The sequence below is a fragment of the Amblyomma mixtum genome, chromosome 8 (assembly GCF_055824585.1).
Source record: "Amblyomma mixtum isolate Tamu chromosome 8, ASM5582458v1, whole genome shotgun sequence".
Classification (NCBI taxonomy): Eukaryota; Metazoa; Arthropoda; class Arachnida; order Ixodida; family Ixodidae; genus Amblyomma; species Amblyomma mixtum.
Window position 1 is genome coordinate 127,795,645 of NC_143019.1, and position 72,089 is coordinate 127,867,733.

Consider the following 72,089-nt stretch of genomic DNA (forward strand, 5'->3'; position numbering starts at 1 on the left):
TTTAAATGAAATGTTTTCCCTTGTCTTTATGGTGATTATCACTCTTTCTTTTTTCCAGGACGGACACGCCCTGGAGTATGCTGCATGGTCTCCTTCACAGTTTGCGCAGTGCGGGGCTGCGTCACATTGATCAGAATGATCATTCGAGGCGCATTTCGCGCACGTTTTCCGGCTGCGGCAACTTTGTGAGCCGTGACCGAACCTTTGGCAGTTGAAACATCGGCGAGGGTTGGGAATGTATGATCTTATGTTAACTTTCAGATAACCTACTTCGACTGTGTCGGGCAGTGTGCTGGTGTTGAACGTCAGGATCATGTGTTTTGTGTCTATTTCCTTATTATCCTTCCGGATCTTGATTCTGTGAACATCTATCACGTCTTGGTCACTCAGACCTTCGAGCATCTCTTTTTTAGTGATGTGGACCAAGTCATGTTCGGATATAACGCCTCGGACGGTGTTCAGAGATTGGTGTGACGTCATGGAGACAGGAATATCCCCAACAGATACAATGTTTACGAGTTTTGAGTGTTGGACGTTGTCACGCAGTTCGAGCAGTAAGTCACCGCTGGCCATTTTAGATACCTTGTAGCCAATGCCCAAGGCTTCTGTCAAACACTTTGACACTAGTAAGGGGGGCAGGATTCTAGCTTGCTTATCTTGTTCTTCACTATGGATCACATGGTACTTAGGAAAACTGACTTTTTTTTTTTTGAAAAAACTCTTCTGCTTCATTCCGCCCTCTCTTGAGAGAGCGATCTGGTTTGGAAAAAGGGGGAGCCATAAAAATTCTAGTTTTTCGGTCATGGTGCCAGCCACCCACCATGGAGCCCAATAAGGGGACGGGACAGGAACTTGCAAGTCCTGCCCACGCCAGCTGTACACCTTAACTATAACCTAATATGACTCAAGTCAGGGTAGTTGGTCACACACGGTTAACCCTCGCCGCCAGGAAAAAGAGGAAAAAACAAAGAAAAGAGGAGGAGACAGGAAAGTTGTAAGAAAGGAGACAGGAAAGTGAAAGATGGAGAGGAGAACAGGAAAAGGCGACTGCCGATTCCTCCCGGTCGGGTCAGGCCGGAGGTGCCACCTACAGGAAGCTGGAGCCAAAGTGGTGCGTTGCCTCCGCCGAGGAGCCTTAAGGGTCCAAACGCTCGGCATCGGCTCAGCCACCAGGATCCCCTTTTCCCCGGACACGGCGATGCCACGCACGGCTAGGCGCGGATGCTCGGGTCCGTGGTGACGCATTGTTCACCATCATCCCCCTGCGGGGATGTCCCTGCGGATGCTCGGGTTAACCCCGTGGTGTCCCAACTCACCAACGCCTGCATGAATCAGACGCCCCTGCGGGGATAGTTCACAGCTGTTTACCTTTTCATTTGCATAAATGTGCGTATACCCCACATACTAACGAAAGTGGGGCATCCAACAGATCTGCCGTAGAAGGCCAGAGGGATCTGTTTTCACAGCCATACTTTGCAAATATTTTGTGGTTTAAAAGGCACGACTTACAGACACGGAGAACGATTTATTAGGCTGCAGTTGCTTGTACACTGCACAAAAATAAAATTCGCATTGAAGAGAAGGCGTCACTACTGGTTTTAATTAGGAAAAAGTGTTCTTATTGTCAGAAGCCCTCTCCGGTTTCAAATCAACCTCTTCCTTCCTGCCATTCTGAAATCTAAAACACTCTCTCAGAAAAAAAAATGATTCTATTTGCTAAGAAATCTACCGCTACATTGCTCGATACCTTTTTGTGAATACCTCCAACGCATATGAAGAGCACTTGCAGCATCTCAACGCATTGTCTTCACGAATCTGCAACATTACCCACTGCAGAGGGGGCCCTAAGGCACTGATCACTGCTGACACAATAACGCGCACTATCGTTCCCGACTCCGGCCGCGGCGGTCGCGTTTCGATGGAGGCGAAATTCTAGATTCTCGTGTACGGTGCGATGTCAGTGCACGTTAAAGAACCCCCGGTGGTCGAAATTTCTGGAGCCCTTCACAAAGGCGTCCCTCATAGCCTGAGTTGCTTGGGGACGTTAAACCCTAAAAAAAACCATAAACCATATCGTTCCCGGGCAGACGAAATAACATAACATAATTTCTGCGTGTATTATTAATACCTTAATGTCCCCGCTATACCTCATGCACACATTGAAGGCATGAAACGCGGCTAATTTTTAACATTACCGTCGCGTTTCCATGCACTGCTTGCATGATACACGCACACCCAATTTGCGAACGCTTTACTTTTACGCAATCCCATCATGTCACTCACAGGGTTATTTACTGATTCGAAAAGTCTCCAGAGAAAGACCCCTCCGCGAGGTACGAACGAAGATTCCCACATTTCCTCACTTAGTGTTCCAGGCGCCATGATGGTGTTACGTGAATGGGTTTATTTAGAATACTAGCGGGAAAATATATGAAAGCAGGGAACGGCCAGCGTCAGGCCGTTAAGCCTGCGGTGCAAATTTAGACCTTGGTCACCGCCACCACGACTGACGGTCAAAAGTGACTAAGTAAAGAGGAGGAGGCTCTAAAATAGTGCTGGCCCCATACTGGAACCACTAAGGATAATGTCCACTTATTCTCAGTACGTATTCACAGAACAGTCGAAAGTATAAATAATGATAGGAGAGCATCAAAGCACGTCACGGCATCACTGTCCGCTCTTTCCTCCAACCCCAAATGAATCTGTTCTGTGCACACCAGCGCTGAAGCGACGGCGTTGATGAGAATTTTGCACCACATTGGCTACTTTCAAAAGCACTTGGAGGGTTAAAAATATTGCTCTGGCACACTGGTGACTTTTTGGGTACATTTAGACTATGGTTCGGCACCTTTATAAACGGAATATTTTCGCCACTTATAAAAATACATTCGTTTTCAACGATTTCGAAATCTGCAATCTATATAAGATATCGAAACCCAACCCTCTCGAGTGCGGTAATGGCACAGGAAGCTGCTTCGAAGTTTGTATCAGACAGAAGTAAGCGCATTATTTCAGTATTTGTGACATTACGAACTGTATTCAATGATCCCATCTGATTGCGCGCTACAGACAGACTATCGTTCTATATGCGGTGCAGCACGTGTTGATAGACTTCACAGAAAAGGCTTGTGTTAAAAATTTCAAGCCCGATAACTTTCCCAACCACTTCCGGATATGATTAAGCACCACTCGATAAAGATAGAGAGCGAGGTTTCAGTTTTATTAATCATTGGCGTGATTACAGCAACAAAGGAACGGAACGCTCCTGGTACGTGTCCTTTATCCCACACACATTCCCACAAAGGATACGACAAGCACTGTTATCAGCGGTTGAGGGTGAACATGTTAACACGGGGATGCGGCAAGGCCAAACTCAGCAATCGCGAGATGATTAAAAAGACACCGAAGAAATGCATACTTACGGCTAGCACGGTGTAGTACTTGAGGTGTCCGGAATAATTTTGACCTCCTGGAAATCGTTAACCTGCACAGGAATCGCACAGCGAGCGCCTTTTGCGTTTCGCCTCGCAGGCCCAGTAGAGGAGGAGAGCGCAGGCGATGGAGTCTGGCCGCTTGCTTGGCCCCGCATCTTTATAGCGCGGTAGAAAGGGACAGGTTGTGTGAACAACGTATGCGCCAGCACTTGGTGCACCATGGATCTTGGACACAAGTTTCTACGTTGCATCGACTTGATCCCTTTACATGTAAGGCGCGAAGGAGTTTTCGCAGGCGCTTGCAGAGGCATGAACCTTGCGGTTTTGGGCATGACTAAGTAATGACGTCACAGCACGGTTATAAACAGCGGCATGAGGTGTCCAAGAAACAAGAAAACGCCGGTACATCGCGTGTTTGTGTTCTCTAGAACTGGCATTACGATGTCTCAACGAGTAGGTGTGCCGCCGGGGTTAGGTCACTGCTTCTCCGCACTCAGGGAGCTGGCAAAAATCTGCAGAGAATATCCAAGTAATACTCTTGTTTGGGCGAGTTGGTTCATCTTTGAACGGGTACGTACTTGAGCGAAGAAGACGGGATACAACAACGGTACACACACGACATAAAGAGAGGGCAAAATGCATGTCTAGAACGGCCGAACTGCGTGCTCCGGGCCACTCGGAGCTGCGTGCGCGACATTCAGCGATTTAACGCCTGGTTCGAGAGGACGGAGTGTGGGCATGCGTGACTAAACTAATAGCGCTGCCTGTCTTTTTGGGGCTCGCAGGCGGCCGCGGCGTTGCCTCCTGCTTTTGTCGTCAGTAGCGCTGATTTGCGCTACATTCAGCGAAAGGACATACGCGGAAGAGCGCACACTTCTGGCTTCTTTTATGCGAAGCATATTGCTAGAGCTACCACTCACGCCGTCGCCGTGGGACCCCCACGTGACACCGTGACGTCAGACCACGTGACAGCAGATGAGAGCCGGCCTCCACCTCGCGCCGTCGCCGTGGGACCCCTAGCCGTCACGCCACGTGACACCGTGACGTCACACCACGTGACATCGGATGAGAGAGCCGGCCTCCACCTCGCGCCGTCGCCGTGGGACCCCTAGCCATCACGCCACGTGACACCGTGACGTCACACCACGTGACATCGGATGAGAGAGCCGGCCTCCACCTCGCGCCGTCGCCGTGGGACCCCTAGCCGTCACGCCACGTGACACCGTGACGTCACACCATGTGACATCGGATGAGAGAGCCGGCCTCCACCTCGCGCCGTCGCTGTGGGACCCCTAGCCGTCACGCCACGTGACACCGTGACGTCACACCACGTGACATCGGATGAGAGAGCCGGCCTCCACCTCGCGCCGTGGGACCCCTAGCCGTCACACCCGCGCATTTCGAACGCGCGTTCACACTCGGTGTAGGTGAAACGCTCGCTCCACCGGGCAGGCAGACGCGGCTTCCGTGGCAATCCAGGCGCTCACCCAACGCGCGTCTCGGGGTTAGTCGGCGTTCCGCTGTAGCCATGCCGTTGTCTTCCCCCACGACGAAGGCTTCTAGTGGTTGTGTTAAAATGACCAAGTATTCAACCAAGGAAAGCCATGTATTACCAAGCCTAGCCACTAATATGCTTCGCATTCCCCAGGCTTAGCCAAGCTGAGCCTCAGCAATTTTTTTTTTACTTTTTGTGCACTTGCAAAGCTCTGGCAAGGAGCAATTCACCGCATCACATACGCGCCGGTGTACTGCATCGTCATTGCGTCTACGAGCCTTAGATAAGGGAGCGAGGTTTGGCATCTTGCGTTCTTCGGCAAATGCCAGAATAGGCATGTGATTATTGAAAGTACTGGGGCCTCAGGTGAGGTGGGTGGCCACAGAAGATCCGATATGCGATAACCGGAATAAAGTTTTGCACCCTGCAAGTGAAACAGACCAATTGCATGAGCATTGACGATGGCGCCATGACTGACGCTAGACAGAAGGAAAACCATCGCGGAGATGGGACGGACAATGTCCCAAAGAGCTACAGCACAAGCTATAGGGCACCCTTTAGCCACTGTCAACAGTGCTGCAGGCATTCTGCAGGCGCGACTGGCTATCAAGAGCGACGACAGAAGAATAAGACAGACTTGTCGTCGCAGAAGCAGCAGATGATCCGTTCTTAGGGGCCCGGTAGTTTCGTGACATGTTCGCTTTGAATGCGCCCACTCAGACAATCAGGAACAGACTTCATGCAGCGGGCGTGAAAAGTAGAATAGCTTCACAGAAAACGCAACTTCGGCAATCGGATCGGGACATGCGCCTGGAATTTGCATCAGTGGGGGAGGACTTGACACCAGAAAACTGGAGGGCAGTAGTGTTGAGCAATGAAGCCACTTTCTGCACACGCTGGGACCAGCAGAAGCGCGTGTGACGGCCGGGGAAAGCATGGTAAGATTGTGTTGCAATGTGCTCGCCGGTCGGAGAATATAAAGGGCAACTTCCTTTAATTTGTCCATTTTATATTTGAAAACCAGTGAAATGTAGGTGGGTGCAGTCCGAGTTGTTCAACTGTATAGCACAGTGGACATTATGTTGGGAATAGAGATGAAGACGTATAAATAACTTATATGACTAATTTTATTTTCAATTTCAGGTTGAAATAATAAATTGCAAAATTGAAGGTTCTGAATGCATAATGCAAGTTCAATTTTTACGTTTTCGGAATCGAAAATGCTATTTGAAACACACATCAAAATCGCGCTTTTAATTGTTCGTTAGGTACCTTTCAGCACTGCACCCTCACAAAATTGTATTCTTAAGCTTAGACAATGCGTATATTTTATGACATAAAATACACTAGAGAGATTTCGGGTATTATACTGTGCGCTGCGACGCCATATTGAAAACCTACAAAGCTGGAAAGCCAGCATAACGAGCTCACAGACTGACAATTTGACGCTCCATATTTCGAACCATAATGCCTTCAATCTCTTCAATGCGTCGTTCTCTCGTCGCCTCCTGTCGTTCACTGATACCACATCAGGTATCATTACATCTAATGACAGTTTCGTTCCTCTAATAATGTCCGATTTCACCGCATACAGGGACGAAAAAAAAGTACACTTGGAATATGCGTAGCAGAGGCCGTGTTTCAGTCAGCGTGTGGGGAGCCATCAGCTACTATGGACTAGGACCCCTGTACCGCATCCCTGGACGTATGACGGCCGAGGTCTAGGCGGAGTTGGTAGAAATGGTCATCTTGCCTTATGTGCTTGATGGGCCGTTTCCCGATGGGCTGTATCACTTACAACAAGGTGGAGCGTTACAACAAGGAGCCTTGGCGTTACGACTATTTCATGGCCTGCAAGAAGCCCCGACCGAACCATCATAGCAAACGTGTGGGGACTGATAAAAAGAGCCTATCCAAGAAATCGGGGCTCTCTAATAACAACCCACATCAGCAGTGGGAAGCCATAGAAAACGAGTGGGGACGCCTCCGCATTGACCGCGCTCTCGTCGGCTCCCTCTACAAGTCACTCCCGAGGAGAATCGAGAGCATAAAGAAGTCTGGGGGAGCCCCAATCTCGCCGCACCGACCCAATCGCCCCGACGCCGCATCGCCGAAGAGTTTCCCCCAACGCGCCACTTGAATCGCTCCGACAACGCAACCCCAGTCGCCGACCAGCCTCCGCCGCCGCACCGACTGAGTCATCCACAACAGCCATCGACGGGCTGCGGCGAAGGCAGGGTCTCCTTGGATATCCCTGTTCTTGTCGACACAAAGGAGGTCAGCGCGTTGGTCGATACGGGCGCAGATTACTCTATCCTTAGCGGACGGCTTGCGACGGCCCTGAAAAAAGTGACGACACCCTGGGACGGTCCCGACATACGTACGGCAGGCGGACATCTTGTCGCACCACTCGGTATGTGTGAGGCCCGGGTTACGGTTCGAGGCTGAACATTCGTTTGTTGAGTTGTGGCCTAGTAACGGTTCCTGCTACTCCACGCCATTGCGTTTTTTTAACCAGGTCGGCTGCTGAAGATAGAAGACCTCTCGCGACACTTCCTGACGACTTCTCGGCAAGTAAAAGAATGGAGACCGGATAACCTGAACGACAAAATTCCTACCGACGTAGACAATTCAGGCCTTCCACCAGCTGAAAAGAGGCAACTCCAGGACCTCTTGCGGGAGTTTGGTGCGTGTTTCACGTCATCGTCTAAAGTGCGACAAACGTCCATAGTCAAACACCGCATGAAGAAGCCCGACCCATCCATCAGCAGCCCTATCGTGTGTCCCCTCGTGAGAGGGATGCTATCCAAACACAGGTCGAAGAGATGCTCACAGACGGCGTCATCCAAACGTCAAGCAGTCCGTGGTCGTCTCCTGTCGTCCTCGTGAAAAAGAAAGACGGGACACTACGATTCTGTGTCGACTACAGGAAGCTCAACAGTGTGACCAAGAAAGACGTGTATCCGCTCCCGCGTATCGACGACTGCCTCGACCGACTTCGTCAAGCCAAGTACTTCTCTTCGGTCGACCTCAGAAGTGGTTACTGGCAGATAGAAGTTGATGAGAGGGACCGTGAGAAAACCGCCTTCATCACACCGGAAGGGCTGTATGAATTTCGAGTCCTCCTATTCGGGCTCTGCTGTGCTCCCGACACGTTCCAAAGAATGATGGACACCGTTCTCACAGGTTTGAAGTGGCAGACCTGTCTTGTTTATCTTGATGATGTCATCATTTTTTCCGCAACGTTCACGGAACATCTGCACCGCCTCAGGACTGTCCTCGAAGCCGTTCGATCCGCCAACCTCTCCCTCAAACCAGAAAAATGCCGCTTTGGGTTCACCGAATTGAAGTTCCTCGGGCACGTCATTAGTGCTGACGGAATCCGAGCTGACCCAGAGAAGCTTGCTGCCGTTGCTGCCTTTCCGGTCCCCGCCCACAAAAAAGCAGCCCGACGTTTTCTGGGCCTGTGTTCCTATTATCGCCGCTTCATTAGAAACTTCGCCCAGCTCGCCAGCCCTCTGACGCTCCTAACCCGTGACGACACGTCATTTTCCTGGGGCAACGAACAACAGACTGCCTTCGACGAGTTACGACGCCGACTCCAATCATCGCCCATACTGGCACATTTCGACGAAGATGCCGACACGGAGGTGCACACGGATGCGAGCAACGTCGGTCTTGGCACCGTTCTAGTTCAGCGGCAAAACGGTGTCGACAAAGTAATTGCCTACGCCAGCCGCGCACTGTCGCGTGCTGAGTTGAACTACTCTACAACGGAAAAAGAATGTTTAGCGGTTGTCTGGGCCGCCGCCAAGTTCCGCCCATACCTGTATGGCAGACCGTTTTGTATCGTCACCGACCACCACTCGCTGTGCTGGCTTAAAAATTTAAAGGACCCTTGTGGCCGCCTAGCGCGTTGGGCATTACGCCTGCAGGAATTCGATTTCACCGTCACCTCCAAGTCAGGCCGGAAACACACCGACGCTGATAGCTTGTCACGCGCTCCCGTCGAACCTCCTCCGCAAGACACCACCGACGATGATAGCTTCTTTGGAGCGGTCAGCACGTCTGAGCTCATTTCCAGACAGCGTGCCGACGCCGAGCTGCGTCTGCTCATTGAACATCTCGAAGGTGGGTGCCCTGAAATACCACGATACCTAGCTCGTGGACTATCATCATTCTGCCTGCGGAGAGGCGTGCTTTATAAAAAGAACTCTACTTCAAGTCCGACAACTCACCTGCTCGTCGTACCGTCTGATCTGCGGGATGAAGTCTTCCTTGCCTGCCATGATGAACAGACTTCCGGCCACCTTGGAGTTACACGCACCTTATCCCAAATCCGGCAGAACTATTACTGGCCCAACCTAACTTCAAGTGTCAAGCATTATGTCCGGACATGCCGGCAATGCCAGCGGCGGAAAAAACCCGCGCTCAAGCCTTCTGGACTGCTTCAGTGCATCGAGCCGCCACAAATACCATTCGACAAAGTCGGCATGGACCTTCTGGGGCCATTTCCTCTCTCGTCGACCGGCCACAAGTGGATCGTAGTCGCCACAGACTACTTGACCCGTTACGCTGAAACGAAGGCCCTTGCGCGAGGTACTGCCGCCGAAGTTGCCCACTTCTTTATGCACGACATCGTGCTTAGACACGGCGCCCCATTGGCCATCATTACTGACCGGCGGTCGCTGTTGGCGTACGTACTCAGGAGCTGACGTCGAAAGTCCGGCCACGTAGAGAAAGTAGTCTCATGGTTTTCGAACCACGTGCGTGCAGTCTTCGAGGCTGAAGTACACGTTACGCAGCTTTGTAGCGTCGTCCCAGCAGTTAAAGGTGGCGACACGTTCGTAGTGAGCCAACCAGTCTTCGGCATCTTTAAAGAGGTGACCGTGAAAGGGCCTAGGCGTGCGTGGGGTCTGAAGGGTGAGATAGGTGGGGCTGGCTGCAGGGACAGCTGTAGGCAGGGCTGGCAGTGGCGTCGCCATGAGTGGAGTGGTAGTCGAGGGCGCGCCGACAAAAGGGAAGGCCTCGGGGGACAGGCCTCGGATCCTCCGGCTGGCACGATGGACAGGGGTGGTCACAAGAGGCGGGCGCGTCGAGTCGTCCTGACGAGTAGGGAGCATCGGTCGCACCTCCACCAGTGTCACGACCAGAGGAGCCGTGAAGGTAGACGTCGGGAAGAACCCAAGACTGGGAGCCTTCTTTTAATTATCGAGCCAGGTTCCATGACACAGAACAGAACAGCGCGCCTCGAGAGCCCACCGCCGCTTCGTCGTCTTCTTCGACTCAGCGCGGAGGCCGCGCGGCGCGTGGCAATATATATATATATATATTCATTACTTCTTTAAGACGATGTTAAGCTAGAATCCTACGGCGCCAGTAGCCCCTTTTCCCCTCTCGCCGCTAACTACCGAGTCCGTCGGAAGTCTGGAGGGGATAGGAATGGTGGCAGCGCGTCGCGCGCTTCGGACGCTGTCCAAGGCCGCGTGGATTGGGGAGCAAGGCCGCGAACAGCCTTGTCGGGGTCCCAAGGGGCCGACGACAGATTTCGGGGTCACTTCCATGCAATGACGGAAGCCTTTCGGAGGAAAGTTTCCAGTTGTGTCAGTTATATGTTCCGTGAAGATTGGGATGTGATTTTTAAATCAAACAAACCGTTTTAATCTTGCAAAGATGCAGTGATTTGCTTCTTTGGATTAAAACTTCAAGAGTACTGCAATACCATAATAAAGATACCGAAGCTGCAAGCAGAAGCTTGAGCCATATAGCACAGGATGTTACCTTGGCAGCAACAAATATACATGCATGATGAAAAACAGATCGGTACTATTGCATGCTTGTCTTGGGGGCATGGTTGTCTTGCTGCAAGGCACCATACACTGTATGGCATTAGAGTCAACAGAAAAAACTGTCTGCAAAATATTCGTTAATTGAACAACTACAGATAGCAAAAGTGGAAAAGAGTCAGCAATGAATGATGTACTGGTGAAGGTACAAGTTTCTGCAAGTGCCATTTCCTTAATTCATGGAATAAGGCCATGAAAGAAGTTGCAGTAAAAAGCAATGTGACACAACAGCAAAAGGAAGTGTACCGTGTTGCTTATGCCAATGTTACTCTTTTAGGTGGAACTGGTAACTGAAATGGCAGCCGGTGCAGAAGTGGTGGCGTACGCAGAAGGAGAGGTGGTGCAGCCAACTGCTCTGGGCACCGACGAGATGCATGAAAGTGGGAGCCCATCACTGGCAGGGAGCAGCACTTCAGATGGGCCAGCGGCAGCAGTGAATGGGAGACAGAGTCACCACAAAGAAAAGCGCAAGAGAGACTCTGCATCGGACAGGCTCATGAATGCATATGAAACTGAGTCAAAAAGAGCAGCTCTGCTATCTCAAGGAGAACTGAAAATAGCAAGAAAAGCAAACTGCTTGCAGCAAGAGGCGAGCAACATACAAAGAAAGTTGCTGAAAGTTGTATCCAGACATTTTCAAAGCCCAGATGAATAAAGTGTCAAGGCGTGAGCATGTCTGTTTTTTTTTTTGTTGCTGGCAGTCTATTGCTGCACAGCAACATAAAACAGTTTTTCCTGTAAGATGATACACAACCACTTGTCGTTATCTAAATTTTGTAAGGTCTGAAAAGATTCCAAAACAGAGAGTGGAGAAACTTGCGCATTCATGGCCAGGAGATGCCTTGCCTGAGCACGTCGAACTCTCTCAGCGGGTACACGTGTAGTGCTGCTAACGTTCACTGGCTGTGGGAGCTCACTGCCAAGTTCCTCAATCCAGTGGCTGTCAGATTCGTCGTGCATTTGCTCGCAAATGTGAGTGCCTGCAGTCTTCATAGCATATGTATTTTTACGCAGTGAACTGGCAGAAATCCTTGAAAGACAACACAGTGTGCAACCAATTTTCTTGGCAGGGCCCAGCCGCATGCAGTCAAGCACAGAGTACGTATCTTTCAGTTCACAATCAAAACATGGTTCGAACAGAAGGTATATAAATGCGCTGTTGCATACTGTTGTACCATTGAACAGTTATATGAATTTTGTTTAAATTGCCTGTTTGTAGTATCTATTAATTAATCATGGACGTGGTTCTAGCTGATACATAGGTTTCATCTCAGATATCACCTTTATGTTAGACAATCCACTGGTGTCCAGTTCATTCTGCAGTAATTCATGAGCAAGCTCTTGGTTACATTGTGCATATGTGCCTTCAGGTCTAATGTCTAAGTTAAAGCTGGAAGTCGTAGAAGTATGATTTTTACTTACCGTTTAAACAATATATGTATGAACTTTATAGCTCACCTTGCTTGGTTACATATTTGGTGAATAATGTGTGTTGATGTGCACCAAAAGTTGACGTGAAAGCCTTTTATGAGATAAGGAAGGTGCATGGCTATCAAAGGGGCTCCAAAAGTTTATTATATAACTGCATTAGCCAGGAACAAAAGTTTATGCAATTGGAACAGTGTGTCGTAGCATTGAAAGGAACTACTTTCTGTGGTACCATCAGGTCTCAATTAGGATATGCGCTTCTTATATATGTCTGCGACAGAAATGAACGGAAAGGAATAATGACACTTAAGTTAGAGTGATTCATTAACGAATGGCTGAAATATTCAACAGGCTGCAAATAAAATTCCAAGGAAATTTATTGCAACTCCGAAATGCAGTGAACTGGTGCTGCAAAGTTATACAGTTAAACTCAAAATGCCACTCGTTGTGTGTGCATAACTGATTACTGCAGGCATTTATGAAGTATAGAGTGCTACAGCATTCAACATGAGACACCAACTTCACCAATCCAGATTAATATGCAGACTCAACAGACATTGATGAGGGTTACCAGTTACATCTGAAAAAAGAAATTTCCAGCTGAATGCCAAGCTGAAGTGATATCCTCCAGCAGGAAATGGAAGGTAATTAATCCCACTGGTGTAGCTGCAGCTGAAGCCAACTAGAACGATAAATTTTTCACCTGAACATAATTTTCAGTCCAATATTCCAGCTAGAAACAGATGTCATTCCAGCCAAAATTCAGTTTCCACGTGGAAATGCATTGTTTCCAACTTAAAAGGTGCAATTGCCAGTTCAGCAACCCAGCAGGAAATGCGAGTCTTTTTCACCATTGCTGCCATATGAAATGCTATGTGAAGGAGGTAACAAATTCTTTGTTTTTGCTTTTCAGTGTCACAGAGGACACACAAGAAGGGCCGAGTACGTGTGAAGAAAGCGTTCCAGAAGCCCCACCGAAGAAAAAGAGAGCACGGAAAGACAGCGCAGAAAAGTTGTGTGACATATTCGAAAAAGCCCTTGCCAAACAGAATGAAAAACAACAAAAAAGACATGACGAAAGGATGGAAAAATTGGTAACTGCATTAGAAAAAAAGGCCCACACTGATGATGACTGCTAAAGCAGAGAGGCGCTAACATATCATTTGTATTTTGCACTTTTTATTGTAGCAATGAAGTCTGATTTTTTTTCCTAGGGCTTCCTCGAATGTGTCACACAGCTTTATGCATATTTCTTGTTTCACTCATTACCTTGTCAATATTTATGTTAGGACAGTGCATGTTATTGTAGTAATTTATTTCACCAGAAAATAAGCGTGCCATTCAATCCTATCTGGGCCCTGTAAATAGATGTATAATTTAAGAAAACAGCACTTTTTCTCCGTGATATAAACCATCTGTGATGCAAACCCCCAGGCCTGGCTAACACTGGTTCTTTCCCAAGTTGTTGTCTCACATACATACTTAATCTTCACACATACATGCCACATACACACATTCCACAATGGATAATGTTACGTGGCGGCCAGCCGAAGAATGAGGCGTGGTGAACGATGGCTATGAGATGATTTAATGGCCGCTGGCCTAGCGCGAGCGCTCCGTCCCGCGCCACTGCCAGCTTCGTCTTCGTCACACTACCCGGGGCCTCCGAGCGATCGTCCCGATCGGTGACGAACAGACGCGTGAAATGGCGATGGTCTTGAGTGGGGGGTTGAACAGGATGTAGAAGATGGTGCAGTGCTGGCCGCCACGATGAGAAAGATGAGAGAATGAGTCCCGGTCCACGAAGCATCCGCGCCGTAGGGTGCCAGGAGCTGACGGCCGAGGTCTCTGGACGCACCGAACGGCGGGGGCAGGGGGGCGGTGTCTTCACGTTTGGGCCTTGGGTCGGTGGGGTCTTTGGTCGGTGGGGTCTTGGGTCGGTCGGGTCTTGGGTCGCCGTGTCGTGTGGTCCGGGCGGGGGACGGGGCTGGGGTGAGCGGCGAGGTCGGTTCAGGTCGGGCGGGCTGGGGCACGGCCGTGCGGCGCTGACCAGGTACTCACAGCCGACGTCCACGGCAGGCCCAGGACGCCGAAGCTCCGTGACCAGGACGGCGATGAAGGGACCCCCGCACCTCACACCAAATGTTACGTGGCGGCCAGCCGAAGAATGAGGCGTGGTGAACGATGGCTATGAGATGATTTAATGGCCGCTGGCCTAGCGTGTGCGCTCCGTCCCCGCGCCACTGCCAGCTTCGTCTTCGTCACAATATTGGTAGTTTCTTGCCCTGTCCACGTGCAGTGCAGCTGACGTGACAGCAATGAAGGGTACCAGTCTTTTCAGTGAGGTAAATATTTGTATAATGCCAGTACTGTGATGCTTTTTCTGGCATTATTGGAGCATTGTGACCACACAAGGCAACCATTCTCTTCTTGATCAAGTTTCGTAATTGTCTCACCTATTGTATTTTTAGTCAAGCAAAACACAGACTACTCTGAAAAAAAAATACTGTAATGCATGTTGAAGGAATGGAAACTAGGCAAACTTACATTTGATAAACCAAAGTAACCAAGCTATAACCCAAAGCTCTCTCTACAGTACGCAGAAGCAGCACATGGTTCAGAGAGGTGCATTCACTAGTTTGGCCTGATTACAGCATCAGTATGAATATGGTATTGAAGAAACCTGCCTAGAAGTACACACATAAACAGCTTCCTCTTCAAGGCTGCTATGTTGTGAGAAGTCCTCAGAAAACGAGTGAAATAAAGACTCTTGCGTGCATCATCTTGTATGCAAGCCCTGCAAACAAAATATACAGAGACAGTGTGGTTTGTTTTAAGGGGGTCTTGTAAGGGACAACAAAAACCTCACTTCCACTTGTATTTTGTACTACAGACATCACTAAACACGAAGAAAAGAGCACGAAGAACACATAATACTCTATACAGTGAAAAAAGAAACATGCATCCTTATCGCACGGTTTGGCATCATTATAAATTGAATACATGTAATTGCACAAATTAATTTTACAGTGAATCGGCATACATCCTTCACACATATATTATCATGAACATGAATAAATGGATCAAAATGTGTACATATACACATCGCACCCTTCACATGGAATTTGTCAGCATTTGAAAAAAGTCTGCAAGTACATTTTATATGCATCAAGTAGACTACAGACAAAGTCAAGGTAAGAGGTGCTCCTTCACAACTTTCCCGCCGCAGTGGCTCAGTGGTTACGGTGCTTGGCTGACCCAAGAGATGCAGGTTCGATCCTGGCCGCGGGGGTCAAATTTTGATGAAGGCAAAATTCTAGAGTCCCGTGTGCTGTGCGATGTCAGTGCACGTTAAGGAACCACAGGTGGTCACAATTTCTGGAGCCCATCACTACGACGTCTCTCATAGCCTGAGTCACTTTGGGATGTTAAACCCCAATAAACCACACCAAACCTTCACAATTTTCCCAAAAAGAGAAAAAAATGCACATTTCAGAATTGCGCACTGCAAAAGTACATTTAAATAGACTGAACAATAAATATAATTAGGAAAAGGAACACACATGCAAGATAGCTAGGCTCAACTTCGAAAATACTACAGCCGGCCTACCGAAACGCAAACACAACAGCTAGAAATGCAATTACTACAGCATCCTCGCAATGCAGTCTCTGAATGTCGATGGGCACGGTTCAATGCCACTGTCATCATTCTGTGCCATGACATCCAGACCTGCTGCTGCCATGATTTCAAGAACTGAAAAAGCCGTGACGCCAGCAAGGCAGCCATTAACTCGAGCCGTGCTAGAGTGACCGGCTTTACTGGAGCCACACGGCATTTTGACATCACCAAGGTGGACGAGCACTGGCCTGGGCTGGTTTCGCTGCACAGATAGGCCACGGCACCGTACGCTTTCGTGCTGGCGTCTGCAAAGATTTGCAACGTCCTGCACTCTGGAGCCCCTTCGACGTTAGCGTCCTAGGTTCGGGGAATCTTGAGGTCATTAAGTGAGGGAAGATCATCACACCACTTGACCCAGCTTTCCAGTATGTGATCTGGCAGTTGTTGGCCACATGAAAGGTTCTCCTTCCATATCTCCTGGAATAGTGCTTTTGCCCTTACTGTGTACGGTGCCAAAAACCCAAGAGGGTCGTATAGCCGCGCCGTTGTCTGCAGAACAAAGCGCTTGGTGTTTATCCTTTTCTCGGAAAACTCAATGATGGCATCCAGGGAAAATGTTAGAATATCTTCTTTGGCTTGCCATGTGAGACCGAGCACCTTTAGCAAGTCCGCAGGTTTGCCCAGACGTCTTTCTTTCGGGAGACCCTCGGAGAAAATCGATCTCATCCTTTCGCTGTTCGATCCCCATTTGTGTAAGCGCATTGACGCTGCTTCGAAAATGGTGCTTGCCTGCTCGTAAACCTTAGCAGCATCTTCGTCGTTGGCAGCACCACACAGTAAATCATCGACGTAAATACTCCCTTTCAGAAGTTGTACTGTTTCGGGGTACTGGTCTTTTACATATTCCAGGTGATGCCGGTGTTGCCGCCAAAAGAAAGGGACTTGAAGTGACTCCAAAAAGCACTCACGTCATTCTTAACACAGCAGTCTTTGGAAGTGGTTCATCAGCTTCGGGAGTGCTTTCATACCACAAAAACTTCAATGAATTTCTGTCCTCTGGCGCCACACTTATTTGCAAAAACGCCTTTTCCACATATGCCACCAGAGCTATTTGATGTCGTCGGAAATTGAGCAGTCGTCGAACTAGATCAGGATTCAAGTTCAGTCCGCACTCTAAATTTTCATTTAGAGATTTTGCTCCTCAGCCGTGAGATGATGCATCAAATACTATACGCAGCTTCGTTGTGCTGCTGCTCTCACGAAGCACAGGCTGGTGAGGCATGTAATAAGCATGCTGACCGTCACTAGAGGCATCATTCGGAACAACCTCGGCTATGCCTTCGGCAACCAGGCGACGCATTTCGGCATCGTACTCATGCACTGGCGCTCTGCTCAGTTTTCTGTGGAATCTTTTTTCTGCTACAGCTCGGTTGTCTGCAAGGTCCACTTGATCTTTCCACGGAAGTTTTACTTCATACCATTGATCAACTACCTTGACGGTCTTGGTAAAGTCGACCCATAGATCAGCGTCCTGGGAAGCTGTCGTTGTGTCCGAAACACCAATGCTTTCTAGTTCCCAAAAGAGCTTCAAAACAGGCTCAACCTGTTCATCTGCGACCGCCGCTCTTAATACGTCTGCATGAGCGCAAGTCGCTTACTGGCAGGAAGATGAAGTCTTGCCCTGCACTGCCCATCCAAACACTGTTTCGAGTGCCGTTAGCCGAGCGTCCAATTTTTCCACCCTGCCAGTTAGAAATTCCCAGAAGTGATCTGAACCGACCAGGACATCGATCAGGGCAGTGTGGGGATACTCAAACTCGTCACCCGGCGACAATGAGAGCTCGCGTAGAGTCTTCCTGATATGCTTGTCGGGACAAGGGATGGCTTGGTCGCATATAGTAGGTGTCTCCAAGGCCTCAATTTTATATTCTGTTTTCGGTTCATCTTTTCCAAATAGACACACTTCGACGCGTCGGAATGTGCGTTGCTTTTGTACTCCTCCAAAAGCTCCAATAGTGAGTATTTCGGTTCCTAGCAGCCGGCAACCGAGCTGTCGCGAGCAATCTTCAGAAATTCAAATTCAAATTTTTTTTTTTTTAGCATCAAAAATGATGTTACAGAACTCGTGATGCAACGGGGTGCTAGCAAAAAGCCTGTAACGGCTTGACAAAGGCTAGCACCCCGTTCACAAAGCAATACAGCAGGGGACAAAAAGTGATAGCGATATAAAGAAAAGCAATATATATATGGCGACGGCTTTACATAATCATAAAAACATGTTAAGTGATAGGGCTAACATTGCGGGTTCATAATTGTAAGTGTTAATGTCTTGGAGGTGACTTGGAGGTGTTATCAGAAGAGTTAAGAGCTTGTGGTAGTGTGTACATCAGCATTTGGCGGCCATAGTTAGTACGGGTGTGAGGAATCTTCCATGTCTGACTGCTTCGTGTGCTATATGCTTTCGCAAACGGAGACAGGGTCGCAAGGTTTTCAAGGAAAGGGTCATTATTTAGATGAAAGGCATGATGACGTTTTAACAGAAGTGCATTGAACAGGTTTGGTAATGGTTGTAATCTAAGGTCATCAAAATGAAGCTTCTTTGGCTTCCGCTGTCACATAATAGTCGAGACATTCGTTTTGCCCTAGCCCCTTTGTTCCAAGCGGTCACCGTCGGCTTTAGCACACTTTGTTTGGGGCGATTCTCCTCGGCTTCGGAAGCATGCAGGATGACTCCTCCAGCTCTTTCGGTAGCTCCCTCTCCTTTCAATGAGTTATTAATGAAGGCGGGATCGCACATGGAGGTCGCATGCCTTCGTGTGCATTTTTTACAGATCAGTCGCACTCTGCAATTCTTGGATCTATGCCCCTGCTTCGTGCAGTGAAAGCACCTGCCTTTGGACGTTAAAATTGCTTTCTTCTGCTTTACATCCAGACCTGAATCGCAATCTTCCCCTCCGTGATTGCTTGATCCGCAGATTGGGCAGGAGGTGTTTGACGCTGAGCCATGCAAAGCTGTGGCCGAGGAAGGTCGAATGCTCCCTCTTAATTCTTCCTTTGGCCCGTAAAATGAGACGCTGGCTTACCGGGTGCAGTTTCAGGTCGATGCTCGAAGGCTTTCTCGCGGCTCTCCAACTCCAGTCTGAAGAACCGAAGTAGGGACTTGAGTGGTGTCCGGCTGTCCGTCGCTGTTGCTGAGGATGTCGTGGACTGGGCACAATCTTCTGCTGTTGTAGATGACGTTGTACTCGGAGCATGTTGGTCCTCTGTGTGCGCGCGGTGATAGGCGAGGACGAGCTCCCTTGGAAGTGCACGAAGCAGGACGGGATACAGCATCGCGTTGTAACTGTCGTCGCCAACACCTAATGCTCTCAAGCCTCGCATACGGACTTGCACGTCGTCGTAGAACCGCCGTAAGTCACGCACTTTTCCCGCAGACATCACACCCCGGATATCGATGAGCCCCTGCATGTGTTCCTGTTAGAGCTGTGCACGGGCCGCAAATTTCGGCCCGCGCCCGGCCCGAGCCCTCCACTACTGACGGAGGCCCGGCCCGGCCCGACACTGAAGAAACCTAAGCCCGCCCGAGCCCGGCCAGAGTTAAGGCCCGGCCCGGGCCGACCTGCAAAACTGAAATTGAAGTGACGATGAAACAGAGAGATAATTTAAGGAAAATCAGTTTATTTCAATGTTTTTAAAATGCTCGGCTCTCATGGTCTAGATAAAAATTCGTGAGTATATGCAAACATGGCGCATGTAGAGAGTTATCACTCATAGTTATGTAACAACAACAAATCGTCCATAGATGACGGCTTGAGGCAAGTGCGGCACTCCTGCATAATGAACCCGGCAGCGCTGAAATTTCTCTCCCTGCTTGAACTGGTAGCCGGAATGGCTAACACTTTCTGGGCAAGAAGAGAAAGCTTTGGGTACGTCGCTGCCTTGCTTCTCTAAAACTCTGATTGCTCAAACTCTGAGCAAGGGGTCGACTCTGTGGCGAAGTACTCGCTCAGCTCGTCTCTTTCGGCACTCCGATTGCTAATTTCGTCACTCCACTTGCTGAACAAATCCATGCATGGCTTTTTCGCAGGAGGTTGTTCTTGCATAGTTTCCGGCAACTCCTGTGGTGTCGACGCGACGAGCTCTCGTACGCGCCTGTACACTTCATCGCGCTCCTCGGCAGAAAGCGTCCTAAGGTGCCGAAATTGTGGGCAGAACATCGTTGCTATCTTGTGCTCCATGATCAGGATAATCTTTTTCTTCACCTCACCTTCCTTTGTGCAGTGTTATTTGGGCTCGTGACATCACTCATGTGGAGATTAGTTTCGAACCTTGCAATAGTAGGGTGGCTGGAGCCACGCAGGAGCAATCGCGATCGCGAAGCCCGGCCGGCCCGTCCGAGACAAATATACCGTGGCCCGAGCCCGGCCCGGGCCCGGGTGAATAGACTTCCGCAAGGCCCGAGCCCAACCCGCGGGCCAGGCCGGGTACGGGCTTTCGGACCGGCCCGAGCCCGTGCACAGCTCTAGTTCCTGTATCAAGGCCGCTTGGTCGCCGAATCGCTGCTTAAGGATTTCGATGGCATCGGTATAGCATTCAGCTGTAGCTTGAAGCCCGGCGGCTCCAGCTTCTCCAGAAGGCAGCGACTTTAGGTAGTTAAAGTGGTCAACAGGGGAGAGGTCCGGATTCGTATGAATAGCTGGCTCAAACTGCTGCCAGAACGGCGGCCAATTTTTTCTTCTTCTGTCGAATTTCGAAAGTTCCAATTTCGGAAGTTTTATCTTGTGATGTTCGGAAGTCGTAGAGGTGGTCACTGATTCCTTCCGGCTTTCAGGATTTGTCTTGAGTTTTTTAATCTGCAGATGCTAATGGCAATCTTGTCCGTATACTCAAGGACCTGTTCAAACTCAGCGTCTGCGTCGTCATCTTTGATATGTGGCTCGATCGTGGAGTCCACATCGTTGAGCTGCCGTTGCACCAATTGTAAGCGCTCAAGAAGAACGTTCACCTTTTCGATGTCGGGTGCTGTTGCGGCGGCCAAGATGTCGTCAGCTTCATTAGTAAGACGCGTCGCTGATGCTCCGACAGCCTTCCTCTTCTTCAGCACCTCCATCTTGTTGGCGTTGGGGTCCGGTCGATCTAAGAAACCTGTTCCCGGGTTTCGACACCAGAGCTTTTGTTGTAACTATGCGTCGCTGCCGCTATTCGTTGGCCTAATCATGAATGATCAGACTTTATCCAGTCGATTAAAACGTAACTATTTGAATTTATTTACATGTTAAATACAAAGAATCAATAGCAAGCAACTGCACATCTCTCGGAACGCTCGAGCAGCCAGCGAAGCGAACTGCTCGGCGTTCGGCGTCCGGAGTACAACTGGCTCTCCCCACGCTGTCCAAAGCCCCTTCCAACCGCAGCAAAAAGAGCTTCCGCTTTGGGTGAGCTGGCAACGCTCCTGATTCTTCGGAAGACCAGAGCGCGAGCCTCCAAATGCCCCCCCCCCAGGCACTCCCCGGGCCAGATGTGGCGGAAAGCGACAAGTGGGAGATGGCACAAAAAAAACACTAATGGGTGGTAGGGTGAGCCCGTCCTTGACCGTCGCGCCGGAAGGTCGCAACAGAAGTTGCAACACACACTGGTTGCCATGTGATTTGTGTCTTAACTGGTAAACTTTTATAATTTGTTCCTTGATGCATCACAGTTCCATTTTTTAGCATAATTATAACACATTATGTGCTTCACACAAAACAAATAATTACCTTTTAATTGCCTCTGTGCTGCTGACAGTTGTTTCATGGCATGAGGTAAACGCAATGCAGTCCCACCGGTACGGCCCCCATCAGGCAAACCATTCAAACTGTACATATGTGATAGCAGTCCCCTGCTTTCCAGCGCATGCATGGCTGACACATGCTGTGCAGTAATGAGAGTATATTCAATAATGTTTGCTGTGGCATGTTCAAAAACTCGAGGTGATGCTTGTTCTCCGCTAGTAAGAATGTCAGTTATAACGATTACGTACGGGAGCCTTTTTCTGCTCTGTAAGCCTGCGTACGAAAGGTAATGGTAGCAGTATTGCCATACGTTGTTCTCCCTCATTAATCGAAAACAGTTCAGTAGGCCATAAGCTCACAGCTTTTGACAAGTGCATCTGCCTCTTTCTAGCAGCCAGTTCTGACGTGCACATGCTCTGCTTGCTGCAAGGCGCACCGTGGCGACCCAGACTCGGAAACAATTGCCCAAAGCACCCAACTGCGCACCGCAGCATCGGTCTTTTGGCAAGTATAGACAATGGAAAACAGGCGAGCAGTTCTTAAAATTTCATATCTGGATATGGTAATAAATGCTGAAAATTCTGGCAGCTATGCAGGTGAACCTCACCATGAAGGTTTTGGGTGCGGCCCTGACGCAGACCGACCTGCCTGCACTGCTGTCTACCATAACGCCTAGCTTTAGGGCACAGGGTGCTTCAATGCCACAGCCACTTAAGGCAGCGGAGGGCAGTCTAGAATGGGAGGAAGATGAGGATGTACATGCCATCATTTGAAACGAGTTTTGCCAAGTTTGTGAAAGGCATCATTATAATGCATACATAAGCATGTGCTCAAATACTCTTTGCAGTAGATCTGTGCTTACACTGTTTGGCTGCCAAGCGTGAGGACGCGGTTTGAAATACTGGTGCCAGTGGCTGCGTTTCAGCGTAGGTAAGGTGCACAAAACACCCATTAAAGATCTCCAGGTGGTCGAAATTGATCTCCAGCCCTCCAGTACAACACCCTTCTTTCAATTCCTCACAATTATGGTTGGGCTGTCAAATGAGAATACGCCAGTAATTTTCCTTTCCTCGTAATTAATCTACATATGCGTGTTGAGGTGTACTCACAACAACAAAGCAAAAAAGTGTAAGGATGCGGCCAAGCTCATAAATGCCTGTAAACCATAATTATATATATTCAAGCCCTGCTAGTAGTTTTCGTAATGTAGTACACAACTGTGATCACTGAAATGTCAATATAATTAGTATAGTCATCTGCATTAGATAAAACACAATTGAACTTTATTGAGAAAACAGCTTCCTGATATCTTCAGATTTCTGTCAGCCTAATCCTCTGATGATTAGGCATGAACTGCTACTGAAAAAGTAAGAGGTAAGCTATTTTATCTGAATGCATTGCCTTCAGTGACCATGGAGAAGTGCCCCTCACAAGCGAACGAAAGTTCAGTTTTCGAGAGGTGCCTTCGGGAGCTGGTGCGCACCTGCAGCCCCTGCTGCCAACTGTGTCGCAGTGAGTTCACTGTCGTGGGCACACTGCTCAAGGTGCGCGTGGCATGTGCACACAGGCACGAGTCAACGTGGACCAGCCACAAATCCGTGGGTGACAATGTGGCTGGCAACCTCATCGCTGCAGCTCTTCTCTTCTTGGGCCGCTCAGTGGCTGCAGCCTTGCACTGCTTCAAGTCCATCAACATCCAGACCATCAGCGAGCGCACCTTATACAATTACCAGCGTGGCTGCTTGCTGCCTGCCGTACAGGAGGTATGGCTGCATGCTTTCATATGAGCATGCCCTGAACAGCTTCATAAACACTGCAGCTGTAACCAGTTTCATCAGGGAAAGGCAACACAAGGAAAATGGTGGATCACTCTGCATTACTGTAGGCCTTTCTTCAGAAAATCTTACATGTGTTCGTTGCCATCCACAGATTAGCATGGTACAATTGTACTTTACAAAATTGTGTACATTACTGTATTGAAGTAGCTAATACTAAGAGTCAGTAAATGCAGGGCTCCATTAGGTACAGTGGCAAGTGAGCCATCACATATCCAGATTCCACTGTGAATTTAAACTCTGTAAGGCGGACCACTGTCTGCATCAGAAAATGTGTAGTAACACAGTGAACACAAGCTTGCACTTGTATGGTTCTGAGATTGCACAGTATTTTTCACATTCCTACAGTGCCACTGTCATTGTTATGACGATCCAAAAGCTTGTTCTCTTGAAGGAATTTCGAGATTCATATGTTGGTATTAATTTTAGCAGACAAATATTTGCACCACTAGCCGCCGCGGCCGGGATCGAAACCGCGTCTTTAGGGTCAGCAGCTGAGCACCTTAACCACTGAGCCACCGCGGCGGCAAAACACTGGTTCGATGTATGGCATGTTGCCAAAGGTAAGTAATTAACACCCTGTTATTGTATTACTGTTAGGGAGCTTTGTGAGGCTTTGCAAACCTGACATTCTTCAACTTGTTCTAGGTCTCAAGAAAAAGCTGTGGGCCTGCAGTCGAAAACACAGAACCATCGAAGGGTGGATTGATGGCATCATCAACCACCTGTACTGTGTGGCCGCTGTGGGCATGGGGAACGGGGACTTGGTGGTCAGCATGTGGATGACCCTGCTCAACCACATCTGCAACCAGCATGCTGGCCACGAGAGGCTGTACAAAGAAAGCATCCACAGTCCACTTGAAAACGGAGTGGATAAGACCAAGTAAGAGCTGCTGCCGAATGCTGTTTTTTGAATGCTTAGTCAATGTTGCATTCTAGGCTGCAGTAATGAAATGCTGATTTAGCTTGTCCATTCCTTCCAGATTAAAGGAATTCCAGGCACTGAAAAAAATTGTCGCCTCCCCTTCGTTGCTGCATGATATTCGTCAGCTGTCCCCGGATGTCCAGACGTTTTCGTTGGAGTCATTCCACAGCCTGCTGAACCAGCGGAAGAAGGGATGCAAGCAAGGTACATCAGGTTTGACATGCAGAATAGAATGGCAAACTGGACAAGTTAGTAGGCTTCGATAACATATGCTATACAGGCCTATGTGTGAACGCGAAGAAAGTTCTTTACGAGGAGATTTAAAAAAAAATATTGAAGTCGCACACAAAACAGCACAGTCTCTGCAGAAACCTGGAGCCCAGATAAGGGTGGTTGTGTTTCTTTAGAATTTAGCACTTTAGGTTACAAAAACTGACAAAGTACTGACATCAAAACCTCTCCTAACCATTAGATAATGCAGTTTCATCCAAGGAAAAGATATTCATATTTGAGCTCATCATCAGACAGTGATGACCTATGTGCCAAGAGCGAGCTAATAAAAATGAAAAAGCAGAAGGAAGCCTGGAAAAAGACGTGTCCAGGAGCTGCAAGAAGGCGAGCTCGAGAACTGGAAATCTCGCGCCCAGGAGCTACAAGAAGACGTGTTTTTGAAAGCACAAGTTGCAGGCCTGCGAAGGTGCCTGGAAAGCAAAATTTTTGTGCGTAAGAATGCTTTTTGCTTTGCACTAATATCTTTGCTGACCCTGCACGTAAGCTGTTTCAACATGACAGCTCATGCGCTCCTTAAGTTTGTTCATTATTGTTTTTCCTATACAGTTGAACAACAAGACAAGGGTTACAGTGAAGGCATGACAACAGGTTTGTTTCCCCGTTGGCACTTCATGTGATGATTTCGAAACTATGCATGGGTTCCAACACAGATGCCATGATGCAACGCTTTCCCCCTGCTTCATGAAGTCATTTTTCTTTTCTTTTTTGTAAAACAGACTTGCCCAATAGTATTAAGCAAGTGCTATGAGAGGTTTGGCTACACCGGATGCACTTGCTGCACAGCGCAAATCTAACAGGCTTGAGGTTTCAGGCAGCAAACTGTGACGTGGATGAAACCTGCTCATAACATTTACTGTTGCTCCCAACCAGCTTTTGTTGCAGCACCTTCTGTGACGGCTGCCACGGAAGACTTGGTTGGGCATAAGTACTTTGGTTCTTCATCTAATTCCGTGCATTTCAAAACTGGAGCTACAGCTATCAGTATATCTTTCGAACTTAGCACCATTGGAGGTCCTCAACAAGGCCCCCAGCAAACCTGTTCCCTTGTAAGTAGCAGTTCTGTCTTCATTTACAGTACATTTGTTTTCAGTTAAAGCAATGTATGCTCCCAGGTTACGTATTTTAATATTCCTTAATGTTGTGCAGCACCATGCTTATCTGGTGCTACGGAAGCAAAGGAGTACACTCGGAATCCTAGAGAGCAGCAGCAGCACCTCCTTACACCTCCAGGTAAGCAGCAGACTGATATCACCTCAAACATTATATACTTCGTTTTGTGTATGTCATGACAAGGATTCTTATTTTTCCCTCACTTGTAGCTCCAACTGGAGATTTCACTTATATGGGAGGTGGTTCCGTGAGAAATACTACGCTAATAAGTCAGCTACTTTTAATGCTTACCATTTTTTTCTGTAGGCACATACATACTCAGTGGCTTTTAAATAATGCAACTGACTCCCAAAGGCTGTTGGCGAGGCCTTTCCAGGCATGCTCAAGTTTGCAATTTGAGTTCGTGCCTGTTAGGCAGATAATACCTCCATGGCAAGGAGCGCCTATTATTCATGTGCTATGTCCTAATAATGGTGTGAAATGACATTGGCCAAACAGTTTCTCAGTTTTGCTGTACACTCACCAGAAGTAACATGCAGTAGTTTTCATGTTTCATTGTTGCGTATGGTACAGTTATTATCCTCAGCATTTTCTGTTCTTGAATTCATTGATATGCATGTTGAAGGCATCTGCTATCAGAATGTACTTCTTTTATTTATTTGGGCGATTTTTTTTTCACGATCTCAAACAAGGTGTTATTAAAATTCCTCCATTATTTTCCTCTTTTCACAGTTTCATTTGACAAAAGGAATTGTTATAAGCGGCATATGTGCTGAAAAAATACTTAAAAACAAAAAACCAACTTTGGTTGTTAAGGACGCTGCACAAGCGATATGGGGAAACGATGTCCTCATTACAAGGAGCATCACCGGGACGGCTTGCTCCAGGAAGAGAGCGTTGGGGGAGCTACCAAAACAACCCCTCACGCCTGAGAAATTAAGGGAGTGCCAACAGTTCTCCTAGAAGTCAAGAGCCCAGTACAGGGAAGAACAAAGAAAGCTGTAGAGCTTGTGGAAGAGAGGAAGCTTCCTTATGGAAAGAAAGATGGAGAGAACATTGTTCTCAACAAGAGGCATTCATATTTCTCGCAGGTGGAGATTGGGATGCCCCTGCTCAATTTGAAGCTAGTACACTTTGTAGCGTACTCCGAAGTAGAGTCGCTAATCTGCACCATGCACCGATGTGACGAACATATTGATAGGCTGATACGAAGGGTGCAGTTTGTCCACTTCCAACACCTTTTGCCAAAACTTGTGGTGTCTGTTTGAAGAAGTACAACTGTATTTCGGAATGGTGAGGTGTTTATTACTACTTGAGGTACTCCTTTCTCCTGAACAAAATTCTTCAAAAGGGTTGAGCCTAGGCATAAATGGAACAAACGGTTAGAAGAGAAGTCTTTCAGGCAGTTTAACTTTCTGCCGTGGATGCAAAGTTCAGCAAGGTCTTGAAGAATCCCAAGAGTGGCAAGTTGTTCAAGGGCTAGACTGATTTTGAGCACACCAAGCTGAGCACAGAAGCTAAGCTTCTGACCATGGCATGCTTGCAAGACGCATCCAGCATTTCAGCTTTGCTGAAGAATGTTGAGAACGCAGCAAAAGAGTTGGAGTGTATTATGCTTCTGCAGAAAAAAAGGATACATTCCTGCAATGAAGATGGAGCAGCCGATTGTGCACCCAGTGACACATCTGGCTGCTCAAGAGTCTACACATGCGATGATTCTGGATATACTGACACTTTGTGAATGAGTGCACAAGGTGGACATAAACTTGGTTGCACATGGTTTTTTGTGCCTGCTATGATGTGAATACGAAGGCTGCAGATGGGGATCGGCTCAACCACCAGGATCCCCTTTTCCCCGGACACGGCGATGCCATGCACGGCTAGGCGCGGATGCTCGGGTCTGTGGTGGAGCACTGCTCACCATCATCCCCCTGCGGGAATGTCCCTGCGGATGCTCGGGAAACCCCGTGGTGTCGCCACTCACCAACGTCCGCATGAAGCAGACCCCCTGCAGGGATTTGCATTATGCATGCTGTGGTTATGGGCTATGCATGCGTCTTGTCTCACTGAATGTATGCGTGAAATAACATGTTTGCAAACAGCTGTATGCAAATTAAGTGATGTCATATATGTGTCAGATGGATCCTACATTTTTGTTCTGAGGGAGCTTGCTGAAATTTTTGACAAAACTCATAGTATCAACTTGCCCTACCTGCTGGGGCCAGGATTGGTGCTCCGAGTCAACTTTTTCTGCATTCGGGAATTGCGACAGAAAATTTGCATGCTTTATAGCAACTGCATGCACAAGGTTTGCCTCTCAGCCATATACTGGAGCCCTAGCTTATGGCACCACCACACACCGAATGGCCTCAAGTAGTGAGCAATGGTTCTCCTTGCCGATTTAGGGTTTAAGGGCTGCCGTGCCTTCAGAAAAACAAGGGGTTGTGTAGGGAAGTCACTGAACCTCACACGGGATGATATCGCAGGCAGTAAACATCAGCACTAATTTAGGAGCACATCGAAAATGCATCGAAAAATTCAACTTTGTGTAGAAATGAGTGCCTTTTCTTGATTAGTGTGGCGAACATGTGAAGTGTGTAGAGATTACACACATGCACTACAAAGTCTCTGTTGTTTAGTGCAAGACATGCATTATGGTGTCACATTATTTTGCCACCAGTAGCCAGGCTGAACCTGCAGCCTGGCCCCAGCAGAGTAACTGGAGATGCCACAGCGAGCCCAATTCCCGGACAGCCAATCACGAACAGGGGCAGCACTGCTGGAGACTCACAGCCCCCAAGTCCCGCCTGCAACAGCAACCAGGCCCAGCCAGGAAGAGGCCCAGGACAGATACTTCTCGTGCACTGCTCGAGAATGCCGTCAGCCATCTTGAGGTGGCTGAAGCAGCAGCACAGGGAGTGCATGGCTATTGAAGAGATGAAGCTTGCTGCTGAAGAGAGGAGGACTGCAGCTCTTGTGCGGGTGGCTGCAGCACTTGAGTGGCAGGCGCTTATCTCAGGCTGTTCTCCAATACATGCCCCAATCCATTCTCCAAGCCCTATTTACTATAATGCATAGTTTTAATGTTTTCTTCTTTGTATAGTCAACACTTATTTTCATAATTTTCATTCATAGTCGCTTTTATATGTTTGTGTTAAGTTCCGCATATTTCCACAAAGTTGCGTGTGAGCATGTGTCCATGCACTAAACACATGTACATTCATTTCTTATCGTTGGTTGCACTTCATATTATGTACTATATACTTTAATAAATTTTACAGCCATCTAATAAGATCTGTGTGCTTCATATGTAATGCACATTCTGATCACTTGTTTCTGTTAATGTTACACTGACAATAACTAAGATGGCAACAAAATTTCCAGAGCATACTGGTCTAAAATTTCTCTAGCACACACCATCCTTCCAGAAGTTTAGCTTGCACACTTGTTCTATCATTTACTGTTCAGGGGACAGAATGCATATTTGAACACGCTGTCAGCCATCTTGTTTCTACCCGCAAGCTACTACTCACGGCCAGCCAAGACTCTCAGCAGAGAAGACTGTCTTGATTTCCTTATGTTACCTCACCACGCAGAGCACCATGGCGCAAAGAGCAGACAAATTTGATGTGGCAGAATCACCTGTGCAGAACAGTTTGAATCCAGTCCTCAACTTCTTGTTCAGCATATCGGAACAAGCAATCTGCTGGCCAAATGAAGAGGAGCGGAGACGTAGCCACCAACAGTTTGAAGAAATGAGCAACAAAACAAGGATGGGTGGACTGCCTAAAATCACACACTGACAGATGACAAATGACATGACATTTGTCGACGCATCAGTGACGCACTGACAAATGCACTGACAGATGTCACGTCGAAATCCCAAGGCCATTGGAATCGGAGCAGTCCTACTGCAACCGAAAAAAGTACCATTCGGTGATTTTACAAGGAGTTTTCAATGAGAGCAAAGCGCTCATCGATGTGTTCGCCGTGTATCCAGGATCCGTTGACGATGCCCGGGTCCTGAGAAAGTTTTTTTTACGAGGATGCAGAAGACAAGTGCCGAGGTACGAATGAATAATTCCTTACGTGCCAAATAAATTAAAGAAAAGAAACAGTCCGCGTAAAAGTGAATATTGTGCAAAGAAATCACTGAGGATATCATTTTGGGGAAACATGCATGCATTTCGTTTGGCTTCTAAAAAATTATATCATTTTGCTACTTCTATTCGCTACCTGATTTTGGTCACCTTTTGATGGAAACGACTGTCCTGAAACATTTTTGGTTTAGTGACTATAAGATTCCGTATGTTCCCACACGGTCTCTTTGACCGAAGGAACCATCTTGTTTACCCCGACGGTCTGCAAGATATGGAAAACGAGTAAGGGATTTTTACCTTCCCTTGAACTTTAACAGGCTACCTCCAAGTGTTTGCCGGGCAAAAACTAAATATAAAATAAAAAAGATTCTGCGATACACTAATTAGTGGACTTAGGTGGTAAAGCATATGTGTAAATATACTGTTGTATTCTTTGCACTGATCTGAGATATTGTCATGCCATTTTGGTTTTTCTTCCTCGCAATTTATTTTCATGAGGTTCTTTTTTTTTTACATGTAACGTGAGACTCCTGTGTATTTTTATTTCGCCACTGTACTAATTTGATGTTCCGTAATTCTTAATGTGCTTTTATGCCTGAGTGTATGTCTGCATGGCTCCGCTGCCTGTCGGGCTCTGCCACTCAAGCCTTGTGAGGCTTTGGCAGGCCGGATTCTTGTAATTTTTTAAACATTTGGCGCAATAAGGTATTATTGTTATGAAAAAAAAATTGCAATATTAATGGCACAATTTATATGTGGCACAGTTGCAGAAATTTCATTGTCACTTAATTTATGCATGGTAAACCTTAATTTTCTAGCTAAATTGAGATATACATTTACTTAACAGGTCTTGTATGTTTTTGAAGGTGGACACTTGCTTAAAGATTCGGCGTACTCCTTGCTGCCAGACTCGCAGCCTGCAGGGGGTTGTAGTTGAAGGGGCCTTTGGTCTGCCGAAGAACTGTTTCAGGCGGTTGTTTTATGTAAATGCCGCCTCCATCAAGCAGATCGTCTTCATCATCGTAGGAGCTTGTGTTCTGCACAACTGGTGCTACAATGATGAGATGGCAGCACCAGGTCTGGATGTCATGGCACAGAATGATGACAGTGGCATTGAACCGTGCCCATCCGCATTCAAAGACTGAATTGCGAGGATGCTGTCATCATTGCCTTCCTAACTATTGTGTTCATAGAGTTCAGGTAGGCCAGCTGTAGTATTGTCGAAGCTGAGCCTATGTTGCATCTGTGTTCCTTTTCCTAATTATACTTATTGCTTAGCCTGTTCAAATGTACTTTCACTGTGCGCACTTCTGAAATGTGTGCTTTTTTATCTCTTATCTTGACTGCCTTCAATCTACTTGACGCACATAAAAAGCGTTTGCAGACTGCTTTCAAATGCTGACAAATCCCGCGTGAAGGGTGCTTTGTGTATATACACATTTTGATCCATTTGTTTATGCTCATAATAGATGTGTGAAGGATGTATGCTCATTCACTGTACAATTAATTTGTGCCATTACATGTATTCCATTTGTAATGCTGACAAACCATGCGTAAAGGATGCATGTTTCTTTTCTTCACTCTATATAATATTATGTGTTCCATTTGTTCCTCGTCCTGGTAGAAATTCCAAATTGTTGGGTTTAAGGTCCTGAAGCCAAACATACATGCGCTGTAAGAGGCACATAGTGAAGGGCTCCGGATTAATTTGGACCACCTGGGGTTCTTCAACGTGCACTGCCATTGCACAGAACACGCACATTTTCGTATTTCACCTCCATCAATAAAAGGCGATGGCAGCCAGGATAAACCGTTTGTTTCACTTTGGGATCAACACCCAAACGACAAAGTAACTGAGTCACCTGGCTAACAAATGTTAAAGATGTATGCTTTTGAGAATCTATAAAGTGTTCAAAAAATTTTATCCCTTCAGGGTTATGTGCAGGGGCACATGAAGATGACACAACAAGAAGTCTTGTATGAACTAGCAGGTACATTCATTCAAAAATGTGGTTATTTTTTTCAAGGACAAACAAGTGCATAGACGAAGGCAGCATTGAGAATTTTTTTCTTCGTGTTTAGTGATGCTTGTAGTATAGCATACAAGTGGAAGTGAGGTTTTTGATGTCCCTTACAAAACCCCTTGAAACAAACCATTGTTTTTATGAATATTGTTGATGTCGCTGGGCGCGTAGTCCCTAAACAGACCGGCTGCGACAATCGCCTAGCCGCCAACCTTGTGCTCTACGTACGCGTAGGTCAGAGCAGTAGGAGGCATTGTTAAGCGCTCAACTACACAAAGAAAGAGCTGAGCGGCTCAGCCACGCTGAAGAGCCTTGCGAAGAGTGCTGTATATAAGCAAATTAATGGCTTTGGCTTTACACGGAAGTATCGTCCTGCCATGTGACCTGACAGCCTGCACGCTAGATTTGAACGGTGTTGGGAAGTCCGTAAGATGTGGGTGCAAGGCCTTTAGTGTTACACCTGAGAGAAAACAATTAGCGTGATATGTAAAAAATTGCACGTGCAGCGCTAAGCGCGGTTCCCATGGAATTCCGGCGTGGTCAAGCCACCTGTTCAACAAGCAAGTGCCGGGACCAAGAAAAGCAGAGAAGAAACTTCAATAAACGAAGAAAGACCGCGTCGAGCTACCAACCAGGCGACATGGTGTTGCTCGAGCGGGAACCAGCTGCAACGGGGGAGTCCCGTAAGTTGTGCCAAAAGTACAGAGGCCCATATATCATCGTGGAAACACTTCCCAACGACAGATACAAAGTACAAGACTTTCCAGAGGTCCAGCGGACGCAGCAGTTCTACAAAGGCGTCGTGGCGGCGGACAGGATGAAGCCACAGTAGCGATCGTCATGATCGTGGCGTTCGTCACCCGCGGTCTCCCATGGGACACAGTTGGCGGCCTTTTGCGCATCAGTGACGCATTGTTCGGCTTTAATGGCTTTAATGAGGTCATTCAATTTATATATCTGTACGAAGTGCGCTCCAAGGTACATCCAAGCACATACATAAGTGGACATGCCTTTTGAGCTATGGAAGGCCCCTCCGCACCGAAGAAATGAAAGACGTACCTTCACGAGAGCCAACCATTTGATGTGCCACTATAAATTCACCACTACCGTCAGCATCAGTTATGCGAAAATCCGGAAGCTGCAGGGTATGACAGTCATCCTATGTTGCCTGGCACCCCGGACACAGCTGCAGGAACTTCTACATTCACGCCAGCATTATCGCCGGAACACGGCGGCATGTCGTGAAACCCTTCCGCTGAAGGGTTGACAGTACTGTCTTCCGTCGCCGCAAACCAAACTTCTGCAAACCAAACTTCTGCAAAGAATGCCGCGAAAGCAGAAAACAACAGTGGTGTCAACACTTCAGCAGAAGATGTTCACAACATGCTGCCTTGTACCAGTGATAATGCAGGGAACGAAGAGCCGCCTGCGTTTGCGGCGAGCAGTACAGACTGCAGTACTGGTGACCTTTCAGAGGAAGCTATTCGTGACATGCCGCCGTGTGCCGGCAAAACCTTGCGAAACTGGCCAAACATTAAATGTGCACCAGGCACTCAGTGAAGCTTTGCACGAGTATGGCACCATGACCCTTCCTGGCTCCAATACCACAAAAGCAGTAGCGATCGTCATGATCGTGGCATTCATCGTGTAGACTTTTCCTTACCAGCCGCTTGCTGGCGCCCCCTACGTTAGGGAGCCTGAATGGCGTTGTTGAGGCACGGCTGGGAGGTGAGAGGGGATAGAGTGTGGTGCGTGTGTGTGTCAGGGGAAGGCGGGTCGTTGACGTGCGTTCTTGGCGGACGTTCCCATGAGTTTGTGCGATAATTGTGCGTTTTCTCTGTACCACATTAATGTGCGAAGTAAGTAAACCCTTTTTCTATATTTCCTAACTGGTGTGACCTGTGTCACACCATGGGACACAGCTGGCGGCGTTTTGTGCCTCAGGGGCGCATTGTTTGGCTTTAATGGCAACATGCTGCTGAGGAGCAAGTATTTGCTCAGGAAACTAAGGAGCCCACAGTTGAATTAATTGTCATGTAAAGCACCACCACTCCAGTGCAGTCTGCAGCAGCGTGCTGGACCCAGTGCATGGCATGGACCACTGCACACTCTGCACGGAAAGCTCACTAGTTTCAGTGCTGAAGGAGAATGGATGCTTCTTCAGCATTATGAATGCGAAGGAGCAGCTTCTTCAGCTTATTTCCACATGCAAAGAAGCGTTTTACAATGAGCTGAAAAAAATTCACAAGATACTCCAAGGCACTGATCAGATCAGTGACATCACTAGAGGCAGCCTCTACAGGAGACTCAGGCACACTGGTGGCCTCACTGGTCAAGACTTAACGATCACTATCAACACAGACAGGAGCCCAGTATACAACTCTTCAAGAACATCTGTGTTTCCAATTAAGTTTGTAGTCAATGAGTTGCCACCTAAGCTTCGGCAACAACACTCTGTGTTAGGTGGACTCTGGTTTGGCCATACCCACCCCGACATGACAGTCTTCATGGACAAGTTTATTGAGGAACTCAATGGAGTTGAAACAATTATCTGGAACTTTTGCTCTCAAACTGCCAAATCCAGTGTTCATGCTAGATGCTGCGCAGTAGATGTCCAACCTCGGGCTGCTGTGGGAAACCACATCCAGTTCAATGAAAGGTTTGGCTGTCTGTGGTGCCTTAAATCAGGAACGCAAGTTGCAGGTATGATTGTTTTCACTTTGTTCTGCAAATGATTCTGCTTGCATACGAGCAGCCACACTCAAAATGTCGGTCCACACTATGTGTTGTTAGGCAGGTTAGTTCATATGAAATAAAGTGGTATGGGTTTCGCTTAAGGGACGTCCACAAGAGAGACCTGAGAGGATGAGCATTGTGCAACCCATGGATAACGTCGAGCTTTGAGACATGCCAGCGAGCTGCTTTGCGGCTGGCAATCGAGTTCCTATAATTAAATGTACTTCATGAAACACAGGAGTCAATCAAAAGTGGTGCTGAGACCGTAAAAGCAAAGCTTTGTCACAGAAAGAAAGTAATGTACTTATTTTCCCTGTGCTTGACTTGCATGCGACGCCTGCTACTATTCTTAACATGTTTTCTCAGCTTCATTGTGTTTTGAGGTAACTCATTTAACCATTAAAAATAAGCACAAGGAATTTCCCACATTATAGTGGTTTTCCAACTTGTATTTAAACCTTGTAGTGAGCATGTGCAACCTTAATTGATGATTGCAGGTGCTCGCCGCTATCTTGAGACAACAGGAGTTGCAAGAACATCAGCGGGCATGCGTAAAGATATGGACCGTGCGTTTGAGTGGAATGTGACCGTGAATGGCTTCAAGGGTCCATCTCCTTTAGTGAACCTTCGGCATTTCGACCTGGTGTGTAGCCAAGCAGTGCATTACATGCATTGCGTCCTGCTTGAAGTTGCACGGAGTTCTGGCTTCATTCATCAAACTTGCATGAGCCTTTCTACATCGGTATGTGTCAATTCCTGCTTTACAGAATGAAAGTTTTCAAGAAAATGCAAGATTAACTTTGACTGGGAAATCATTTGTGTGGGTGGAATGGCAAGATAAGTGAGGGTAAAAGAAGTTATGAAAAAAAGTGTACACATTATTGGCAAAGCAGGCAGACTGATACAGACATGAGACAGGGACTGCAGAAAGTGCTAACTCTCAAATGAATTATATTTACAGCACGGCGGCATATAAACAGATGCGGGGCCACAAAAGAAGAAGAAACTGAGTGCTTGCATGTCCTGATATGATGAAGAGAGATTATCTCAACTGTCAATAGATTAACTCATTGCACACTCATGCACCCCACTTGTTCATTGCGCATGATCACTGCTTCTAGGTTCGACTATGCATTCTCTGAACAACAGCTTGTATGATTTGCTGGGACAGTGATGGCAATGCGCAGGCAAACGACCATTTCAGTGTCGTGCCACATTACATTTGTGTTAGCCTTCACCTGTGCATTTTCTGGGTTGACCAATGTTTACTTTACCACATGTCAGTGGAATATGGTACATCAGTCTTTCTATGTTTATGCGCCCCTGTGAGTGGCTGGAGACAGATTTGTTGTACTGCAAAACTTTTCCCTAGACATGCAGTTTTCAAAGTTGTGCAAATTGACAAACCCAATCTCCAGCCACTACAACCCATTTTGTTCAATAAGCTACAATAAGCTATGTTGGTACAGTTAAACCTCAACGTAACAAACGTCAGTGTAACAAAATTTTCGATGTAACAAAGTATTTCAGTTTCTATAACTTGGCTCCCAGGCCCTAGAAAACCACACCAAAGATTTTTGAAAACTGCTTTCACAAAGCAGGTCTCAAAGCAGCCAAAGCAATTTGTCCTAAGGCGGACTTAGATTTGCCTGTGCTGGAAGAGGCGCTCGATGAGAGTTGGCAGCCTCTTCGCAGTGACGGTGCCATTCCGGAAGGGGTCAACCTGGAGGATTATCTTTCTGGTGACTCCTGTGCCCTCGCAACAGAGGAGGTGACGGTGGAAACTATTGTGGACGACGTGGTGGGGAGCTTCCAAGACGACGACAGCGAAGGCGAAGCCAATATGCAGGGCGAGTACAACATCTCAACCGCTCGCGATCGACGTGCTCAGGCGATTCGCTAGGGCGGAAGACCAAGAGGCCATCCAGTCCCTGCGGGCACACGAACGACATGCAACATCTTTGCTGATGACGAAAAAGGTGCAAAAATTGATGACCGATTACGGTGGAATCTACGAAGAAACGTATAGGTCCTGAATTAGGCTGCAGAAATGGCAGAATTTTGAGTTACATCCAAAGATATCCTCTTCACGAAGGAATACCACAGGTTACTGACTGACGAATGGACCATTTCGGAAAGTTGCGCGCGCCCCCTACGCGACCGCCGCAAAGCACGGTGGGAATTGTGAGCGAGGTCACCGAGCCGGATCCGCCACAGGAGTGCTACGCCATGGACGCCGCGCAACAGCAAGTAAAAAAAAAAACGTTCTTTTGGAGTGCTAGTGATACTTTTTTGCATGGTTGCGCCGCGCAAGTGATCCTTACATTGGCGTACAACTTTTTGTGGTTATGCAGGACGCTACGAGCGCGAAGCGAGTATTTTCGCACGCGAGCGCACATCAACGCGCAGCATCATTACCCAGCTAGAGAATGTTGGGTTATGTATAAATAATCGCAGACATAACTGACAATAAATCAATCAACCGGGAAACAGTGTCACTTTTTGGGGAACCCTGCAAACTTCAGAGTGTGTATCCATGCCCTGCAGATTCGTAATATCCTCTTTTTTTTTTTGATTGATCCTGTACGCTTAATAAAGTGTGTAAGGAATAACTGGATCAATCAGCGAAATGCTGGAACATGCATGTTCTTTCCTAGCCCCACAGGACCACCTATACTTAAAGCTTCATCTCATACACTTCGAGAACTTCACTCGAAAGAACAGGGTCAGCTGATCAAATCTGCACCAACGCTAACATCAAAATCTGTTAATCCATCAAATATTGAATGACAGAATGTCAAGCTTGCGCTAAGGAATTTCAGCCTGTCTACGACAGCAAGCTCTTCGACCATGTGGGCCTAGACTTCAGCTTGAACATGTGATATATCTAGTATAGCATATTCAATCACCCATCAGTCTTCTTAGAAAATCGCTCTTGTGGGCAGTTCTTCGGCGCCGACGCGGTGCATACGTCACCAGCCCATCAATGAACTCGAATTTCTCGTTTTTATGAGGCCAGATAAAAAAACTTTACGAACAGGTTAGATTGGTGGTACTGCCCAGTTCTTTGAAATAATAACAAAGTGGTGGAGCATAGCAAATGTAGACATGCAACAAGGGCATTCGACTCCGTGATGAGCTGCAGTCACTGATTACATCCCTGCAGTGACAAGTCCGCAGGTCCAGTTTCTGTTGAGCATAGTGGAGTGGCTAGATTTGTGGAAGTCTCAAAATTTTACACAGGCATACTTGCAAGAGACTCACAGTTCCTTTCGTCTCACAGCAGACATCCTTAGTAAAGGCAACCAGGTATTGAAATGAACTATGATTATCTGCTTCTAGGAATGTTTGGAAGAGAGGTTCAGGAAGTACTGCCAACTCTCCGGTGCGCAATGCCACCTTTCCATAAGGCAAGTAGTCTACGAGTCTGAGCGAAAGCTTCGTCTGCAAAATATTCTGGAGCTCCCAGAAATTGAGGGTGCGACAGATGCGGTGGAAGTAAACGATGCTGTACTTCCGAGAATTTTGACAGTGAGGCGGGATTCACCACTGCCCTGCAGCATTCCAAGCGCCACAGTGCTCCCAGCCCAGATGGCAACACCTATCAGATGCTGAGGAACTTGGACGACACCATGCAGTCCAGCCCACTCCAGACATTCAACGAGGTCTGGACAACAGGCTGCCTACCCGGGGCCTGGCGCATGGCACTGGTGGTTCCTGTCCTCAAGGCTGGTAAGCCACCTGGAGACCTCAAATCTTACAAGCCCGTCTCCTTGACATCAGCCCCAGGGAAGCTCCTGCAATCTGTGGCATTGCCGAGCAGCAGTCTGGCTTCAGGAGGCACCGCTGCACTGCAGATGCCATCTCGGACATCGTCTCCAGCCTCGAGGAGGCACGTCACTCCCACCAGGCCATCTGCCTCGCACTCCTGGACGTGCAGGGGGCATTCGACAACGTGGCACACGAGGCGATCCTCGAGGCTGTGGACTGCCTCGGTGTCACCGGCAACCTCTGGGGGTACGTGCAGGGCTTCCTGAGAGACCGCAACAGCTGCATCCGGGCAGGAAGAACTACCAGCGCCCCCCAGCCACTCACAAGAGGAGTCCCCCAGGGCAGCGTGCTGAGCCCCATGCTTTTCAACCTGGTGATGGCAGAGCTTCCCCGCTGCCTTCCGGAGGGCCTGCGCCTCCCTGGCCACATAGCTATCTATGCGGATGACACTGCCCTCTGGTGCTGTGGACCACGATGCCAGAGGGTGCAGCGAGACATCACCAGGAGCTCCTACCTGGAACGGGTGGGCCTGCAGCTCTCCCCCACCAAGTCCAAGGCCATGCTGCTCAACACCCAGGAGCACGCCCGGGGAAGACGAGCCTCAGCATAGCGGGTTGCGAGATCCCATGGCAGCATTCCTGTCGCTACCTGGGCCTCCTGATCGACCGCCACCTCACTTGGCAGCCTGCGGTCAAGGCCTTCTCCAGGCAGGCAACCGGGGTCCGGGCGGCATCCGGAAGCTCCTGGCCCGTGGGAAAGGCATCACGCCACGCATGGGCCTCCAGTTCTTCCAGGCCATGGCAAGGGCCCAGTTCCTGTACGCCCTTGCACTCATCCAGCTGACCATCAGGCAGCAGCTGTCCGTCGAGCCCTGCCAGAGGGCTGCCATCCGTCTGTGCCTTCCTCGGGGCTCCCAGGTTCCTGTAACGTTGGCAGAGGCGGGGGTGTGGCCCATGAAGCTACAGACCCAATGGACAGCACTCCGCCATGTTGGGTGGCTCCACCTTGACCCTGACGGACGCCCCCCCTTGGAGCCCCTCCACAGCCATCCCCATTCTCGCATGGGGAGGACTGCTCTGGCCTATGAGCAACTGATAGGGGGGCAGCCGGAGCGCCTCCCCATCCCTCCACGACAAGACCTTGGACGTCAGTTCCAGGTGCTCCTGCCAGCACGAGGGGCCAGGCCAGAACGACTCACCCCAGCAGTCGGCCTCCGACAGGTGGCAGCGGCGACCCTGGAGGAGGACTTGGCTGGCTGCAAGCAGCTCTACACGGAGGGCTCCGTCCTGATGGGTGCCTGCCCATCTGCAGTGGCTATCTCCGGCACTGGGTGAGAGAAGGCAAGTGAGACTTCCGTTCGTGGCTAGCTCCACCCCAGCAGAGCTGGCAGCCCTCTCTACCTGGCTGCTGACATACTGGACTCGCAGCCTGCTGAGCAGTCTGCAGCCATCCTGAGCGGCTCCAGGGTGGCCCTCCAGCTCCTCCAAGAGCCATGGTGCCGACTGCCCATTGTCAGCAAGCTGGCAGCCAGGCTGAACGGCATCTGCTCCTGCGGCTGCTCCATCCCCATGGCCTGGGTCCCCAGCCACGTTGGTGTCCAGGGCAATGAAGCTGCCGATGCCCTGGCCAGGGCAGCTCACGGGGGTCCACCCCTTCTGTACATCAGTGGCGCCCCTGGATGCTGCGCGATCTATCACGGTGTGCCAAATTTTCCTGGAGCACCCCGACCCCATGGTCACCTAAGGGACACCCACCCCAGTTCCTGACGGACAAGGGGATCCCAAGGATTGAAATGATATGAAATTTCAAATACCTCACAATCAGACTGTTTAACCAAAAGTCACAGAATGCATATGTTCCATTCTGTTAGGTTCCACACTATTGTCTCCGCTTTCAATTCGTATCTTTCGATTTGCCATGCCCAACTGTCTGATCCGTATCTCTTACCTTTTTCTTTATATAGAACAGCTAACGTCATTCATTTCTTGCTTTTATATTATTGGGACTAAGCTCTGTACCACATGCATTGTATTTTGTTAGCCGCTTACTTTTTGCATCTCAGGTATAAAACCTCGACACTGCCATCTGTATATATATATATATATATATATATATATATATATATATATATATATATATATATATACTGTACAATACTTGTTATTGCATTGAGTGCTTTTTGTATATTTTTTAATGCTGCTGAGCTGTATTCAAGGGCTTCGTCAAGCTGCGCATGGGCAGCATTTTTCCGCCGTCCCCCTTCTTCACCTCGGAGGGAAAATAAATTTCACTTGACTTGAAGGGCCTTACAGTCAGAGGCTGCTGTCAAGAATAAATGAAGTAATGATCCTGAATTTATTATTATAAGAAACGTCCAGATATTTCTGCCCATTTCAGAGACTCTATGGCCAACTCTACTTTGTGTGCAACTGAATATATATATATATAAAGGAATAATGAGAAGAAAGGAGGAGAGGTCGGCCGGTGAACCGAATATATGAATACCTTGCAGGTATACAATTCCCAATACAATGAGTACGTGGACCTGCAAGGTGACCAGATATTTTCTGATGGTGACAAAATTATCTGGAAGTTCATGTGGCAATGACTAGCCTCTCTATTTTCAGCACAACCAAAGAACTGACAATAATTCCTGGATGTGGTCTCCCTGATGGCCATCAGCGAAGTTGTATTCCCGATGACAGTCAGCAGTTTACCTTTGAGGAAAGTGACTATAAGCTGCCGCCGATACCTTTGGATATAAGGAGTGCAATTGAAACTACAGAGCATGGGAAAGTATCAAGCCTCACAAAATCCAGGATTGTTGAATAGATCACAAACCATTTAATGACTATAAATGCGTAAGTATTCATCTACATAGTTATTTTTCTGAAGCGGACAACTGACCACGAGAGCAAGAAAAATAAGCCGCTATGTATTCCACGCACCTTCAACAGTGATAAAGATCTGGCAGAGTTTAAAGAAAACTGCTCTTTCAAGGATATTGTTACGTGACGGCAAGCCGATGAAGACAGGACTACATGATGGATGGCGATGATATGATTTAATGGCTGCGGGCCTAGCACGAGCGCTCCTACCCGCACCACTGCCCTCTTCGTCATCTTCTAGTCCGTCACAATATTCTTAACATTCCCAGTAAGTCATTGCCTAGATATGTCTCTACAACATAATTTTAATGCATGCATTTATGTTGGCTATTCTGCAGAAGTTGTGTGACTCTCGTTCATGTAACAATGAGACAGCTGCTGTGCGACAACCTTCAAGACCGGCCCAACCACCAACTGCTGAGCATGCCTCTCATGAGGAGAGCGAGAAATTGCCAGAAGCATGTGAATTATGTAACAAATTCTACCTTAAGTACACGGAAATTTCCACAGAGGCAATGGCTTTGTTAGAGGCAGCCACGAAAAATCAAAATGGCCACTCATAGCACACCTCATGAGTGCGAATAACAGCTTCAAACACCAAAAGAGCGCCCAAGAGGCACACGACACCAACAGAAAAAGCCCTGTTGTCACTTACTGCTCCCACATTTCATGGAAGTGCTGCAACACAACACTGCTTAAGACATGGAGCTGTGGCTCAACATTTCAAAGCCACCCTTAATTTGACGATTTCACTGCAAGGCATTCATGTACGCAAGGATGAGCCATGGCTATCTGCAACTCCTGACGGCATTATAGAGTCCGATGACACAATCGTCGAGATCAAATGCCCGGTAGTCGAGGACTGTAGAGACTTCATTAGCACTGGGAAGTATGATGTGAGTCAAGATAAAGAAGCCTATGTTCTAAATGAAAATAGACCTAACGGCTATTATGGACAAGTACAGTTCACTATGCTGTGTGCCAAGAAGAGTCCGTGTTTCTTCTATGTTTGGTCCTTAAAATGGGCCATAGTTGGAGAGGTTCCTTTTAATGCAACATATGTGGAGCAGACAATGCAAAGGATACGAAAATTTTATTTTCAATAGCATGCTGCCCCGTCTTGAAATAAAGGAAGCAGAGGGCAAACTTGACCTCTCAGAAAACAAAACAGATGTTAAATGTCTGATGTCAATGTGGTGGCGGGTTGCCTCCGCCGAGGGGCCTTAAGGGTCCAAACGCTCAACATTGGTTCAACCACCAGGATCCCCTTTTCCCCGGACATGGCGATACCACGCACGGCTAAGCGCGGATGCTCGGGTCCGTGGTGACGCACTGCTCACCATCATCCCCCTTCGGGGATGTCCCTGCGGATGCTCGGGTTAACCCCGTGGTGTCGCCACTCACCAACATCTGCATGCTGCAGACGCCCCCCTGCGGGGAGCCATTGCCCTGAAAAGTGCAAAAGCTCATGAAACAACTGATATTGTTGCCACCTTTGAGAGCCTCACCGTTGAGGTAATCGATGTATTACCGGCATGGCAGCAGCAATGGAAATGTATTGGGTTTCTGATGTTAAGTACAGCCCATGCAACAGGAACACCCTTACAGCGCTGGAGCACTTTTGCGGTCTCAGCACATCAACGAAGACACCATTAGTGGTTCGCACAATATCTTCCATTAAAAACGCTTTGAAGAAAACTGACAAATAAAGGCAACCCTGCACTTGTGTGTGTTACTGTGTTCTTGCTCGGTCCTTGTTTTTGTTCGCGCAGTTTTAAAATATGAACGATTCAGACCAACTAGCCCGCCAGAAGATACTTTTGGATGAATAAATGTTCAGAATATGTATTGCACAGTGCAATAGCATTCAGCAGACCTGCCTTAGCTACCAAATGAGCTTTGCAGCAAGCTCATCTTAGTGATGGTTTATTCTTCAATTGTCCATTCAAGATGGAGCCCTGCCAGATCCGTGATCTTTTGGTTGTCAAGCATAAGCACGGAAAACCATCACAAGGCATGAAATCGCAAGGGGACAAAACCACTAGCCCCGCAGGCCACCTCGTCCTGCTCGACTTAGCGCGAGCTGTTTTGCGGCATGCAGCCATATTTAGTACTACTCCAAGTATGCTGAGAAAGAAGCAAGCTGTGGAAGCCATGAATGCATATCAAACCTGCCACAGAGTTTCTTTGAGCTTTTCAACAGCTCATGGGAGAGTAAAAGCAGCCAGGAGAAGGAAGAAAAAAGGTCAATATAGTGGGAGGCTCCATGACCAATGAGCAAACTGTTGAGGTGGAAGTTGCTACACGGCTGCAGCACAACTGCCTCCCATGGTATGAGCAGAGGTGTAGACGGATCACTGGCTCGCTCTTCGCAGAAGTGGTCAAGTGCAAAAGTGCTACCTCTGCAGCACATTTTGCAAGGGGGCATGGCAATGCCGCCACTCATCCATATGAGTCGCGTGTTGCAATGAAATATGGAATTGATCACAAAGAGCAGGCGCAGGAGCAATACATAGCATATCAGGTACAGCACCACACTGGGTTTAAGTGCTCTGCCACTGGCTTGTACATAGCAAGCAAATGTTATTATCTTGCAGCCAGCCCTGATGGCTTAGTTAGCTGCAGTTGCTGTGGTGTGAGTGCCTGAACTCAAATGCCCATGCAAATACAGGGACTGCCTCGTTAATGAAGTGGTTGACAAGAGCTTTTATCTCAATGAAAACATGCATCTAAAAGATAGCCATGATTACATGTATCAGGTTCAAGCAGAGATGGCATGCGCCAATGTTTCTTACTGCGACTTTGTCTGTTGGACTAGAAAAGGTCCACAGCATAGTGCGCGTCCAGAGAGAGGAGGATTTCCTTGAGCGACACACGCCAGCTTTAGAGAGCTTTTTCAGGGGCGCGCTACTTCCACAGCTGCTGACAAGGAATCAAGCGGATGTTCAAGTTGTTAATATTATGAGGAGACATGTGCTTCACAAGGTTTTCAGGACCATATGCATCTAATTTTACTAGTATGTTTTCTTCTTTCAACAGATGCATAATACAATGCATGGATCACCGGGTGGTATTTGCCTACAACTTCTAAATAGATAATAAGCCCACCTGCTTTATAGATAATAAGCCCGCCTGCTTTAATAGCTAGTGACAACAAACAATATATTTTCTGCTGTATTTTTCTTGGTGCCATGTTACCTACACATGAACGACGTGTCACAGCCGCTTCGAAATTATTCGACAATTACAGTTCACTTTAAGAAGCGTCCACATATGTGCACGCACCGCCTGAAAGGGTTATTATACAGGGCTTCCCAATGAGGGAGCACATCAGTGGGTAGTAGAGGACCATGTGCTCCTAGTACTGATGAGACTGCGTCTTGATATGCACCTTTGCTTCCTTACGGATTTGTTTTGAATCGGCAAAAACTCCATTTCCAAACTGTTCGAGGTTGGAGTCACAATATTGGTGAACGAGCTTAAGGGCCTCATTGTGTGGCTAGACGAGTCATTTCACACGTGGAAGCCAGTGCTGTTTCAACATAAGGCCTCCAGGCGTGTCAGAGTCATAATAGACAGCACAGAGATTCGCCTTGAAAAGACAAGTGCAAAATGGTCTACCTACAAGAACTCTAACACGTTGAAGTTTCTTGTAGGCATCACTCCAAATGGATTAATCTCCTATGTATCTGATTGCTGGAGCGGGACGGTCAGTAACGAATAGCTCGTTATCGAGTCTGATTTCACCACAAAGTTAGGACTATGGGGATGACGTTAAGGTGGACCGCGGCTTCAACGTTGCCCAGGAGCTGGCAGCTCTTGGCGTAGGACTAGTTGTGCCAACCCACACCAAAGGAAAACCAGCAGCTTTCAGAAAGAGAGGTCACAACTTCACGGGAGATATCTCGCCGGTGCATAAGAGTTCAACAAGTTATTAGAAAAATGAAAAGGTATCGCATCTTGAGAAACGTTGTGCCTTACTTTGTGAAAGACTACCTCAATGACATTATTGTCCTCATTGCTACACTAACAAATTTAATGCCAAGGTACAATCAGCACTAGGTTATGAGTATGCATGAGGTGAAAAGAATCTCTTTTTAAACAAACATAAAAAACCATAGAACTAGGCTTGTTTTGCTGTAGCTGCAAGAGATAGTGCCACAAACTTGACAGGAAAGGTCCAAACGCTAAGGGCGCAAAATTCAAGTGCCGAAGTTTGCCTGTGTGGAAAGATGTGAAGTCAGGCCTAAGCATGCACACAATTGCTCAGCAGCATGTAGATATCTTCATTAATGGCCAAATTATCTTCAGTAGGACCTGTGCATAACATCAAAAGGCAAATAGTACCTGAAGGCGGCGTTCTTTAAGCTTTTTGAGCATATTGTTTCATAGTGTACATCACAAGACTAAACTGCCTACAGGTCTTCCGTTGAACCATCACCACCTCGGAAGTTCATTGCTTATGAGGACCGCTTGCTGCAACTTGCCAATCTCTGCAGGCAGTGCCATCACCCAGCACAATCTCCACTGAAGGTGTGTGTAACTGAGTCTCACTATTATACATTGCAGCAGTTGCAGTGATCTTTTCTCTGTTGATCTTTCTCCATAATTAATTGTTTAATCTTGCTGTGTGTTTTCCCAGGTCATTGGCTCTCTTGTTGTGGTGACAATGACGTGCCCAAATATGCACAGTACAAAGTGGCACAGTAGGCCAACGCAGAGGAGCATTGGACTTGGCAACGTGCTTCTGGCCGCTGCCATGTTGTTCACAGGATGTAGCCCAACGCAGTGCCTGCGACTCCTGGAGAATGCTGGCATCTGCTGCTTTTCAGAGTGCACATATGACAGGATTCAAAAAGAAATGTTGTTCCCAGCTGTGTACAAGGTTTGGATATAGTTGAAACTTGGTTCAGCGCAAAAGACGAACACATAGACGTGTGTGTCGTTTCCTTTCTCTGTGTTCGTCTACAAGTAGCCCAGCACGAAGTTTTGTTAAAGGTTTGGATGTTTGATTTATGAATGCCAGGATTTCTGCTCTTGTAAATGATGAAGTTATATATTCTTTCTTCAAACATGTTTACAAGCACTGTGTGCTGAAAACTTAGTCATGTCTGTGTGTGACATCTTTTAGAGTCTGCTAATTTTCTTCATATTTATAAGTGTATTATTTATACCGCTGTACCAATCTTTTTGTTCTGAAGTTGGTGTTCTAGCTTGAGTAGTGTTATGTGTACAGTCATAGCCACAACATGTCAAACTTATTTTACTAATCAAAAACCGTATGGCACCTAATACATATGCTGGCAAGCAGTGTTCGCACATTCACTCACAATTGCAAGGAATTTTTCTAACAGGTTGCTGTAAGTCAAGAGTATATAGTTACAGGACCAAAGTATGGCTCTTTATTGTAGCTAAAACTGTACATATAGATGTGTGTTTGCGTGTACGCCCATGCGTGTGTCATTCTCATTCCAGCTTTGGAAACAAAACAAGTCCGCCTCACTTATCAGCCAGTTGAGCACCACTGGCGCAAAGTTGGCTGGGGACAGCCATGCTTACTCGCCTGGCCATAGTGCAAAATATGGCACCTACTCCCCGCTGGACACATCCATCAACAGGGTGGTTGATATGCAGCTTGTCCAGGTAATCAGCTGCAGTGGCGCGATGGAGCTCGAGGGCCTGAAAAGAGGTCTCGACTGCTTTACTGCCAACAATGTTAAAGTGCTCGAGCTCCATCACCGACCGACATCCCCAAGTGCGCGCCCGCATGAGAGATGTGAGGCCGGATATCCGCCACCACATTGATGCTTTGCATGTTGGCAAAGGTTACCACATCTACAGCTGAGCAACTACATCACTGCCTAGCTGCGAGAATACTCTCGTATTTTATTGGGCCACTCTGCACTACGGCAAAAGGAGACATTTTAAACGAAGCTGAAACTAAGGACTTTAATGCTGTAAAGATGCAGGGAGCCAAGAGTCATCAGAACCAGCGGAAGCATTGGGAAATTTTTAAATTCACTTTTTAATTTGTGTTTATTAATGGGAAATTAGTAGTGTAATCGCTTTGCGGCTGAAAACTGATAATAAATTAGAAGGAAATTAACCATGTCGCAAGTGGGATCCAAAACCATGACCCCTATATTCTGCATATGGATACTCTACCAACTGAGCAATGACAACGGTTGTCCAGTCCTGTGCTTTCGGGGGTACTTGTGTTGGGTGTAACATTGAGAGTGTCCACCACCGCTACCCTTGACAATGGTAGGAACGTCCTGCGATTGATCAAGTGCCACGTAGAGCGCGATCGAATGTAAGGGAGGCAGTTTTACAAGAATCCTCTAATGCTTCTTATAGGGCAGCGAAATGAAGGGCTCGATATGACGTACATAGAAAGGAAGCCAACAGAGGAATATTTTTTCTTCATTCCTGATGTTGCTTAATGGGAAATTAATTGTGTAATCACTGGTGTCAAGTGTGTGTAAGGAAGGCAGCTCCCCTAGACCTGCAAGGACAGTCTCGATGCCACTATGTACCACAGAGGGCCAGAGAGTGTGAGAGGGAAGCTAGAGTGTTCATATTACAATTTTATAATGCCAATACATGAATTATGGAAAGTAAGATCAAATAGCTTATTATACAGATTTTGGATTGAACATATCGCGCATGTTTTTGGTAAAAATAAGCTGATTTGCACAGAAGCTCGGTATAACACCAAGGGGACTTAGTTAGCTGATGGAGTTATAATTCTATAATAATGTACACATTCCATTTTTTTTTGGTTGTTCCATGGTATGTCGGAAGCACTCATTGTGAGAGAATGAACTTAACACACGAACGAAAACAAGCCAATCTGATTTTAGATTTGAAAAGTGAGGAAAGAAATGAAGTTACGTATAAAAAGTAAAAAATTAAGCTAAATAATTGTTGCACAACTTTTGCTTTCAAGTTTCATATGAAAGTAATATGCATAATCCCGGGTTATGAACAGCTCATGAATAACCAGGCTATCAATGCATTCGGGGACAACTTTCTGTGCCTGTGCAGTGGAAGGTATATGAGCGTGAGGTGCCGCCTTCCACAGGAGCACTCACGAACCAGAAACACAGGCATGTAAGCTGGCCAGTGGGCACTTGTAGCCTCCTCTGCACAGCAACAGCAAGCTGCCCCCCGAGTTTCGGCAAACCTTCATGTTTTCTTATTTCCTCATGTTTCCATTCATGCCAATCAGCAGGGCTGCGAAAGAAGTTGCTTGCAGCTTCCAAGACAAACGGTTGCGCAATCATCGAGGAGTGGATTTCATCCACTGTGAACCACATGTACTTCGCTGCGAATGTTGGCTCCAGCAGTCCTCACCTTACTGCAACCATTTGGGAGACCTGTTAGAACTATGTTCAGGATAAGAACACAGACCAGTGTGATGAGTATACTGACTGCGAGCATGGCGACCTGTTGCCAAGGAAGTGGAATGGGCACCCGAGGCTACACACCGGGCAGCGTTCATTCGTATGCAATATTTGCAGCAACAGGGTCACAGTGAACCGTAGCTTGGCGGACCACCTTCACGCTCACTGAGGCAACACGCCGTAAATGTGCACTTATTGCACTTCGAGCTTTGCCAAGAAACATATACTGACAGTGCACATTCGCATTCACGCACGCGAGTCATTGCAGCCACAGTTTTGCAAATAGAAGGCTCTTAGTGCAGCACGCTCAAATCTCATTCTCTCCTGTCTGTTTTTAGCATGTATTCCTTCATTTATTACGTGTAGTACTATAACAAAAAAAATTATGTGTCATTTCTTTTTCAGGAACATTGAACATTTTTCAGGAACATTGGAGCTTTGCCAAGAAACATACCCTGACAGTGCACATTCGCATTCATACAGGCGAGTCATTGCAGCCACAGTTTTGCAAATAGAAGGCTCTTAGTGCAGCACGCTCAAATCTCATTCTCTCCTGTCTGTTTTTTTAGCATGCATTCCATCATTTATTACGTGTAGTACTATAACAAAAAAAATTATGTGTCATTCCTTTTTCAGGAACATTGAACATTTTTCAGGAACATTGGAGCTTTGCCAAGAAACATATCCTGACAGTGCACATTCGCATTCACACACGCGAGTCATTGCAGCCACAGTTTTGCAAATAGAAGGCTCTTAGTGCAGCACCCTCAAATCTCATTCTCTCCTGTCTGTTTTTTAGCATGTATTCCTTCATTTATTACATGTAGTACTATAACAAAAAAAATTATGTGTCATTTCTTTTTCAGGAACATTGAACATTTTTCAGGAACATTGGAGCTTTGCCAAGAAACATACCCTGACAGTGCACATCCGCATTCACACAGGCGAGTCATTGCAGCCACAGTTTTGCAAATAGAAGGCTCTTAGTGCAGCACCCTCAAATCTCATTCTCTCCTGTTTTTAGTATGTATTCCTTCATTTATCACGTGTAGTACTATAACAAAAAAAAATTATGTGTCATTCCTTTTTCAGGAACATTGGAGCTTTGCCAAGAAACATATCCTGACAGTGCACATTCGCATTCACACACGCGAGTCATTGCAGCCACAGTTTTGCAAATAGAAGGCTCTTAGTGCAGCACGCTCAAATCTCATTCTCTCCTGTCTGTTTTTAGCATGTATTCCTTCATTTATTACGTGTAGTACTATAACAAAAAAAATTATGTGTCATTTCTTTTTCAGGAACATTGAACATTTTTCAGGAACATTGGAGCTTTGCCAAGAAACATACCGACAGTGCACATCCGCATTCACACAGGCGAGTCATTGCAGCCACAGTTTTGCAAATAGAAGGCTCTTAGTGCAGCACCCTCATATCTCATTCTCTCCTGTTTGTTTTTTAGTATGTATTCCTTCATTTATTACATGTAGTACTATAACAAAAAAAATTATGTGTCATTTCTTTTTCAGGAACATTGAACATTTTTCAGGAACATTGGAGCTTTGCCAAGAAACATACCCTGACAGTGCACATTCGTATTCACAGGCGAGTCATTGCAGCCACAGTTTTGCAAATAGAAGGCTCTTAGTGCAGCACGCACAAATCTCATTCTCTCCTGTCTGTTTTTTAGCATGTATTCCATCATTTATTACGTGTAGTACTATAACAAAAAAAATTATGTCATTTCTTTTTCAGGAACATTGAACATTTTTCAGGAACATTGGAGCTATGCCAAGAAACATACCCTGACAGTGCACATCCGCATTCACACAGGCGAGTCATTGCAGCCACAGTTTTGCAAATAGAAGGCTCTTAGTGCAGCACCCTCAAATCTCATTCTCTCCTGTTTGTTTTTTAGTATGTATTCCTTCATTTATCACGTGTAGTACTATAACAAAAAAAATTATGTCATTTCTTTTTCAGGAACATTGAACATTTTTCAGGAACATTGGAGCTTTGCCAAGAAACATACCCTGACAGTGCACATTCGTATTCACACAGGCGAGTCATTGCAGCCACAGTTTTGCAAATAGAAGGCTCTTAGTGCAGCACGCACAAATCTTTCTCTCCTGTCTGTTTTTTAGCATGTATTCCATCATTTATTACGTGTAGTACTATAACAAAAAAAATTATGTCATTTCTTTTTCAGGAACATTGAACATTTTTCAGGAACATTGGAGCTATGCCAAGAAACATACCCTGACAGTGCACATCCGCATTCACACAGGCGAGTCATTGCAGCCACAGTTTTGCATATAGAAGGCTCTTAGTGCAGCACCCTCAAATCTCATTCTCTCCTGTTTGTTTTTTAGTATGTATTCCTTCATTTATCACGTGTAGTACTATAACAAAAAAAATTATGTCATTTCTTTTTCAGGAACATTGAACATTTTTCAGGAACATTGGAGCTATGCCAAGAAACATACCCTGACAGTGCACATCGGCATTCACACAGGCGAGTCATTGCAGCCACAGTTTTGCAAATAGAAGGCTCTTAGTGCAGCACGCTCAAATCTCATTCTCTCCTGTTTGTTTTTTAGTATGTATTCCTTCATTTATCACGTGTAGTACTATAACAAAAAAATTATATGTCATTTCTTTTTCAGGAACATTGAACATTTTTCAGGAACATTGGAGCTTTGCCAAGAAACATACCCTGACAGTGCACATCCGCATTCACACAGGCGAGTCATTGCAGCCACAGTTTTGCAAATAGAAGGCTCTTAGTCCAGCACGCTCAAATCTCATTCTCCCCTGTCTGTTTTTTAGTATGTATTCCTTCATTTATTACGTGTAGTACCGTATTTTCCGGTGTATAAGACGCACCCTTGTATAAGACGCACCCACCATATATGCAGGCTGTCATTGAAAAAGTTGGTATATAAGACGCACCCATGTATAAGACACACCCCAATTTAACCGGTTAGGCTAGTGAGAATGAAACACGCTTGCGCGAGCATCGCGAAATTCACTGTACCTGTGACAAATTCTTAAGCAACGCTAAGTGATCGAAAATGGCAACACTCACGTTATACCCGCCCACGTTTCAGAAAAAGCGAAAGTGCTCTACATTATGTCCATAACATTTTATTTCTACTTAAAACCTATGAAGTCTTCATCTTCGTATACGCTATCAAAAAGTTTGCCTATTTCTGGCGGCAACGAGGCTGAAACATTCTCTTCGTACTACGTACACGGAGCAAAGTTGCAAATGGTGGCTAAAAAAGAACACCGGCTTGTCTGGACTTGTCTTGACAGTGGCGAGAAGCGCGATTGTCTTCATCTTTTGGCATTTCACATTACTTTTGCTTGGGGCCTCCGAAACGGTTGCGTGTTTGTGATCCCGGAAGTCGTCATCCCAGCTGTTTCAAGATAAAGTTCACCTAAGAAAAGCTGCGCACGGCGGTCCCCGTATTGAAGTATTAACCGCGTTACAACCGCGTCATTGGTAGTGATACTTTTTAAATGAAAAAAGCTTGAACATGAACCTGAGTAACTTCTGAACTCGCAAAAAAAACTCGAAAAATTAGCGTATAAGACGCACCCTTGTATAGGACGCACCAGCAAGATTTCTGAAAAAAAGCCGCGTCTTATACACCGGAAAATACGGTACTATAACAAAAAAAATTGTGTCATTTCTTTTTCAGGAACATTGAACATTTTTCAGGAACATTGGAGCTTTGCCAAGAAACATACCCTGACAGTGCACATCCGCATTCACACAGGCGAGTCATTGCAGCCACAGTTTTGCAAATAGAAGGCTCTTAGTGCAGCACGCTCAAATCTCATTCTCTCCTGTTTGTTTTTTAGTAAGTATTCCTTCATTTATCACGTGTAGTACTATAACAAAAAAAATTATGTCATTTCTTTTTCAGGAACATTGAACATTTTTCAGGAACATTGGAGCTTTGCCAAGAAACATACCCTGACAGTGCACATCCGCATTCACACAGGCGAGTCATTGCAGCCACAGTTTTGCAAATAGAAGGCTCTTAGTGCAGCACGCTCAAATCTCATTCTCTCCTGTTTGTTTTTTAGCATGTATTCCATCATTTATTACGTGTAGTACTATAACAAAAAAATTATGTGTCATTTCTTTTTCAGGAACATTGAACATTTTTCAGGAACATTGGAGCTTTGCCAAGAAACATACCCTGACTGCACATCCGCATTCACACAGGCGAGTCATTGCAGCCACAGTTTTGCAAATAGAAGGCTCTTAGTGCAGCACCCTCAAATCTCATTCTCTCCTGTTTGTTTTTTAGTATGTATTCCTTCATTTATTACGTGTAGTACTATAACAAAAAAAATTATGTGTCATTTCTTTTTCAGGAACATTGAACATTTTTCAGGAACATTGGAGCTTTGCCAAGAAACATACCCTGACAGTGCACATCCGCATTCACACAGGCGAGTCATTGCAGCCACAGTTTTGCAAATAGAAGGCTCTTAGTGCAGCACGCACAAATCTCATTCTCTCCTGTCTGTTTTTTAGCATGTATTCCATCATTTATTACGTGTAGTACTATAACAAAAAAAATTATGTCATTTCTTTTTCAGGAACATTGAACATTTTTCAGGAACATTGGAGCTATGCCAAGAAACATACCCTGACAGTGCACATCCGCATTCACACAGGCGAGTCATTGCAGCCACAGTTTTGCAAATAGAAGGCTCTTAGTGCAGCACCCTCAAATCTCATTCTCTCCTGTTTGTTTTTTAGTATGTATTCCTTCATTTATCACGTGTAGTACTATAACAAAAAAAATTATGTCATTTCTTTTTCAGGAACATTGAACATTTTTCAGGAACATTGGAGCTTTGCCAACAAACATACCCTGACAGTGCACATCCGCATTCACACAGGCGAGTCATTGCAGCCACAGTTTTGCAAATAGAAGGCTCTTAGTGCAGCACGCTCAAATCTCAATCTCTCCTCTTTGTTTTTTAGTATGTATTCCTTCATTTATCACGTGTAGTACTATAACAAAAAAAATTATATGTCATTTCTTTTTCAGGAACATTGAACATTTTTCAGGAACATTGGAGCTTTGCCAGGAAACATACCCTGACAGTGCACATCCGCATTCACACAGGCGAGTCATTGCAGCCACAGTTTTGCAAATAGCACCCTCAAATCTCATTCTCTCCTGTTTGTTTTTTAGTATGTATTCCTTCATTTATCACGTGTAGTACTATAACAAAAAAAATTATATGTCATTTCTTTTTCAGGAACATTGAACATTTTTCAGGAACATTGGAGCTTTGCCAAGAAACATACCCTGACAGTGCACATTCGCATTCACACAGGCGGGTCATTGCAGCCACAGTTTTGCAAATAGAAGGCTCTTAGTGCAGCACCCTCAAATCTTATTCTCTCCTGTCTGTTTTTTAGCATGTATTCCATCATTTATTACGTGTAGTACTATAACAAAAAAAAATTATGTGTCATTCCTTTTTCAGGAACACTGAACATTTTTCAGGAACACTGGAGCTTTGCAAGAAACATACCCTGACAGTGCACATCCGCATTCACACAGGCGAGTCATTGCAGCCACAGTTTTGCAAATAGAAGGCTCTTAGTGCAGCACGCTCAAATCTCATTCTCTCCTGTTTGTTTTTTAGTATGTATTCCTTCATTTATTACGTGTAGTACTATAACAAAAAAAATTATGGTATTTCTCTTTCAGGAACATTGAACATTTTTCAGGAACATTGGAGCTTTGCCAAGAAACATACCCTGACAGTGCACATTCGTAATCACACAGGCGAGTCACTGCAGCCACAGTTTTGCAAATAGAAGGCTCTTAGTGCAGCACGCACAAATCTCATTCTCTCCTGTCTGTTTTTTAGCATGTATTCCATCATTTATTACGTGTAGTACTATAACAAAAAAAATTATATGTCATTTCTTTTTCAGGAACATCGAACATTTTTCAGGAACATTGGAGCTTTGCCAAGAAACATACCCTGACAGTGCACATTCGCATTCACACAGGCGAGTCATTGCAGCCACAGTTTTGCAAATAGAAGGCTCTTAGTGCAGCACGCTCAAATCTCATTCTCTCCTGTCTTGTTTTTTAGCATGTATTCCTTCATTTATTACGTGTAGTACTATAAGAAAAAAAATTGTGTCATTTCTTTTTCAGGAACATTGAACTTTTTGCAGGAACATTGGAGCTTTGCCAAGAAACATACCCTGACAGTGCACATTCGCATTCACAGAGGCGAGTCATTGCAGCCACAGTTTTGCAAATAGAAGGCTCTTAGTGCAGCACCCTCAAATCTCATTCTCTCCTGTTTGTTTTTTAGTATGTATTCCTTCATTTATTACGTGTAGTACTATAACAAAAAAAATTATGTGTCATTTCTTTTTCAGGAACATTGGAGCTTTGCCAAGAAACATATCCTGACAGTGCACATTCGCATTCACACACGCGAGTCATTGCAGCCACAGTTTTGCAAATAGAAGGCTCTTAGTGCAGCACGCTCAAATCTCATTCTCTCCTGTCTGTTTTTTAGCATGTATTCCATCATTTATCACGTGTAGTACTATAACAAAAAAAATTATGTCATTTCTTTTTCAGGAACATTGAACATTTTCCAGGAACATTGGAGCTTTGCTAGAAAATGTATCCCGACAGTCCATATTCGCATTCACGCATGCGAATCATTGCAGCATCAGTTTTGCAAATAGAAGGCTCTTAGTGCAGCACGTTCAAATCTCATTCTCTCCTGTCTGCGATATGGTGGGATATGGCATTCTCTCCTGTCTGTGATATGGTGGAACAATGTCATGACATAGTATAGAGTGTGATGAAGCTTGCAGCCAGGGGAGATCTGCCTGTGGATGGCTTGAAGGGTTTGTCAGTTATTGCAACCCTCAGCACATTGGACAGGGTGGGGGCTTTCCATCAGACTATATGTGCTGCATAATGTAAGGTGTCACTTCACAACTAATCGAACTTTGGCCCCGTTCACCAGGAAGAGCCTGGTACATTGGGAACCATGTCAGAGAGTTGAATCGCTGCACATTGAAAGTTCGACCGAAAACTTCTTTCATCAGACTACCAAGACAAGTTACTAAGCGTTCATTTTGGAAGGCCACAAAGTGGAAATATTGGCTTGCCTGTTATGGGGGGACACAACCATTGAAAACTGAAAAATCATGAAAAAGTTGATTTTGGGAAAAGTGCCTATTACGACAATATGTGCCAGAAACTACCTTTTCTGTAAATATCAACGCTTCATTAAATCATCCTGAAAGTACTTCCAATTGCACTGGCAAGGACACTGTCCAGTGTGGGCTATCTCGTGTCTCTAGAAATGATCCATACGCACTGTAGCATAGCAAGTCGGGGCACAGGAAGCGCTTTTCGCATCCTTCTGAATTTTGTTGCGGAGACAAGGTGCAGCTACTCCTAGCTGTGACGGTATCCAACAAGCTGCGCCAGCTGATGAGCTGCATGAAAGTGCTGAAAATACCACAACTTCGTGCAGACGCTGTTCTTCAGCCAGCGAACCAAGCACCGCCATCTTCGTCTTGTTTTGTGCGTGAATGCTTTTTTTTAATGCCTTCAACGATGACAACATGGTACGAGTGTGGCTCGCTTGTGATTGGGACCCTCAAAACGCCTTTCAAGTTTCCCGCGTTTGAAACACGAGGCTGCGATTAGGCGAAGGGTGTGCTCCTCAAGAACGCAGGGGGGCCCGTGGATGCTTTTGGCTGTTGCGTGCTGCAGCCAATACAAGTTCTATGCCGAATCAGCTGCTACAGTGAAGGAGGCCTACAAGGAGATGAACCCAAGCTTTTGCAGAGACATCACTGTAGTACGTGATGGAAGTTGGCATAAGCGTGGGCACACATCCCACATTGGAGTTGGGGCGGTCATCGAGTAACCACGTGGGCCTCATCATGGATGCTGTGGCTGTCTAACCTTGGCTCTCAGGTAGGACCGAAACCTGGAGATGGAGATTGCACAACCTGGCATGAGCATCGGCATGTTTGCCAGAAAAACACTGATGCTGAATCCAGGAGGATGGAAGTAGCAGTAGTTTTGATTCTTTTGAACCGTTCAGTATCGAAGCACAACCTGGGTTAGACAACGCTTGTTTCTGATGGAGACAGCACCCCCTCTCAAGCTCTAGTGCAAGAGAACGTCTACGGACTAGTCCCCATTGTTAAAGTAGAGCGCCTCAACCACGTCCAAAAGAGGATGGGCACAGCGCTGCGGAGCCTTGTGCAAAAAAAGTGAAAAGTCAGTGGGAGCGAAGGGCAGGCTGACATAAGCTCTCATTGATAAACTGACAGACTATTATGGCTGGGCCCTGAGAAACAACTCCCAATAATGTGGCTGCAATGCAGCGTGCAGTGATGGCATCGTACTACCATGTCACAACTACTGAAGAGGAGCCTCGCCACGACTTCTGCCCAGAGCGTGCCAATAAGGTTGCCGAAGCAAGTGATTCACCACAGCCAAAGCGCAAGTACAACCTTCCAGGCTACGTCGCTGAGGCTATGCTGCCAGTTCACCATGGTCTCTGATGCCAAAGGAGCAGCACACGTCTTTGATTGCTGTGCAGACAGAACTGCACAAAGCAGTGCTGAGATAAAATGCTGGCTGCCAAAGGGCCACCAAAGAAATCTCTGTGTACGTGTGGGGCTCACACCTGGCCACCTAGCCATTCAGTAAGCTGCTGAGAAAGATGCCCTGTGCGTAGGCAAGGCCGAGGAAAGGAATCAGGTGAAGAGTGAGAGGCGGCAAAGGAAGAAAGGGTGCAAGGACACCTCCAGATACTCTGCAGGGTCGTTTCAGACCTAGGAATACTGTTGCAACTTTCTAGAGGGCCACATTTAGAAATGAATTTTTTCCTGGTGTGGCTCCTGATTCTAGCTGCATCTCAAACCGTTTATCGGATTTCCATGGTTTTTTCTTTTCTTTCGTACCTGAATAAATTTCTGAGGGCAAGACAAACCCGTTTTTTCAAGTTACTGTTTCTGAAATTTGTCATAAGCAATTAATATTGACTAATGAGGTCTAATCAATGACAGTTGTCGACAGAGGCGCTCCGGATTCTGGGAAGAAGTGCACAGGCGACGCCGGCCGTTCACGCCCTGTGGCAGTCCGCATTCTCCGAGCACCGGCGACCACGCTCCCCTTCTTGGAAGGGCAGCGGGGGAGGCCCGAGAAGCGCAGAGCCACATCTGGACACTGGTCGCCAGTTACCGCGGCCCCCTCGACATCCGATCGGGGAGAAAGACACGGGCAATGCCATTCGAACTCTCTTGCGGAAAAGGACATGCGTGCTGTGCTCCGTCTCTTCAATGTTTTCATGTAACCTTAGCGGGCCAATTCATTTGCCCGCCTGCCATTGGCCCACCTGCCAATTCATTTGTTTTATCCGAAAGTTCGTTGCGTCGACTACAGCAAAAACATCTTCAGAAGTAGGATTGAGACTGCCTTGCAAAACTGGCTCCTCCAACAAGAGCTTCAACCAAATAAGTCATGATGATGCTCCGATTGAAGCCAACGATGGAAGGTCCTGCGAGCAAGGTGGCACCACGACCGGACCTTTCAACGGACAGCGACGCGCCCAAAGTTGTGGGGCAAGGGAGGCGGCACTCAGCAAAGAGCTACTCTACAAAACGACGAGGCGCAGCCCAATTCAGGGCGGGAATCCATGAACGCCGACACGGTAGACGGCCACGGACTGGACAACCCCAACGGAAGAGCCCCCGGGGCCTTCGACTTCCAGGCGCTGATGGGAGCAGCCCAGCTTCTGCAGGCGGCTCAAATGCCACATCACCCACCAACGGGAACAGCAAGCGTCGTGGATGGACGACTGGCCACGGCAAGCGCACAACTGGTGCCAAGTTATGACCCGTCATCTAACGACCAGCCAACAGTCGAAATGTGGCTGAACCAGGTAGACAACCTGGCTGCAGCGTACGGTTGGAGCGACCAGCAAACGACGTGCTTCGCACTCACAAAGCTGCAAGGCGTTGCCAGGACATGGTACGACGGCCTGACGAATGTCCAGCGCACTTGGGCAGAGTGGAAACGTGAGTTGAAGAAGGCATTTCCGTCAGCATCCAGCTTTCAGCACACCTTCCGGGACATGGAAGCACGCAAGAAACCGCGCCACGATAGTATAGAGGCATACTTCTACGACAAGCTGGCGAAAGCAAGGCGCTGCAATGTCAGCGACACGGCCTGTATTGAATACCTGATCACTGGACTCGACAATGAAGATCTTGTGCGGTCTCTCAGCGTCAGAGACTACACCAGCCCCGACGAGTTGCTCAGGTGCACGAAGCGACTCTACGAGTGAACAGAAGTCATAAAGGAAACTAGAGCCAAGACGCTGTATCAACCACCAGCTATTCGGCACCCTCAACGCGTCCTAGGAGGAAACAATCCATCACCAGCGGCGCCTCAGCTTCAACACTGCGCTGGAGACAACGGATCGACGAGGGTTCCCCGACGAAAATTCAGCGACAAAGGCGAGCCACTTTGTTTTAATTGTTCTTCACATGAACATTTCTCGGCAGCATGTCCGAAACCTCAGCGTAGACCGCGCTGCACGAATTGTGGAAAATCAGGCCATGAGAGCATTCGAGGAAAGGCTCGACAGCCAGCGACACAGCTAAAACAGCCGTCCTATGTTATGTCCCGTTATGTTTGTTTGTACCTTTTTTTTTATTGTTATGCGTGTTCACATCACTTTTGCCGTTGTAAACCAATATGTCCCCCACTTATGTAATGCCTTCAGGCCTTTAAGGAAACAAATTGGTTTGGTTTGGTTTATGGGGTTTAACGTCCCAAAGCGACTAAGGCTATGAGAGACGCTGTAGTGGAGGGCTCCGGAAATTTCGACCACCTGGGGTTCTTTAACGTGCACTGATATTGCACAGTACACGGGCTCCAGAATTTCTCCTCCAAAGAAATTCTAGCCGCCGCGGCCGGGATCGAACCCGCGTCTTTCGGGTCAGCAGCCGAGCACCATAACCGCTGAGCCACCGCGGCGGCTAAGGACACAAATTAAATGTTCAGGATAAGCACACAGACCAAGTGTGATGAGTATACTGACTGCGAGCATGGAGACCTGTTGCCAAGGAAGTGGATTTTTCCAGGTGCTTGTATCGCACTGAAACAAATCTTGTAACTGGATTAACACCTGCTTTTACAGGAAAGTGTGTAATTGGGCTGCTATGATACCCTTTCAATGTTTTGCAGCAGAGTGTCTGCGTTTGTGCACGCGGGCTTTCAATTTTTTATTATCCTCGAAGCCTGTGGTGCTGTTCTCACGAAGTCGGTGATTCTCTTTACATTTCCTGCTTGGCAGAACTTTACAGCCTTTTCCTGTCTTGAAAAAAAAAAATATTTTCTGAACGAGAAAGAGAGCGAGACGTTGCCAAGTTCTACGGCGCGCCTGGGAATTACTGTCTGGTGCTCTCACTTGTTTTAAAGGGACACCTTAGCCGAGTTTTGATTGTGGAAACAGCTTCGGGTGATAAGGAAAATGATTAATTGGGTGTTTTTGTGTTGTATGGAAGAATGAGGCTGCAAATCCACGAGTACGAAAGGATGTGGCATGCGTGAATTCCTAGCAATTTCAGCTAGTCATGCTATTTTTGTGAAACAGGGGGTTCATGTGCACACACACATTTTCAGATTTTTCTCTATAGCACAACATAATGCACGTGTGAGAGGGCATAAAAGTCGTCTTCGTATATATTATTGATGGCATTGGTAATTTTACATGAAGGCAATAGTGGTTAGGTGAATGTAACATGCGACTGGTGCTGAAGTTGATACTTGTGACACACTTATTAAACATTACCAAGTGATGTAATATTCACAAACATACAGGCACTGGCACCTATGACAAGCTCTATGTTGTTGCGAACAAGCGGCTCTTGTAAGACTTGAGGCAGATATCGCCAAAACTACGAGACATCAAGTCTAGAGTCATTTCACACCGTCATCAACAAGTTCGCACCGAAAACCTACAGCTTTTCATACCATGGGATGCTTGCTCGGTATGAGTTAGCTTAAAGACTTCAAGTGCCTGTTGTAAGTAGGTTGTAGGCTAAATAGTGATATGAATATCTGTGGATCTGCATTTATCTCTGCAGGTCAGTGCTGGAAGCATTGCATTATAATGAAAACGCCAACCGAGCCCAAAGCAGAACTGCTACTCACTCTTTGCAGTGGCAAAAAAAACATCCCAAGGCAAAAAAGGGCAAGACGGTTGTGTGTCCTTCCAAAGAGTCAGCAATGTATGGTGCGTATACTAGCAGAAATAGAAAAGGCTACTAATATTGGTATTACACCATTCATTGGGAATTTGTTTACTACATGCACTTCTTTGATAAGGAAAGGGATGGTGAAATTTTTACTTGTGTGTAATAGCGCCAAACAGTCGGAACAGTTAGGTACTCAGTAACACCCCCTCTTTCGAACCCTTTGGAGTCAGCCATCTTGATTGATAAGCATGTATGAAAGGAAGATGGAGCATGCGATTTTCAGTGACCGATTTTGCGAAACGTATACCTTTTAAAAAATTTAGCAGCGATTGCTTGAAGAGTGTAGCATGGCACCTGGAGTATTGCAAGTGTTGCAAACGCAACAATTTCTTTTATGGGTCTAGAAATGATGAACATAAGGAAGCAACCTACTAAACTGCCTCCCAAATTTTATTTGAATGAAATGCAAATTAAGTTGCTGCAAATTTTCTTCCCACAGAAGCGCGATGCATTTTGTAAGCAGAAAATATGTACATGAAGAGTAAAGCCTGCAGAAGAGGGCAGATTCACAGTGTGTTGCATTATGGGCTATGATTGTAGATTTCCCAAGTGTTCTTATCCATTTCCATTGATGTGATGCTGGCTACGTCGCTCAGCTCCTCAGCATCGTCGATGAGCTCATGGCAAGTAGCAGCTTTGCCAGTGCACACGCGAGCATCTGCACCACCATCTCTTTCCAGCCACTCTGAGCAAGTGAGCAAAGAAGAGCCTGTGCGAGCCCACATGTCAAGGTTTGCACCGCACTGAGATGGCTGCAGTGGTGTGGGCGATGCAGATCACCTCGGTGAGCAACAGTGGGCACTGAAGATACGCACTGCATTAGCAAGTGCTGTGTTTGCAAGCAAGGATTTCAGCACAAGTGGCTTGGTGACTCTACTCTCTTGGTGACTCTCGGAGCTGCCCAGCGTCACCTCTTTGCCTCTAGCCAGGGCTACTGTGCAACCACAGCAAGCAAGGCCTTTCCCACAGTTCACAAGCCGGCAGACACTTTTCTGAGTTGACGGCAGCACTTAACATGAACTCCAGCCGTGCCCGCGAGCAGTCACGTCTAGAAAGGGAGCTCCCCTCCAGCGTCCGGGAAGTGGGACCTCAAGCCTCGGGCTCGCATACGTCGTGCAAGCGGCTGAACGTTCTGGTCGGTGCATTCGTAACCAAGCACGTCATGACTCTCTCCCAGCACCACACCTTCGTGGGCGAGGACGGAACCCAGCCGTTCGGCTCGGCATTGCCACGGCACCAGCCCGACCGTTTAGAGGCCTCCTTAGGGTTGGACTCCTTAACACAGCACTGCGCTACGGCAGCGAGGCAGATGGTCAGGCCTCCGGCATTCAACTGGACCCAGACTCAGGCAGCCTGCTTCACCGACGTTGGTGCCGCCGTGCTGGGCCCAGCTTGCTGCTCCATTTCCCATGTCGGGGAAAGCGACTGGCCACTGCGCTCTGCTTCGAAGGCTGTTGTCAACGGGAAACAGCGGCGGGGTGAAAGGCGGGTTGAAAGCAACCCGAGAGTTCCTGCGCCCAGAGACAGCAGCCGAGGGCGGGAACCATCAGCGTGTTGCAGTAGTCGGCGACGGTGCAGCTCCTGCTGCGGCACCAGGCAGTCACGAGGGCGCAGCCAGGAAGTGAGGTCACCAACTACTCTCACCACCAGAACAACTACAGCGGTGTAGTGGACCGTGGCCCATGCATTTTTTGCATGATCTGGGAGGCCACCAAGAAGTTGCGCCTCTTCAAAACCGACTGGCGAGACGCTGTCTCTTAATATTATTATATTATGTTGAAAATCACAGACACTGAGGAAATGAAGACCTGGCGTGAACCATCGCATGGCAGCACGAAAGAGTTCAGGTGTATGTCCAACACGACAACGTGCCACTGCACCGGCAGAACAACTACGGCGGTGTAGTGGACCGTGGCCCGTGCATTTTTTGCATGAGCTGGGAGACCACCAAGAAGTTGCGCCTCTTCAAAACCGACTGGCGAGACGCTGTCTCTTAATATTATTATATTATGTTGAAAATCACAGACACGGAGGAAGAAATGAAGACCTGCCGTGAACCATCGCATGGCAGCACGAAAGAGTTCAGGTGTATGTCCAACACGACAACGTGCCACCTCACCGGCAGAACAACTACGGCGGTGTAGTGGACCGTGGCCCGTGCATTTTTTGCATGATCTGGGAGGCCACGAAGAAGTTGCGCCTCTTCAAATCCGACTGGCGAGATGCTGTCTCTTAATATTATTATATTATGTTGAAAATCACAGACACAGAGGAAGAAATGAAGACCTGCCGTGAACCGTCGCATGGCAGCACGAAAGAGTTCAGGTGTATGTCCAACACGACAACGTGCCACCTCACCGGCAGAACAACTACGGCGGTGTAGTGGACCGTGGCCCGTGCATTTTTTGCATGATCTGGGAGGCCACCAAGAAGTTGCGCCTCTTCAAATCCGACTGGCGAGACGCTGTCTCTTAATATTATTATATTATGTTGAAAATCACAGACACGGAGGAAGAAATGAAGACCTGGCGTGAACCATCGCATGGCAGCAAAGAGTTCAGGTGTATGTCCAACACGACAACGTGCCACCTCACCGGCAGAACAACTACGGCGGTGTAGTGGACCGTGGCCCGTGCATTTTTTGCATGATCTGGGAGGCCACCAAGAAGTTGCGCCTCTTCAAATCCGACTGGCGAGACGCTGTCTCTTAATATTATTATATTATGTTGAAAATCACAGACACGGAGAAAGAAATGAAGACCTGGCATGAACCGTCGCATGGCAGCACGAAAGAGTTCAGGTGTATGTCCAACACGACAACGTGCCACCTCACCGGCAGAACAACTACGGCGGTGTAGTGGACCGTGGCCCATGCATTTTTTGCATGATCTGGGAGGCCACCAAGAAGTTGCGCCTCTTCAAATCCGACTGGCGAGACGCTGTCTCTCAATATTATTATATTATGTTGAAAATCACAGACACGGAGAAAGAAATGAAGACCTGGCATGAACCGTCGCATGGCAGCACGAAAGAGTTCAGGTGTATGTCCAACACGACAACGTGCCACCTCACCGGCAGAACAACTACGGCGGTGTAGTGGACCGTGGCCCGTGCATTTTTTGCATGATCTGGGAGGCCACCAAGAAGTTGCGCCTCTTCAAATCCGACTGGCGAGACGCTGTCTCTTAATATTATTATATTATGTAGAAAATCACAGACACGGAGGAAGAAATGAAGACCTGGCGTGAACCGTCGCATGGCAGCACGAAAGAGTTCAGGCGTATGTCCAACACGACAACGTGCCACTGCACCGGCAGAACAACTACAGCGGCGTGGTTGACCATGGGCCGTGGATCTTCGGTATGATTTGGGTCGCCACGAAAGAATTGTGACTCTTTCAAGTCGACTGACGAGATGCAGCGTCCCTAGGAGCGATCATCGCTGCCAATGCTCGGCCGGGGACCACTATTCTGAGCAACGAACGGGCGGCGTATCAGTGTGTGCCAGGGCTGCTCAACAGCAACGGAGTCAACCTGACTAACAACACTAAACCACTCACTGTTTTACGTGGACCCTGGGACTGGTGCCCACACTCAGAACATCGAGAGTTCCTGGCAGAAGGCCAAGGCCCGCCTGATCAGAAGCGGACAGAAGTTCACACCGGAGCTCGTGGGTGGCTCTGGTGGCTGTCCATCAACCGGAGGCAGCGCTGCCATGACCCCTTTCTTCGACTCATGGAGGTCATCTCGAAGCACTACTCCCCGTAAAGTGAGCCCCTGACATCTCCGGCAGTACACGAGGCCCTCAGGGTCTCAAAGCTGCTTCGCCAGCTTTTTTTTCTTTTCACGGTCCCTCTGGGGGCCACCAAACGGGCCTTGGCAGAGCTGGCACGATGCGTACCACTGTCTCTCCCCTGAGTTCCCCTCTCTAAACTGAGTCTGCTATGTGCAGCAACCGGCCCTTGGACTGCGTGACTGTGTGGTTCCCGTCGCTCTTTATGCCCAAAGAGTGATGTATCTGCATTGCATGTGAAAATGCCAGCCAAAAAAGGTAGGACATGATTTGTGCCACTTTGTAAACAAGGCTACAAGTCGTCAAAAGAAAAAGTATCATTGTTTCGTGCCCAGTCTGACCCCCTTCGTTTGGAAGAGTGCGCTCGAAACAAACATTAAACGAGACGACAAGAATTTGGATGACAGCTGTGTTGTGTGTTCGAGGCATTTTGACAAACGATATATTCAAAGGACGTTTCAGCATCTTATAAACAGGAAACTTGAGGAAATAGATAGTGAGCGGCCAGTGGTCACCGACGACGCCGTCCCAACAATATTTCCGGATGCTCCCTCCTACATGACGAAACCAGTCCCGCAAAAAAGGAAGAAGAGAAACTTGGAGGACAACTGTGCACCAGCCCCGAAGCGCTGGGCATCATGCAGCCAAACAAACAGCGGCTCCGCAGATTTTGGTGGCGAAGAGACTTCATCAGATATGTCGCCACACACACCGCATCCATTTAAAGACATCGTCCCGCTGTCATGCAGCAAAATTGTTCTGTTGAACAATCTAGAAGTTCTGTGCTTTAGGTTGCACATAAGTGCTGAGCCAGGTGATGTGAGCATAACCAAGCACGTAACATTTTCGACATGTGCCGCAGCTGCAGATTATGTTTGCACAGTGTATTGCTGGACCATCAAAGTTGATGAGAGGACGCCCTTGCAGCTTTGAGGAAGACCGATAATTTGCTTCTTTGCCCAGGCTGTGAGGTTGAACCTATCTCACCTAGCCAATGCATCCAGTATGGGAAAGCGTTCTTCTTCTCGAAAACATGCCTTGTGACAACGCCCGAAGGAAAGCCTCGTCTTCGATGCAAATACACTAGAAGGCTTACCCTAAACCATATGAACAGGGGCAAGAAGCAAGCAGCGGCTTTCAAGCAAAAAAATGCGTGGAAGCGAAAATCCCTTGACCCATTCCGGAAAAAGAAATAACTGCGTGAAGCCAACAAGAGTATTCAAAGAACTCCGGGACTTAACCCAGTCAATCCCAACGACTGTGCTGGAAGCCAAAATCAGTGGCCTCCCCACCAAAACAGCGCCTTGCTGTCAAAGCATGCTTTGAGGCAGCCTGCAGGGAATCAACCCGGGGAATGTCTTATGACCCGCTATGGATTCTGGAGCGCATCCTCATGCGGATGCGAAGGCCGCAGCTGTACGGACATTTAAGATGACATGAAATCATGGCCTTGCCAAGCAAGTCATGCATAGCCAAGTACTTGCAGGGCTTTAAGAGCAAAGCCAATGTTTTAAATCTATTATAATGTAACCTCTATACACCTAACATAACATCATCTAACCTTGTGTTTGGCGCATGATAGCCATTGTTGCTTATGTGCCATAAAACCCCATATAACTAACTAACTAGCTAACGTAAAATGTAGTACATATACTAACTTATATAAATATATATATGTATATATATATAAAGAGATATGCAGAACTGTAGGTATCTATTCCAGTAACGTACCTTGGAATGGCTGGAACGTAATCACAAGGCCATGGTCACTCATGGTTGTTTTGCTGTTGTTGTTGCTAAATGGACCAAAGTGCACAAAATCACTCATTTCCCCAGATGACGTCATGCTGAACTCAGGAATGAGAAAGTGGCTGAGGTGTTTCAAAAACAAGTAAGGCAAGATGAGGTGTGTCAATAAATTGTAAAGCACGGGGTTAAATGCTTGTTTCTAGAATTTATGTGTTACAGTTGTTGTAACCTATAGTTTGTTTAGAATATTTGCTTCTTGTAAAAAGTTAAATGTGCAGGACAAGTCGACAAGTGCATTCTCTCCCAAAACCAGTGATGGATGAAAAGGGATTTGTTCATTGTAAAACCGCGTGAAATGTTTCTTCCTCAGTGTTTCGAGCTCTCGACATGAGTATAGCAAATGGTTTACGGTGAGGTCGTCTCCGCATGCGTCACATATAGGTTTGTCTTGTTTTGTTAGTATGAAGTTGTGTGTGAGGTGTGTGTGTCCTATGCGAAGACATAAAATGACATAATGACAAAGACATAAAATGGCATAAAATGACTTCCTTAATGCGTTCCTGGTGAGTACATGTTTTCCATTTGCCCAACACAGGCTTAAACAAATGGAGTTAATTATTTATTGTATTATTCCATGTTGCCTGCCATTTTTCCCTTAGTTTAGAATGTACTAATTTCATGTAATCTTTAAAAGGTAAATTTACTTTCTCGATTTGCTTGTTCCAGGCTTGAGGTGCACATACGTCTGCTTTTTCATTCCCTTTTATACCGACGTGACTAGGGACCCAGCAGAATTTGACGTTTAGTCCGTGGGCAGTGGCTGTTATTATGTTGTGTATGATGTCGCCGAGTAGTGGCGTGACTGCATTTCTGATGTGAAGCGCTGTGAGTACACTGAGCGAGTCTGTGAAAATAAAGCTGTTGCTTATGTTCTCGTTTAATATTTTCTCTACCGCAACCCAGATGGGATAACATTCAGCAGTGAAGATGGATGCATACTGCGGAAGTCTTATTATTTTTTCCCATCTTCCTTGTACTATGGCACTTCCAACACAATCGGCTGTTTTTGAACCGTCACTATAAAAAGTTTCAAGGCAACTGTACCTTTCCTCAAGTGCGAGGAATTCTTGGATGGTGTGTTGTGAGGGAGTTTGTGCTTTTCGGAACTGTGTAAGCGTGAGATCGCAGTCGGTGTGAAAATTATTCCATGGGGCAAGTGGGTCCCGTCTTTGAGCCATGTTAGGTAATGTGTCAGCTATGTCAAGATTCTGGCATATCTCTTCGAACCATAAAGTCAGAGGCCTGGTAGCTTGTGGTTTGTTCCCGAATATTATTCTAGAGGGGCACTTTGTTACGCTGAAATTGAACCGGTTGTCTTCAGCATTTGTGACTCGTGCAACTCCTCCTCTGATGAGCCGAGCACTCATTTCAGTGAAGAAGATTTAAAGCGGCATCAAGGAACTTGTTTGATTTCGAATGGATGTGTAATACACATGCTACTGAGAAGAGAGAGATGACTCATCGGCATGCTGTGATCACCACTGTGCGTGTGTGGGCAGAAACGTGAAAATATGTGTGCATGTGGGTGTATGTGCGATGATCAGACTACTGATGAAAGAGAAAGGACTCATCAGCATGCTATGATCACTCTTGTGTGTGCATGTGTGCAAAAGCACATGGTCATTAGCATTAAATTGCATCAGGCAGTAACTTGTAGTGTAGGTGGTGAAGTGGATGTGAAGGACGTGGTGGTGGTGGTGCCTAGTCATGTTAATAGTGTCTGTACAGAAGTAGAATGTACTTTTCCATTAGAATACGAATAGTGGAGCACATCGTCAGTGTGTGCAGTTTTCGGAAGATTCACTACAGAAAAATACAACAGAACTTAATCTAGCGTTGTGTCAATTATTCGAAAAGTAGCTGAAAATGCGTCGTGAGCCTCTCTGGATGCCAGGCATCATGTGACGTACATGGAGGGTGCATGGAGGAGCGAAAGAAGCCCCTCCCAACGAGCCACGCTACACAAGTGTGCATGCAGAAAGCCACGTGGTTTCGCAAGGGCTCCACCCCTGACCTCTCCCTCTTCTAGGGCCCAAACCTATATAAGCACTGCATTTTGTACATTTTCGACAATGTTGTCAGTTCGTTGGGATCCCAAAATCACCGAGATGGGCCGCATCACGGACGATGAAACGGTCCAGGAAGAATTCGTGAAGAGCCTGTGCCTTGCACCTCGGTAGTGCGACCCCAACCGTCCACAAGCTTAAGAGGCCGCCCGGCGACGTCCGAGTACTGGGGCGTTTGTGGAGAGCTTGGTTTCAATGACATCAAGCCGAAGTGCGACGGGGAAGTGGTAACCTTTTACCGCGCCACAGTGAAGGGTAGGTGGGCGCAGTTCGGGTGCAACAGGTGCCGAAAACAATTGTCGCAACTGCACGGTACCACTGCGTTGCAAGGAAGTGCTGCTCTGCGCGCGAATGAAGGTGGTTCGTCAAGCATTTTTGCCTGTAATGACTGCCTAAGCCGCCCTAACGTGAAGCTGCCGCGGTCAGCTGTGCTTTACCTGACCTTCTGCATGGATAGGGAGATCTTCATGTCTGTTGCAAGAGGGATGCTCAGCAACGAATCTCCAAGCGGGCGTGCTCTGACTGGATGAACTACGTCCGCGCGGTCTGCTGCGCTGAGCTGCCACGAGCAGCCCCCGATGGGTGGACCTGGCGAACAGGCGCAAGTCGATGAGTGCCTTATGAGGGGCAAGCGCAAAGCCACTAGCGGCCGGCTTTTGGCAGGTGACAACATGCCATCTCGCCGCCAGAAAAACTACAGCGGCGTAGTGGACCGTGGCCCGTGGATTTCTGGCATGATCTGGGAGGCCATCAAGGAGTTGGGCATCTTCAAAATCGACCGGCAAGACTCTATGACTGTTATTATTAGTCTATGTTGAAAATCACAGACATGGAGGAAGAAATGAAGACCTGGCACGAACCGTCGCTTGGCAGCACGGAAGAGTTCAGGCATATGTCCGCCAGCCGCGACAACGCACCACTGCACCGGCAGAACTACGGCGGCATAGTGGACCATGGGCCGTGGATCTTCGGTGTGATTTGGGTCGCCACGAAAGAGTTGTGACTCTTTCAAGTCAACTGACGAGACGGAGCGACCCTAGGAGCGATTATCTCTGCCAACGTTTGGCCGAACATCACTGTCGTGAGCGACGAGTGGGTGGCATATCAGTGTGTGCTGGGGCTGCCTAACAGCAACGGAGTCAACATGAACCTGACTCACAACACTGTGAACCACTCACAGTTCTTCGTGGACCATGTGACCGGTGGCCACACTCAGAACATCGAGAGTTCCTGGCAGAAGGCCAAGGCTCGCCTCATCAGAAGTGGACGGAAGCTCACACCGGAGCTCGCGGAGTGCTACCTTGGGTGGCTTTTGTGGCCGTCCATCAATGGGAGGCAGCGCTGCCATGACCCCTTTCTTCGACTCATGGAGGTCATCTCGAAGCACTACTCCCCGTAAAGTGAGCCCCTGACATCTCCAGCAGTACACGAGGCCCTCAGGGTCTCAAAGCTGCTTTGCCAGCTTTTTTTTCTTTTCACGGTCCCTCAGAGGGGGCCACCAAACGGGCCTTGGCAGAGCTGGCACGATGCGTACCACTGTCTCTCCCCCGAGTTCCCCTCTCTACAGCGAGTCTGCTATGTGCCGCAACCGGCCGTTGGACTGCTTGACATTGTGTGGTTCCCGTCGCTCATTGTGCCCAAAGAGTGATGTATGTGCACCGCACATGGAAATGCACTGGAAAAAGGGACCTATGTGAGCCATTTTGATATTATTTGCCTGGCGCAGCTGCTCATTATGTCTGCATCTTTGAGAACTGCTTATCTGATTTCTGTAGGCCACAAAAGTGCACTAAGTAGTGTCTTCGCAGCACAAGAGCCAGTTGATGAGTGGTCAGCTGCACCTGACGGAGGATGGAAGTGCCTACTGCTCCTGCACAAAAAAATTGCTCCTATATACGTCCCCGAGGGAAGCCGCGTCCAGCAGGAGACTGAGATGATGTGTGTACTACTGAGAGAGAGGGGGGCCGTGGAAACGACGCCGACGTTGTAGGGCCACGTCAAGCTCCGCTCAAAGCCACTACTCGCAGCCGCTGCAGACTACCGCAAGGAGGAAGGCGACAGTACCGCTGTCCCGATTGTGGCTACACCACAGCTGATCACGGTAACATCAAGAGGCACATGAGGGTACACACCAGGGAGCAGGCATTTGTATGCCATCTTTGCAGCAAGAGGTTCACAGTGAACCAGGAGCTTGGTGGACCATCTTCATGCTCACTCAGAGGACACTCCGTAAAAGTGCACTTACTGCCGGACACGGTTAGTGACAACACTGCAGATTAGACAGGGAGAAGGTAATTGTGGGACCTCTTATCTTCAGAGGAGCATTCTTTAGCATGTATTTCTTCGTTTATTATGCGTAGTACCATGACAAATTTATGTGTCATTTCTTTTTCAGGAACACTGAAGTATAACCATGGAAGGGCAAGATATGGTGGAGCGATGTCATGACATAGTATGCAGTGGGGTGAAGCTTGCAGCCAGGGGAGACCTGCCTGTGGATGGCTTGAAGGGCTTGTGAGCTGTTGCAACCCTCAGTATATTGGGCGGTGTGGGGCTTTCCACCGGACTACATGCACTGCATACTGGAAGGTGTCACTTCACAGCTAATGCAACTTTGCTGTGTTCACCAGGAAGTGCCTGGTACATTGGGAACCATGTCAGAGAGGTAAATGACTGCCTATTAAAAATTAAGCCAAAAACTTCTTTCATCAGACTGCCAAGACCAGCTACTGAGTGTCCATTTTGGTAGGCCACAGAGTGGAAACATCGGCTTCTCTATTAAAGTGCGCTTAGCCTCCTCAATGTACTCTTGCAGAGATATTTCGTGCATATATTTCGGGCATTTCTGCCTTCTTACTGTTTGTACTCTTAAAAGCAAGTGTTGGAGATATTTTTTGTGCTGAAAGGCTTGTATACAATCTGTTGAGGAAATGCCAATTCTCTATTTTGAACACACCTTAATATTCAATGTGCCCCAACTTGAGCACATGACAGGGCCCCTGTGAGCCCCCTGTACTTTTCCTTCAAGGAGAGAATGGTAAACACTCTGAAGCTTGTATCAGCGGCCCAAGGTATGCCACTTCAGATTGCAGAGCACTTCACCACCATGCGAGAGGTTCAGAAGTCCCCGAAACTGTCTGGTAGTGCTGCCACCCTTCCTGAACAGGCAGCAAAAGCTGACCTCGGGAAGGCAAGGAAATAAGAACCAGTCAGGAGTACAAGGTGTGCCATTGCACCCTGGCAGTCTTGAACGTCATGCTCTGGATTTGATCACCCAGACCACTGGCGCTGAGTCTGGTACGAGTGAACACCTCAGAGAACGTATCAAAGGAATCACTATACACAGTGCCAGTTACAAGAGGACAGAGAAAAC

The 72,089-nt window shown here is 47.2% G+C and overlaps 2 protein-coding genes and 2 pseudogenes across 2 annotated transcripts; 3 read left to right on the forward strand and 1 right to left on the reverse strand.

The window, feature by feature from the left end:
- Positions 1 to 24,437: 24,437 nt before the first annotated feature.
- On the reverse strand, positions 24,438 to 52,546 carry LOC149334280 (uncharacterized). The gene is made up of 2 exons (XM_089555105.1): positions 39,584 to 52,546; positions 24,438 to 39,306 (listed from the first exon to the last, which is right to left on the reverse strand). Exons 1-2 carry the CDS (start codon positions 40,116 to 40,118, stop codon positions 39,077 to 39,079), a joined length of 765 nt encoding a protein of 254 aa, XP_089411231.1. The 5' UTR covers positions 40,119 to 52,546; the 3' UTR covers positions 24,438 to 39,076.
- Positions 52,547 to 56,955: 4,409 nt separating this feature from the next.
- LOC149334281 (uncharacterized) lies at positions 56,956 to 57,561 on the forward strand (annotated as a pseudogene).
- Positions 57,562 to 62,064: 4,503 nt separating this feature from the next.
- Positions 62,065 to 66,366, forward strand: LOC149334282 (uncharacterized; annotated as a pseudogene).
- Positions 66,367 to 69,294: 2,928 nt separating this feature from the next.
- On the forward strand, positions 69,295 to 70,115 carry LOC149334283 (uncharacterized). Its single transcript, XM_089557903.1, has 2 exons — positions 69,295 to 69,496; positions 69,736 to 70,115. The coding sequence occupies exons 1-2, from the start codon at positions 69,295 to 69,297 to the stop codon at positions 70,113 to 70,115; spliced, it is 582 nt and encodes a 193-aa protein (XP_089414029.1).
- Positions 70,116 to 72,089: the final 1,974 nt, after the last annotated feature.

Coding starts and splice junctions, on each gene's coding strand:
- LOC149334283 (XM_089557903.1), top strand. CDS start 69,295: ATGGGTGGACCTGGCGAACAGGCGCAAGTCGATGAGTGCCTTATGAGG. Junction 69,497..69,735: donor GGGCATCTTCAAAATCGACC/GGCAAGACTCTA, acceptor TTCAAGTCAACT/GACGAGACGGAGCGACCCTA.
- LOC149334280 (XM_089555105.1), bottom strand. CDS start 40,118: ATGGGGTCGGGGTGCTCCAGGAAAATTTGGCACACCGTGATAGATCGC. Junction 39,307..39,583: donor GTCGGAGGCCGACTGCTGGG/GTGAGTCGTTCT, acceptor CCAACGTTACAG/GAACCTGGGAGCCCCGAGGA.